We start from the raw sequence: 71,332 nt of genomic DNA, 5'->3' as shown, positions 1-71,332 counted from the left end.
GAAAAATTTTCTTTTTATTCATTGGGTTTCTTATCTCCAATGACCCAAATAATATTAGTGATTTAAAATAATTGTTCAAAGAAAAGTAACTGGTCAGGATTCTACAACTTGGCTTTTGGATGTTCAACGCTGTTGAAAGGCTCAAGAATTTACCAAAAATGACTCCACTTCTACAAGAGCAAAAGAGGTCACTCTTTATTCAGCATGACGCAATAAGCAATAAGGGATCCATAAAAGTCACCAAAACACACAATTTTTCTATGGTCAAAGCTAGTTTTTTGCAATGTTTAAAGCCACATAGTTTGAATTTACAAATGGGTAAAATTGACTCCACCAATGTCTCACTAACTTACAAGACATGAAGAGTTCAAGTACCTATCTAAAAGGAATGAATGAAGGCCAAAGGTATCATCACGGTATCATGAGGGGATGAACCATCAAGTAGATCTTTCATCCCTACATACCATACCTTGTTATTCCTTGAGGATGATTACCTTGGGCTACATTGATAGCTTGAGTTCTCATCTTAGCTTCACTCCAGATCAAAGGTGCTGCCATAGAGTCCATGCCCAGCATCCTCCTTTTTCCGCCACCAGGAGACCCTTCTAAGGTCAATCCTCCAGAACTCTCATGTGAGGTTAAGCAACTTTCAGTTGAACAATCAGCCCTTTGGGGTGGAAGACTAGGTGGTATTTCTTCTTCTGCGACATTCACTCCAGCCACCTCAGTAGATGGCAAGGAGAAAAAACCAAGAGGATCAACCGTGGAACCTCTTGGTGCTTTACTTCCAATTCCTTGAAACTTTTGGCTGTCTGTGTCTATAACTGTAGCACCAATGAATTGATCAGCCAGCATCTTGCAAGCTCTTTCAAGCATGGCCATGTATCTCCTCTCTGCATCCTGGCGAATCTGCAAGTGCTTCTCTGCCTACATTGTGATTTTTTATATTTGGAAAATCAGGAGGCATTATTCACTAATCATTTCAAAGGAATCACTTAAAGTCACAAAACAAAAGTAACAAACACCATCTTGGTTCAATTACACCCTATATGAAAATGTGTTCTATTCTAAATTACCAAACAATGTGATATAAATTTCATAAGCCATATTGGATGTACAACTAGCACTAGGAAAAAAAAAATTACCTCCACTTGCAAATGTAGTTTGCTTTGCACTTCCATCTGTGCTCTTAATGCCTCCTTGATTTCATAACCCCTAGGCATAAAGTTAATCACTCCCTCAACTCGGTATTCAAAATCATCAAGACATCAACCAGAACATTTTTTTATAAATTAATGAAAATTCTTACTCATTTGTATCAGAAGTTGGCAACTTTGGAGAAGAGTTATCAGTGCCAGGGCTTTCTAAGAGATATGAACCTGTTATTCCTTCCATAAAAGAAGTCAGTTAATCCAAGACTGACAAAAAAGTTTAGGTGAAATTACAATTTACGAAATCCTGGCAAACTTTTTTTCCAAATCTAGGAACAATTATTTGCAGTATGTAAAAGGATCTACAATCAATGTTCAAATTCAGAGAGTACGTAATAGACCATAATTAACTTGGTTATCCAAATTTCCAAAGCTAGGCTAATTTGCTCCCCAATTCTAATTCTGCATGGACAGTTCCTTAGTAATCTGTATTGACAAAATAATCAAATTTGGTAATACATGATTATGGCATTGGTTTATACAAACATAGAGATTAGATTTTTAGGTGGATTCTCTGAGGAAAGGGAAAGTGAAAGGCACCACAGAACACATTGGACAAAGCAATTAAGATTATGGGATGACAATCATAATTGGAAAGTTCAGAGAGTGGAATGACAATCATACCATCTTTGCATCCCTCACCCATATCTTTTCCAGATTGCTTACCGAGCCTGTATTTCTGCAATGCAGAAAAAAGGGTTTCAATTTTGTCGCAAAGCTTAAAATTGGGCAGAGTATTATTAAAAGAATTAAAGAGACCTGAAGATGACTCTTTAAATGAAATAGAGTCAAACCCTTGACATTCATGGTCCGCATGATTGCTTTTGGTGTAGCTTCTGCAGATAACATCCAGAACCTAGTCAGAAAATGATATTGATGATAATCTACATGTGAAGATTTCAAGAAAACAAATGGAAAGTAGGATTTAATAACTACTTTGCAAACAAGTCAAGCTAGTATCATTTATAAACCTCAGCAGACACAGAAGACTAAATATATTGAGCCAAAATCATGGAAAAGTATCTTGCTTTGTTATAATTATAAGAGAGAGCAAGCGAGAGAGCAAGAGAGAGAGAGAGAACAGCAACATGTGCTACTTGAATCAAATGACACCATAATGTTTTATTGTGAAACATGTTTGTAAATGCCTGTAGTTTTTCTCTGTCTCTCAACCTCTAGTGATAGATCTATCCTCTCTTTACTAGGACTTTTACAGGTCTTCTCCATGCATCCCCAAACCATCAAAGGTGAGATCCTACCATTTTTTCTACAATAAAATCCTAACCCAACTTTCTCGCTAATGCATTCATTCCTAACCCCACAATAGTTACATGGGAAAACCTGAATTTGACACTACATAAACTCATTTTACTCCCAACATGACACGATTGACCCAATTTTGAATAGAACATCGTGGCTAACACAAACCCAAATTATCACCCCTAACTGTATATTTGTCTTCACTTTACAACTCAGTCGAACAATCTATTATATCTACAACCAAAATAAGAAACTTGTCATAATCTTATAGTAGCAAATAGAACTAAATAAGTATAAATACATCAAACATCACAAAATCTCTCAACCTATCTTCTCATTTCCATCAGGAAATTAATCATAGCCATCATATGTCTAGTCACTTTTTAATAACAAATTCCTATCAGGAAGCAAGGAAAAAATCAATGTCTTGGCTTTTGTTGTTTTGTTTTCTAAATGTAAGTCTACAAGAATGTTTACTTTAAATTTTCACCATTCTAGGATCACCTCTACGCTATAAAATGTGAATTGGGCTAATGTTTTTGACAACTTATTGAAAAATCATGTTGGGGGATGGTCTGCATGATTTTCGCCATATTGAGGAAACATGACCTCATTCTTTATCAATGACAGTTTCGCTAAAAAATCAAAGCACTTATTGGTGGTCAGTAACTTGGTGGAAGCATGTCACATAGTGGCCAACCACCAAAAATTCTCAAGTGTCATAGCACATCATGGACCCAGCCTCTACAATGAAGAAAGTGACTGCAATGAAACTGTATTTTTAAATCTTTCTAGGAACAAACTGTTGGTTTACTAAATAATAAAAAAGCGACTGCAATGAAATGAGCTTAGCAATAAAGACTAAATAGATTCAGCAGTAATCATTTCAAACAAAAAGATCTAGCAGTGATGCATTAATATTCAACAATAATATAGTTTAAAAAAGAACAAAAAGAAGGAGAGAAAGAAAACAGGCAGCACCATGCTACAGCAGCAGCTGACAACCCTGTAAGAAAATCTCTAGATTTAATACTATATAATTAATTTTAAGAAGTAATACTTAGTAATTTCCAAGAATATCTCTTCAATAATTTCTTAAGTGGGTATTATACTTTACAATAGCCAAACAGACCAAAAATTTTAAAATCAATTATTGTACTCTTAAAATCAGTCTCCAAAATCTAACCCAAATGCGAACTGCATTGCCCTTAACCTCTTACATTTAATGTATCTGTTAATGCCATATTTAAAGCATAAGAAGATAAGATCATCAGCTTTCAAACTACTCTTCTTTGCAACAGGAAGTTTGATAAGGTTGACAAATATTAACAGGCAAATGCATTCTCTTTCACTCATTCATGAAATATGTACATCACAGTTTATCTTTGTTCCAAGATCCAAACTCTTGCTAACTAATTCATCTTCTATAAAGGAAAATTAATTTGATTTTATTTTTACAATATGTTTCCATAATTTAAGTGCAAGGAGAAAATATATGACAACAAACCCCAAACCAAAGGAGAAAAATGTTATAATGTTTCATCCCATTAAAAATGCAGCAGCTTAAAAGTTTGGCGAAAAATTAAAGAAATAGACACGAAGTACAAGATCTAAACTCCGAAACAGCTTCAATGCTGGGTTTGGAACCAGACACATTCATCAATTTTCCAACTTTGATGCACTAATAGCATCTATACACCTGTCCAGCAAACAGTTCCTAACGATGCCTTTTGATGCCAAAGACTCAATGAAATTTAACTTCTTCATACTGTGCGAAAAAGCACATTAGCCAATCTTTATATCAAAGATTCAATAAAACATCTACACAAAGCTCCCATGTCAACGATGAGAAGATTCAGCACATCAACAACTAAGGGGCATCCAATGGTTGATAATCACATTCAAACAAAATGGTCTCAAGCAAAATCAGCCAATCATCAGTCAAAACAAACTAACATATGATCATCACTACTCTGCCAATGAAAGCATTCTCCACCAACATTTTTCAACAAATTCTACTTGTTGCAGTCCAAATGCACACTAATGAACACCAACTCCTCTAGATTAGCATAAACACATCCAATTATTACAACCAAGATATAAACTTGAACTGAATTATTGATACTCCACAACAACAAACAATTAAGTAAAATAAATAAATAAATCATTTTTCTTTGCTCCCCAAAGACAAAGCTGGATCCTTTCAATCAAACAAAAACCATGGCCAATTTTGTTCCAGATAAAAAATAAAATAAAAATTGCCCACATGCTGAAAAATGCAAATTGAAGTGAAATAAGAAAAAAGGATTAAACTTTGACAAAAACAAAAAAAACAAAAAAAAAAGAGCTGAAATAAACTCACTACTAGCACCCCCAAGTTGTGTGACGGCATCAACAAACCGTTCATGAAGGTCCTGAGTCCAACGAAGGCGAGGTTTAGGATCAGCCGTTAAAACAAGACATGGGTCTCCTTTGTGATTGTGAGAGAGGTTTGAAGCAGCAGTAGCAGCAGCAGAAGCACCTTGCATATCTTCCTGCACCACAATCCCATCATGGGGGTGTATCAATCTGGGATACATGCTCCTTCTTCTTCTTCTTATTCTGCTTCAATGGATAGAAAAAACCCAAATGACCCAGAAACAAAAGATGGAAGCTTTTTTGAATCAAAGAAGGAACAGATCGGAGTTAGAGTTAGTAGTTGGCATTTGGGTGAAAAAGATGAATGAATGAACAAATGAATGAAACTGAGAAAGAAAGAGAACGCCGTACGACTGAAACTGACTCTGACGCTGGCACGCCTTTCAGGGATCTTGTCCCTTTCTGCTCTTTTTCGTTAACAAAGGAGAAAAAAACACAACATATTTTTGAGGGTTAATGTTGTCTCTGTCACTCCCTTAGTTTCCTTGGATAACAATGACTTGTATCAATAATCCCCTATCTCTCTCTCTCTTCCTTTTTTTTTTTACGAAATACGTTAGGAGTAACAGTTTAGACTTTAGAATTCATTTTAAGCATTAAAAAAACATGTTTTTAAAGATATTTATCATATAAAAATTATAAAATAACTTTAATTTTTAATAATGAGTTTTTATCGATAAATTTTTTCATAACAATATAATGAAATATAATAAGTATTTTTTAATAAAATTTATTAATTTTATCTGTTTAAAATTGATTTCAATTCTTTTAGTTGTCTAGAAGATATGTATCTTATACCAAATTTATTACTCAAATTAATTTCTGCACCGATGGATTCAGGTATTTAATGGTAACTAAGTTTTATAAGTTTAAAATTAATTTTAAGATCTGAGGATAGAAATATAATAAAAGTATAATGACCATTTTCAATAAGATTGTATTATTTTAATATAATTTAAATTAACTTTAAACATTTTTAAGATATCTTATATTGACTTAGAATATGATTAAAAAACTATAAGAGATAAACAGTTATTATACTTGAGCCAACTTTAAAAAAGTTAAATTTTTTATTTTTTATTTTTTACCCTCTCAAAGACTCAAACAATAACAAAGGGTATAGCTCTGTGTCTATGTCTATTATTGCTGTGCCTCTCTTTCTATTTTGTGTCTACGTCACTCTGTCCTTTTCTTTGGCCTGCAAATGGAGACAGTGGATGTGGACTGTGTGAGGAAACTGCAAAATAAAGCATGCGGATTTATGTAATGCTCTCAAGAGTCCATGAATCAATTCACCACTTTTCTCTTCTTTTTGTTTCTTTGATGTCTCTCTTTTTAATCAAGGTTGCATGGTGAGATGATAAGCAAAAACAAAGAACATGTGCTCATCTTCTTTTTACTCAAGGTTTATTTTGCAAAAGCTTCTAAAATTTATGGTATTATGGTGTGCTTTTTCTTATGGTCAACTTGGTCTCATTATTGATTTTTTTTTATTTTGTTTTATAGCTTTTTCAACTAAAGGGTTTGTTTTGTGGGTTTGTTTGTCCACGTTTGTAATCTTCTCTTTGTATCCTTCTTGTTAGAACCATAAATGATGAAACAAGAAACATATTACTAGTATACTTATATAAATTATATGAAATGAAATGTGTATTTTTTTAATTTATTTTATGATATTCTTAATGTTTTATATTAGAATATGAAAAGGTTTAAAAAAAAATACCAAAAGAACTTTATTCCCTCAAATGAAGTAAACTAATTTAACAATATATTTAGACTCATTGTAACGTTGTAAGATATAGTTTCTACATTAAAATGTAATCTAACACGATTATGAAAATATTCAATATAAACACTAATTTAATTTAGTTCACCTTGAGATATTTATTAAAGACTTGTTAAAAAAAAACAGATACCCAAAAACTTTATTCCCTCAAATGAATTGAACTAATTTAATTAAAAATGTACTGTATAAATGCTTCTTAAACGTGTGTATTTAGAATAACATAAAAAAAGAAGAAGAGAGAAGTAATAAATATGATAAATGGTGCAATTAAAATTAAAGAAATATGAGTAGTATACTGTTAAATGTTTATAAATTAAAATTATTAATTAAATTTTAACATGATATCTAAACACACAAAAAGAATACTTCTTACTTTTGATTCTTGATAAATTTTATCAAATATTTTTTATGGTAATAGACTATTTTGTGATTTATAAAAAGTTTTGTATCTATTAAGTTTAAAAAGATAATTTTTTAATATTTTATTGTTATAAGAAGAAAAATCTATTCATATTAATGTAAGTTTAAAAATTCTTATATTCAATTTAAGTCTTTCATTTAACTTGTCTCTAATATATTATTTAAGTGAGTTAGATTTTTAAAATTCACTAGAATCATTGACATCAACAAAATCAAAGCTCATTTATATTAAGAATGGATTGTCATCACATCTTATGTAGGGGAGGGGTCAATTCCTCCCTTATTCTTCTCTCTATGAACTATTTCATGGGCACATTCCATGTTAGGATAACTTGTTAGTTTTTATATTATGTTTTTGGGGCTTTGGAACTTACATATAACAATAAAAAAAATGCTTCATTGTATTCTTCCTTTTTTTAAATTTTTTTTTTTTCAACAAACAAAACTAACATGTGGCAGTTCACATGAAAATGAAATAATTGAATTATAAATTTAGAAGATATTTGATGGCCAGGTCACTAATACCTATTAGGTTGCTTAGGTTAGTTGGATTTTGATAAAAAATCATAAAATGATAATATTTTTATGGAAAAATAATAATTTTTTAATTTAAACCAATTTATTAATATCTACAGTAAAAAAAAAGAGAAAATTTTGTATAGTCAAAAACTATAATTATCTTAATCAATCAATAAATAAGCAACATGTGTATATTTTTGAGACATGTCTAAATTTAAGTGTACAAGTAACGCACGTTAATTTCTCCGAGGTAGACTCAGCTAAACTCAAACATGAATGCAATCATTTCTGCAATTGTGAGCAAGTTGACTCAAAAAGTCATACAAGTGACTCCCCCGGGCCCATAATTGTGTAATCACTCCAGTTTTATAAACAAAGAGAAAAATTAAGTGTTGGGTTACTTAATCACATGTTCGGTGGTTGATTTAGTTAATATTATTGATTAATTAAAAACTATTATTTTAATAAAATATTTATATTTAAGATTAGAATAAATTATCAAGATAAAACTCTAAATTAAATTAATAAATAGTATTGACAGCACTTCAGAATTCACATAAGTTTTATTTTTATAAAAATAATAAACATAAAAAAAAAGTGTGATTATAAATTCTTAATCTTGATTAAAGTGGTAAGATAAATTAGTCCAAATGTAAAAATGTTAGACAAAATGCGAAATAACAAAATAAAATTTGAAGTTATTAACATTTTATCCGACAAATCATATATATTTTTTCTTGTTTTATTAAATTTATCTACCAAACTAATTTGTAAGATGTTTTGTTGAAAGAACTATGTTGCAGGTCTTTTTAAATGTGGCCATTATTGATCAAGCCAAGCTATGGTAGTTGGTTAAAGATGGTGCTGTTTTAAATTATTATATAAGGGATGAGTGTTATTATAAGGTAAGGATTGAATAGATAAATAAATAAAATAAAAATAACATTTCTATATTGAGATCATATGAAATATGTAGTATTCACTTTTTAAATTCTCTTAAAAATATTTGTTTTGTTTTGTGGGAAAAAGAAAATTTTACAACGCAAAGGATTATTCACTGAAACCATTTGTCATTTGGGTTAGTATATATTTGAATTCAAATTTATTAAAAATATATAAATTTAATTTTCAATTTAATAATTTCTGCTTATATATTTATAATTTTTAATAAATTTTAACTAATGAAGAAAAGAGTTAAGACCATATTCCGAACACTTTGTGAGTAAATAATTTAATCTTGTGCGCTACTTAAATATGTAAAATATAATAACAATATTATAAATAATGATAAAAAATACTTAAAAAGTAAGTAATTAAATTAATAGATGTACATATTGAACAATGTTTAACTATTAAAAAAAATAAAAGACTATTTTACTCCATTCTTAATATAAGGCCTAATTGAATGTGACTTCAAAACATATATCATGAGTTCTATAATACTCCAACCTTCTTGCCTAATGGTGGAAGCCTTGAAGGTAATGGAAAAAACAATTCAAATTTACAAAAATAATGTTTAAATTTAACTAAACCTAATCACAAAATTGAATTAGATTCAAAAGATCTTATTTTATTTCAGATTAAAAGTTTAAAATGTAAATGTTATATTAAGTAGATTCATCTAACTTTTATATTATCACACTCTCAGTCATATTAGGCATGTGATCGTTTTCAGTATTATTATTTTTCTGAAGTTACTCTTAACTTAAATGTTGAATAATAATAATAATACCCTTTAACTTTATTATTGAACAATTAATAAACTACTATTGAATTGTTTCAGTTTATGGAGTGGTTTTACGTTTGAATTTTAACTATATTATATAGCATCTTGGAAGGAAGAATTTTGAGTGTTGAATTGGATCTGATTGGGCTCTATGGATAATGGGTCCAATGCTCTCCATTCATCATTCTGCTGGGTAAGGAGGACACAACACTAATTTTAACATTAAAAAAAATGTTGAACTTGACCAAAAAAATAAAAAATAATATTTTGAACATGTGTACTGCACTTATTTTATTTTATTGGAACTGATTTTTGAAATCGAAATTCAAAACTGAAAAAAAATAAATCAGTTTTTTTTATAATAAAAACCAATTTAAACAAAAAGAAGATAATGTTGGGTTTTCAATCACCATGTTTCTATTGTTTTTTTGGTCCACAACCATTATGTTTCATTTCGAGCTGTTGTGGACCAAACAACTTGTGGTGCATGTATATGCGGTGGATGATACTGACATCTAATATTTAATATTAGACTCACTTCAGGGAAACGAATTTTATTATTTGAATCATTCAAAATTAATAACCTCAGTGACATCATAAATAATAATAATAATAATACATACATACAAAAGGGAGGTATCCTATTATGGTAGTTCAAAAAATATTTCCCTTAGGATAAGTGTTTGATGGGGATACTAGGCAGATTTTTTTATAGCCTTTGTTGGTAGTGTTTGTTTTTGGGTTGAATGTGAAGAAACAATGTTGTGTATTATGTATCTTTTCCAGTTCTATACGATTACAAGTCTAGCTAAAAAAATTGAAGAGTAAAAGTAGGGATGGCCAAGAACACAATAGCATCACAGGAATGCATTGGTCTATATAAAACAATAGTTGTAATTTCAAAGTCTATAACCATGCAAATGCTTAGCCCATCTTCTAGCCATATAAGGGTCATGAAAATCCCAGCTTTCAACACTGCTAGTCCTACCACCTGTGCTCATATCCCTCACTGTTTCCGCACTAGCTTCTGTAACATCACCTTTATGTTCTCCAACACCTACAACAGTTTCCCCTGTTCTTCTAACACACTCATCAATCTCACCTTCAATGTAGCTATATTCCACATACACATGAGTGCAATCACCAAGGTCTAACAGAATCCTCCTTTCTTCTCCTCCTCTTATCTCTCCAATTCTTATGACTCTCCCACTGCCAACTTCCTCACCAGCACCGCATATTCTAAGTTGGATTTCCCTAACAATGCCTCCCAACATCTTGGCCAAGAACTCCTCAAACTCTTGTATGACAAACCCACTTGAAGTGCCAAAGCCAAATCCCACATGAAATCTATGAATTGGTGTTGATGGTAGTTCCATGCTTATAGCATGGTATGGTCTTGTAGGATTATCTGATAAGTGTAGGATACAGGACTCAGGGTTCTTGTGCACGCGGTCCTCAAGTATCTTGATTCCTTTCTTCAACCCTTCAACTGGATCAGCCTGTCCCATGTAAAACAAACGGTCGATGACTTGAAGGGCTGTGCGTTTTCCATAGGATGTCATGCGTCTTAAGGGAAAGACACGAGCTGCGGCTGAGGAGTATGTAACAATGGCCAAGCGATCGATGTGTCTGAGGGAGAAAACCACAAGAGCCATTGCTTGTTTGAGAAGTCTTAGGTGTGGTCCATTGGGACTAGCAACTAAGACCAAGTCAGTTGCTCGTTCATGGGTTAGTTTCACAGAAAGAAAAACTCTATTGGAGGAGGGGCACATGATATAAGGTGTCTGCATTGGTGGAGATTGTAACAGTGATGAGGAGCTGCAAGTTAAAGGATGAAGGGATAGATGGCAAGGACATGAGGCATGTTTTGTGACTTGCAAAGCCGGATGGAAACTTGCTGGTGCATTTGGTGGAATAGGCACAAGAGAGAAGCACAGCTTGGGGCTGCCAGGTGTGTCATCAGGCTCAACAGGATCATCATCATCATAGCGTGCAGAGCGCAGAAGAGAACGGCGATGAACACGGAAGGTAGCAATAGAATCATCAAGGATTCGCAGAATGGGATCAGATTGGTTACTAGAAGTGAAAGAACCACAAAGGTTGTTGTTTAGGTTGCGAGGGAGTTGGGTCCAATGGGCACGACAAATGGGGCAAGTGACACTACCATGGCGGACATTGGAAGAGATGCAGGCAAAATGGAATGCATGAGAGCACTGAGCAGTGAATATAGCTTGGCCTGGACTGCTTCCCTTGCTGTGGTAACTCAGAGGATCTAAACATATTGCACACAAATTCTGCAAACAAACAAAGCAGATGAGTCAACCAAGCAAGTCTATGATGGAATATTAAGTATACATTCATGACCAAGAAAAATGTGTGTCACAAAGTGACCAGACACACTGAGATTTGATTCTGGAATAAATGAATCAACAAAATGAATGTTTTACTATCACAAAACTAACCAAGCTTTGTTTGCTTGTGTGTTATGAGCATTTGGTTCAACTTATTTTGAAGAAATTATCGCTGGTTTATACAGCTTCTTGAGAGAGCTTCTGAAAAGTAAACGATTATTTTCCTTGAAAAATGTTTTTCCAAACACGCATTTAAGAGCTTCTAGTCATACAGTTGTATGTACTTACATAACTGTGAAATACTAAGAGAAGAAAACGATAGCTCTCATATTTTCAAAGTGATATCACACACTCTCTACTCTACTGCTTTTCAAAATAGCAATATATTGGAAGATAAAGGCCAAAAGTATTGACCATCTACTAGTTTATTAGATGAGGCCTTTTTAATTAAAAGAAAGTGGCATTGCAGACTAAGTTGAGCTAAAACCAGATGTATATGGAAATCTAGGAATAAATACATAAAATTTGTCAAATCCTACCATTCTTGTGGTCTTTTGCTGGCATTCATACAAAAAATGCACGGTTTAATCAAACTTATCTCACTTTTTACCAATTGATTGAAGTAGGGACAGACACAGTGAAACTTTTTGGCATAAAATTAAAAAACGAGATTCCACACTCAAGTGACAAAGGATTGTGAACATCACAAAAGTTCACTTCCTTCATTAGGAAGCTATTGGATAATGGACATGTGTATGACAATATATAATTATCCAGAGAGGTTTTAGCGACAATAGAAGGAAAAGTATGATCATGCATGTTGTGGCAGGTGAAACTTCCCAACGTGTGGGGTCTGCATTTAATGAATTGATTCTTGGCTTCACAGATGCGCCATGTGCAGGGGCATTCACATGCTAATACCCAATATTCACTACTTTTGTTATTCTAAATTAGTACCAAACTAAACGTTTAATGCTATGCTGCCAATTTACGGCATGAGAAAAATAATAAAGCAAAATGTAGTTTAAAAGAAAAAATAAGCATAAACTGAAAAAAAAAAAAATCAAGAAAAATAATCGGATCCATAGGGTCAAACTTTGAGGCCCATTGGATTCCGAAGTATTAGTAAGTAATAATAGAATACAAAGATAGAGAACCCGAGAAAGAATAAGGATCAAAATGTGAAAATAGCTCATAAATAAGTCTTTAATACTAAACTTATGAATGTCTTAATAACATTAATATATCACCAAGTTACTTTTGTAATATGTTAATAAAGAAGGATTATTAATTTTGCCAAAAAAGGGTCTTGAGGTGGTTTAAGGAATTACAAGACAATAACCTTATTATGAAGCTCATTGTTGTTGATGTTGGAAGTGGTACCACAATCAGGATCTTCTCTTACCTCCCCTGAGGAATTTTTTGTTGTTGATGGAGACACAGCTGAGGAATTTGAGACCTGCAAACATGCAGAAAACCAAGAACAAATGTCAAATGTCAAACTCTCTTGTTTCTAACCTTCACCCAGTATTTCATAGACAAAGAACACTGGATTAGAAATTAATGTCATCAGAATTGGAAATCAACAATGACATTAATAACCACAAAAAATCCATAGCTGGTCCAAGTCACACCCTAATCAATCCGGCCTAAAGTGTCATCAGGGAAAAACAAATGAGAAAGGAAAATCACAAAAAAAAAAAAAAAAAAAAAAACAAATGGAATAACAAACAACTAGGAAGGAACATTCTCAAATTCAAAATTTCACATTCTCTAACCGATCGTGACTCAAAAGGTCTTTCAATTGGACACCAATTCTTAGAAAATAAAATAAAATAAAAACAAATTGGCAAAACTTCAGCCCATTGACAAAATGCAGGTAAAGTTTGCATCTTTTTCCAAAATGCTAAACACCCAAATGAGAAATAAATGCATAGTATGAATAAAATAAGGGAAAGTGGAAGTGTACAGTAGCAGATGGACTACAAGAGTTGTCAATGGAAACTGGATCCACCAAAGCTTTTCTTCTTGAGAATGACCCACAAGCATATGCAGCAGCCACAGCCACCTTCCTTGCTGCTTCTCTCAGCTTTGATGTTCCTCTTCTTCCTTCTCCCATTCTCTCTTTTCTCTGAGCTGTGTCAAAGCTTGTTGTAGTGTTAAGTGTGTTACCCTTCTGAAGCTGAAGCTTTTGTATTTGTGTCACAGGGAAAATAGGGACAGAAGAGAGAGAAAAAGAAAAGGAGACAAAGAGCTCTGCAAAATTCAGCAATGACCAGCTTCTGTTGCCGTCGTTGCTGTTACTTTTCTAAGTCACTATTATTGTTGTGTTCTTTCTTCATCAGCACCACACACACGCTTATATAACATAAGTACATTACACACAACTGCTTCATAGCACTGCCACCAATATACATACATTATTATAAGTGGTTGTGCCCACATTTACCAATTAAAAAATGAACCTTTTTTTTTTTGTTTTTTTTACCCTCTTTAAATGAACAAGCCAAATGAATTAGGCTAACTCAATTTGCATTTGATACTCTAATTTTAGGGACGGTTTTTGAAATTTTGCTTTATGTAAGGGATAGTGGTTCTTCTAATGTGTGTTTGTGAAAGTCAGAGTATTTTTAAATAATTTAAAATAGTTATTTTTTATTTAGTGGCTTATTAAAAAAATTGTGAGGACCATATGGTTTAGGAATATGGAAATAGGATTATTTTTGTTAAAAGATTATAATTTGATTGCTTTCTCAGGAAAGCTAAACTTGGGCTTGGCATTTTCTATTTCAAGTCATAGATTCTATCGCCTCTTCTTGTGAGTAACCCTTCCATGGAATTATGGGAAATAGACCCAGGAAAATTTTAATTGATTGGTCTACACACTACAGCATCAAACATCAATGTTATTTGCATTTAAAATGGTATTTTAGTAATCAGTAAAAAAGAAAAAGAAAGGGTTGTTGAAATTGATGAAATAGCATGAAATGAGGAGGAAGGAGAAGGACCAATATGGCCCTTTCCAGAGACAATGATATTATGGGCCATCCCACTCAAACCTTATTGTCAAATACTAGTTGTTTACAGCAATAGTGAGATCCCTCCACTAAGACCACGCGTATTTTCATCCACTTTATTTCTCATGTGTTTGTTAAAAATAAAAAATACTACAATTTTGAAAAAAAATTACGTATGCATCAAGTGTGATATGCTTATAATCCTTTTAAAAAATATATTGCCCCTAAATCTATAGTGTATGATGTGAGCGCTTGTGAAACATAATGACAATATATGAGATAAGTTCAATGATGATAAGTTTCCATTAGATTTAAAGCATTCCACCCCCACCTTCCACACAGGGAGGAGGGTCCACTTGTTTATAGCACTAGACCACATTTCTTTTTTTCTTTTCCCATTCAAACATTGTAGTGTGCAAGGCTTATCTATCTTCCTACCATTTTTCAGCATGAATTTTGGCTACAACTTACAATCACTTTGACACCAACTTGTGTCAGAAACTTGTGAATCCTTCACCAGAGTAAAAATATAGATCTGGTTGCTGGCAGGATTGGAAAGCAAAGCAAGGAAGAGAGGAAAAAATGAGAAAGAAAAAAACAAAAAGAAAAGAAAAAGAGGAGGGTCAAAAGGGTTCCAAGAGGTGGGGAAAATGACCGTTTTATTTGAATTTAAAAAGGTTCAGCAATCAGTCTATGATAGCTTCCATTCTTTGGCTTTTTTTTCCTTTTAGGTTGTTAATAAATAAATAGCCATGTTTGGACCAAAGAAAAAAAAAATTAAAGTAAAAAAATGGCCATGTATTGTTATTTGCAATGCAAAGGTTGCCAAAGTAGAAAGACCGGTGGGCTGGCGCCAAAATGCTTTTCTTGCACCGATTGTATTCCACTTGTCTTCATAAACTGATGACATACATGGGCTACCTTATAAATCTCTTTTTCCTCTTTCTTTATTCTTGTTCTTTTATAGCTGATACATATTTATTGTTTAGCTTTCTAGGTTTGACAGAAAATGGTATCTCATTGGTGGAAAGTTTTAGATTAAAATTCCTAATAAGAGAATCACATGGTAGTTAATTATTTTTTGGGTGCTAGGTGTTTGGGATTATGTGTTTGATGGGAAATTAATTTGAGCATATGGGAATAGATCATGACTTCAATAAGTTTTTTATGAACTTATTTTATTTTTTGTGAATAGTTTGTTAAAATAAGTTTTTTTTTATTAACTTTATTTCAATAAGTTTGATAGTCTAAGCTCTCATGTGATAAAATTGTATTAAATAAATATTTAGTTAAACAATTGCCCAACCAAATCCTTAAATATATCACCACTAATTTGGATCCGAACCTAATGTTAATTGCCTTTTCAAACCCGAGTATTAGCTCATTTGTTGCAAGACATAATTGTATATGGAATTTTAACAAATCACAATTTTATTAGACATGGAGAAACTTGTGACAGCTAGTTCATTATTTAAAGTAAGAATTTTCCCCCTTTTGGGTAGCATTTAACCAGAGAACTTCAGACTCTACGGTAATAATACAAAAATAGTCATTTAATTCATAAGGTATGAATATGCTAACAAGTTTGAATTTCTTTAGTTTGAACTTCAATGTTAAAAATGACAAAGTGAATTTATTTTATCATATAAAAGCATATTGTGATTGAAAAAGAGAAGGGAACTGAAAAGGGGATTATTTTGTAGTAGTAGCTTCATGTGTGCTTTTGCAAGCCTTGTGCTTTCTTTCCCTTCCCTTTGATCTGAAAAAGGATGAGTTGTCCCATTGATGATTGAAACCCGCTAGAATAGGTAGTGTTCGAATACTCCTGCCATAGGTGACCATCAAATGCTTCTTTGCTCTTTTTACCTTATTTCTTTTTATTTTCTTCTTCTTTTTTTTTGCTTCCAAATTCTCTTTTTGTTGTCCCATAATACCGAAAAAGCAGAGGGACCCAAATTACTTACATATTAGGTTACTGTAGCAACCTATGTTCAGATGAGATATATACCGTAAGCTTCTATATCACCAAACAATAAATTGGAAACGTAAGCATCCCATATGAAGCAAAATAAAATAAAATAAAAACTAACATTGTCTAAATTCAACTGCAATTTGTAAACATTTAAAAATAAAATCTAGCAAAATACAATGATTTAGCAGGGTCTGGATTATAATCTTCACTGAACTAGGCAGGATAATTTGAGTTACCTAATGCACTAGATCACAGTTTAAGCAATCAATTAATAAATCAACTAGTAGAAATGATTTTTATGAGGATGAACATATTCTATGAATATAGTTTGTGTCCACATTCAAACAATTATCAATTTCGTTTTTCTTTTTATGTCAATTATCAATTTCTTTTCTGTCGATAAGTTATTTGGAATAGTTAGGTAGTAAAGCTCCCCCATCACATGCTTCAAGCAAGACATATAACAAGCAGACAAATGACAGAAAACCAATAATTTATAATTTAATGTCTACAACCTACATAGAGTTGTCCTGGGTTATCAATCACTAAACTTGAATGTGCTGATTTTAATGCAGATTCAGGTTTATTCATTAATTGTGGTGCATGAGAAATGTATCAAAATTTGATATTTTTAATCAAAGCAAGTTGCTGTAATAGAGCCAGAAAACGATGGATGCACCAAAGGAAAATAATGACAGTACTGAGAGCTTAGGGAATCTCTCTTTTTTGTGAATGACATATGGGAAAGCTGTTGATGATCCTCTCTTGCTTCTCAAAAGAAGGTAAAGGGGAAAGCTTTCTTGTGTCCGCATAACCTTGCTGCTTGCTAACCTACAAAGATGAAATCTGTCTAACTGCTTGTTCAAATAGTTGAATTTGACCAGGTCAAATATAAAGGTGTTGAACTTGGATTATATGGATTTTGAGCTTATCTCTGTAATCTTAGAGCATGTTTGGAGTGAATTATTTACATGGATTATAATCTGCTTGATATAGAAAAAATGTTAGTATTACTGTTCAAATGTGTTCATTAAATTATATTATAATCTTTGATTATAATTTCAACAAAGGAATTAGTTATTAGATGATAAGCAAAATTTTGAAGCTTATGATTAAACTAACAATTATTTTCTATTTAACTTTTTTTTTTCATTTTATTTCTAACAATTGTTTTTGTATTAGAAAATTACTGCTACAAATAACTTCATTTGTTTTTGCAATTTTTGTTCAAAGGGTAATTCTTTTAAACAATCCCAACATAATAGATTATTTCAAGATTACTTTTCAACTAACATATTAAAATTGTTGCTTACAGCAATAATCAATTATTGAAATAATTTGTTTTACATTTAGTCCAAGCACATATTTATTCTAACATGTTGCTATCTCTATCCGTATCTTTTTTCTTAGTCATGAATAGTTTTTCCTTAATACATGCACCTGATTTCCTGGTGGTTGTTAATAGGTCACAACTCACAAGAGGCCAAGTTTTGGCATTTTCTAATTGTTTGACGCCCTCACTTTTGATAGTCTATTAATCATAATGCAATTGGATTTCACGGTCACATCTGAATCTTTTCGTTCCTATCTGGACCACAACATAAAGAAAAAGAAAGAGTCATACTGCAGCTTTTAGAAATCCCATGATTAGAATAGAGGGGTAAATCATTCCCTTATTTGAATTTGATTTGGACTTTGGAACTGAACGGTAAGCAACATTTTCACTTTTTACCTTTCCAGTTCCCTCTTTCGTTTGCAAGAACATAAGAATCCACTTCCAAGCCTAAAACATCCTCATAATGTAACTGTAGTAAGCTTGTCAACTTTGTATTCTCATCTATATTGTACTTATAAAGTTATTATCATTTATCACTCTCAATGATTTAAATCAGATGCAATATACCAAACCAAAGTTTGAACTAAACTGGGGCATTCATAGTAACCCACAATAAAGTAGACATTTTTTTCATGATATATAACTGAGGTTAGTCTTTAATTAAGTGGGAACTAATCTACTAGCAATGAGTTCTTTGGTGTATAACCCATTTCCCTCGTCAAATGTTGAAGATTCTGTTGCAATAATCCATAAATTTCCTCAACCTGGGGATGAGATCTCTCCCCAACAACAAATACATGATTTTTTCCTTTTATTTGTATTTGACTATATCCTGGAATTTTCTTCACATTTCTCTCTCTCATTCTTTTCCTTACATGTGAAAACTCATCCCACTGACCTTCTGCAGCATATGTATTGGCTAGTAGTACATATCCCCCAGAACTATATGACTCTAGCTCTAATAGCTTCTCACCAATAGAATTGGCTATTGTAACGTTCCCATGAAGCCTGCATGCACCAAGCAATGTCACAAGAACAGCTTCATCCCTCTCAGAATGAGGGATAGTAGATACTACATCCATTGCTTCATCTACAAGTCCTGCTCTACCTAGAATGTCTACAAGGCAGGAATAATGCTCAGCCTTAGGATTTAAGTTATAAGTACCCTTGATTGAGTCAAACAGTTTTCTACCTTGTTTGACAAGACCAGCATGGCTACATGCTGATAAGAGTCCCACAAAGGTAACCTCATCTGGCTCATTTCCAGATATTAGCATGCGTGCGAATACCTGTAAGGCATGGTGACTATGTCCATGATTCGAGTAGGCTACTATCATTGCAGTCCATGACACCACATCTTTTGACTTTAGTAGCTCAAAAACAAGCCTCGAAGCACAAAGATCCCCACTTCTGGAATACAAAGTAATAAGAGCATTTGCAAGCCAGGTGTCATGCTCAAACCCAAGCCGTATAACTATTGCATGAGCTTGCATGAGCTCCGCCATGCCATCACAGGAAGTTACTACGCTAGTCATAGTGGTTTCATTAGGTCTAAAGCAAGATCTTAGCATCAAAACAAATAACCTTAAGGCTTCTCCTACCCCACCATTCCTTGTAAAACCATCAATCATTTTGTTCCAACTCCCAACATTCTTCTCTGGCATCAAGTTGAAAAGCTCACGAGCTTCATCCATGAGCTCCTCATCAACATATGCAGTGATCATTGCAGTCCATGCAGCCACATCTTTATTAGGCATGTGATCAAAATACTCCCTTGCAACCCCAATCATCTTGTTTTGTGCCAAACCCGAAACCATAGCTGTCCACGAAACATGATTCCTATCCAGCATTGATTCAAACAAATATATAGCCTCATTCACCCTATTGGCATTCAGACAACCCGATATCATGATGTTCCAAGATCGAACATTCCTCTCAGGCATTTTAGCAAAGAGCTTATAAGCCTCACTGAAGCAGCCATTGTCAAGATATGACTTGACCATTGCTGTCCAAGTTATGACATTCTTTTCAGGCATGAGATCAAAATACTTCTGAGCATGATCCATCATCCCATTGCGAGCAAAACCTGAAACCACTGCAGTCCAAGAGACAACGTTTCTCTCAGGCATTTGATCAAACAAGTGCAAAGCCTCCTCAATTCTTCCACAACCAAAATATCCAGAAATCAAACTGGTCCAGGAGAATGCATTCCTCTGTGTCATACTATCAAACACCTCGCGGGCATCGTCCAAGCGACCAACTTTAGCATACCCATCAATCATTGCGGATTCAGCAACAACGTTTCTATGTGGCATTGCCTTGAAAACCCTTTCAGCACCGATTAGGTCCTTGTTCATTAAATAAACGGTGATCATGGTGTTGTAAGAAACGGCATCTCGGTGAGGCATTTCATCGAACAGCTTCCTTGCTTCTTTGACCTTTCCGTGGCGACCCAGAATCGTCATCTCCACGTTACGTTTGCGGAGTGCGTGATCTGAAGACCTTGGCCTCAAACTCAAATTCTTGGGCGTTAAGATGGTTCCCGAGTTTGAATTCCCCCAATTAGTTTTTTTCAGCAAACCCTTTTCTGGGTTTGTAAAAATGGAAGCTTGGAAATGCCTCAGGAAACGAAAACTGGGCCGAGACATGCGACGGCAGTGGCGACAGACACACATGTTTATCATCGGTCCTACGTTGAAATCATGGATTCTTATAATTTTTCATGTTTTAATATTTTTATTTGAAAATTTTGATAAAAGTGACACACTCTAGAGTACGGTGTTTGATTTCTGTTTTTAAAACGGTTTTCTGCTTTTAAAAATTAATTTTGATATAAATTTGTGGTATATACCAAGTACACACCTTAAAAATCTATGAACAAAACATTCTTAGTTGAATACCCCTAAATATTTTGTGACATCAATGCCAGTTCTTATTAAAAACACAGCATCTTATTCAGCCGGGTACATTAAAAAAATGTAATTACTTTTTAACTAGTACTTAACTATTAAATTACAACCTTGAAATTTTGATTGTTGAGAATGCATAGCAAAAAGCTATTTGCATATCACTTTTCCAATATTAATTTTCAAGACTGATCTGTGTACCAACAAACAAAAGAAGCTATCTCAAACCCCAACAATTGTAACCAAAATCTCAGTGATTAGGAGCCTGTGAACAATTTAGAAATAACTACACAAATTTGGCAAAGACCCTCTAAAGCATTGTTCATGAAGCAAAGTGGGCAATGATGGGTTCCTCTGAAAGTAGCTTGACAATCCTCAGCACCATGAGAAGCAACACCTGCCAAATCAGCCAACTCAAAGAAGGTCTCAGAGTTCAAGTCATTGTAAGCTGTTTCAATAGCAGATATAGCCTTTTCATAGTCAAAGGCACACCTTTGAAGATGCATGCGGTATTGGCTTGAAGTGGCTTTATTTAGCAGCTTTCTTATGTAGTCCCTAGTGTTAGTGGCATTGAGATATGCTAAACGAAAGGCAACATAGGCTAAGCCATAGCTATCTGATTCCGAGGCATTTGGGTCAGAATATAGAGACTCAATGCAGAATGTGTAGTTTGAAGTTTTGCCACACACTTCATCCACTAGTTTTGTTACATTGTTATTAGAAGCATACGAGGGATGGATAAAGAGTATGACAAGCAGCACAAAACAGCAGAGGGGATGATACTTGATAATATTCTTGCACTTTTTCTCTTGTGAAATTTTGTGGTGCAAAGGGGAACTGAAGAGATGTGCCATCTAATCTGAATCTATTACTTGCATCAATGAAGAAGTGAAACTGAAGCTTTGAGGTCATCAAGCCCCAAGTTAGCTCTCATTTGTCTCTTGGATAAAACTTAAAAGCAATGATTAATAGTAATTAGAGTTTTATCCTTATAATCTGTGTCTTTTTAATGATGACGTGCTGATTTTTAATATTAATTTTTATTATATAAATTATTAAAATAAAACTTATTTTTAATTGTTCTAACAATACTTATATTACAACTTATATTCTTTGTCTTTCACAGTGATTCTTTAAAACGTGTTCATCACAGATTGCAGCAACATACGGTGGTGCTGCTACTGATATAGAAACATACACAATAAACTATTTACTCATTCACTTGACAAATGTTCTTTTATAGACTTAATGGTGAAAAAACACTTATTATACTAAAGAAAAAATTATTTAACATTTATTTTTTATATAATTTAAAAAATTGCTTTTCTAACATGTAATCAAAGACATGTAATAAAAAAAAACTTATGTGTCTTATAATTTTTAATAAAAACTTATTATACATGTGTGTATTATTGGACATATGTAAGAAAAAAACGTGTAAAAGATTAATAAAGTGCATTAAATATTTTTATTCAATATTATTGTCATTAACAACTTATTTATACTCCGTTTCAGTTTCTAAACAACATAATATCGTTTTTTTCTGAAGTTCTATAAAGGCAATTGAGGTATGAAAAGGTTTATTTCTTTGTTAATGTCTTTTAACGGTACAAGTTATATTGTTTGTTTCCATATCTTACGACACTTTGTATCATGGCCCAAGCAATGTGTGCAAGCTTACTCTAATTCAGATGTCTACTCTTGTGCAATTCACTGAACATGAGAAATGAGTATTTCACATTCTTTTTGGGTTACACTCATGAGTCAATTTGCCACAATGGAACATTGACCAGAAAGGAAAAGAGAGACAAAGAAAAAGTGTAGAATGAATTAAAAAAGCTAAATTAGTTACCATTTTCATAACAATTAAGCTCTTGTTTAGTTTAAAATTAAGAATTAGTTTTGAATCTTGAATTATAATTGAGATACACTCATGAGGGCTGTTTGTTTTAAAAATTATTTTCTGTTTTTATTTTACGTTTACAGTTTTAATTACAAAAATGTCACATTATTTTTATTTTATTTCTTGTTTCGAAGTATTTATACAAAAAATAGTGAAAACAGAAAAAAGGTATTTTTAATATTTCTTATACAAATTTTTAAAAGTTTTAAAACAGACTAATAATAAAATGAAAGTTTTATAATTAAAACTGAAAATAAATAAAAACAATTTTTTCTTAAATCAGGAAAGGTTGAGAATTCATTTTTCATCTATAAAAGAAAAACCAATTTGGCACCATCAAACTCTTGGCTTTCTACTCTTCATGCTGATGCCATGAGGGCAGCTATTAAAAAGTTGACTTAAGCCTAACCATACCTAAAACAGTTCTGTGTTATCTGATCTATGAATTAGCAGTAATCTGATATATATTTAATAGTGTTATTAAACATTAAATTTTAATTTTAATATACTGTTAATGTAAAAATTTATACTATTAATGATTGGAAAATATTATAAATATAATTTTTAAAATAGTTATTATAAAAGTTAATAATTCTTATTAATATGATAATACATAGTTAAATGCCAGTATCCTTTACATTGTTAATGCAATTGAATTAAAGTTTAAATATTATGCAGAAATAAATATTTAAAATCTGATGATTATGTAAGTTAATTTTATATTGTTTAAGATAATATTTGAATGTGCATACGCGGATGTGATTTTCCAATCAATTATTATAACTCCACGATTTATCCTTCACATTTAAATATTTTTGTTCCCAAGTCCCTTTCAATGGTTTTCTCGTCCATATCTTTTGTGATTGATTTTTTGTTGGGGGTCAATTTGTGAATGATTTTCTTGCTACTTTTGTTGTTCAATTTTGGGCTGGTGTAATTTATTCACACTATCATTTCCTCAATAAGGCCCGTAGCAAATGCAAACACGGATTCATGAGGAGTGTATGCACGTGATCACAATGGTTACCACAGTCCATAAAACAATTTTGTCAAGTAACAATGGGTTCCACCACCGTGTGATCACAGAAGCTTTGATTCTTTAAACCTACCAGTTGTTGTACTGATTCATTATCATTTCTATGCATGTCCTATTGAGTGACAGGTATGTCTATGGGCCCATGCCAAATTGTGGTATGCACAAGAACATGATTCATCCATCTTATATTCATAATCAAGTCACAAGCATGCACACTTTAACCATATTTTCTTTCGGTTCTACCCTAATACTACTTCCCCCCCCCCCCCCCCCCCCTATTTGTAGCAACGTTTCCTAACCATTATCTAACCTCTACCATACTCCACTTGCAACTTAAATAAGAAAGATCATAAACAGCCTTATACTTAAAAATTGAAGAAGCACTACCCAACCCACCAAACATAACCATTACATTTGTCGGTGTAGCTAACTCCTATGATTATATTGAACAACTTTGTCTATGTTTTCTTTTCCAAACTTTAAACCTCTAAGCAGAATATGAATGGACCAATAAACAAAAATTAACTCCAGTTGCTAGGGTTACATCTACATGGGGAATCACTAAGCTTCCCATTACCACTTTTGTCCAATAAAGCAACAAGGATTTTAAGTTGTAGACAAGTAAGAAAGTTGAATATGGAGGGTATTAACACCCAATTGGAATGAAATAATGATAAATGATGGGTTAAAATTGATAAATTGCACAAAGTATTGGTACATATAGCAAAAAAATACTACTTTACTCTACAATGAATTTTGAAAAAGGAGGCAAGGGAGCGGAACAAAACTAGCCTCTTCATTTTTCATTTACAAGGTACAGTTAGCATCTCTGCAGGTATGTGATCAAGGATTGCAAGTCCAAAAAATACTGATGTTAAAGCAGGAAATCGTATACAAATTGAATTGTAAAGCTTTAAAAAAATAGAAGCCCTACACAGATGGAATTGCAGATCTAAAAGGTGCACCATAACTTGGCTGATGCTGGGAAAACTTCAATGATCATACATACTGAAAAGACCTCACTATTGATTGATGTTGCATTCTCGCAAATACAGATGATTGTAGTCAACATACTTTACCCAATAACTTCGAAACTTGGGAATACTTATCTCAAGCCATGGCTTTAGGTTCCCATTGTAGTGTACAACAGCAGACTGCTCAATATCTTTTTGATTGACGTTGGGATTGTAGCCAAGACCCAGGACATGCCAAGATCGATTCAGTGGGAAAGTGCGCTTCCAGAATGTTATGAGACCGGGTGGCAGTGTTCCTAACTTCCATAGTTGTCTATTATGATTCTGTATTTCAGTTTAATTAGAAAAGAAAATCAGTTCACAATTCAACTCAGAAAGAAACAAGACATTTCAAAAACAGGATAGACTAATGGCAATGTAAGTGCAAATTGGATGAATGAATAATGAATATAACCTTAAAATAAACACAACAAACAAAATATTCATGCCTTTCACTGGCCAAATGCATTATGTTACTAATTTTAGATATGATTAATTTGAGAAACAAACAATCAATCATATGGGATATACTCGCTGAAAAAGTAAACTAAAGCACTCCACTTACCAGATTCTGCCAATTGTGGTATACTTCTGTGATGTTTTGCCTCTTCCATTCCACTAAATCAAATATATTCATACCATAAGCCCACCCACAAGCATGTGGGTCAAAATTCTTTGCAATAAGAGGATTTGAGAAGTTGAGATAGCGATCAAATCGGTGAAAATTTTCTCCACAAGTTTCTACAGCACCATTTACGTTGCCTTTCAAATCAATTGACCAAAGATCAGTCAGATCTTTCTGCACAACTATATCATCATCCAAGAACAGCACTTTGTTGAGCTTTGGAAAGATCTCAGGCAGGTAGAAGCGGAGGTGGTTCAAGATAGATAAATACTTCGGATTTCTAAACTTCAGGTTTGAATCAGAAGTTGCTTGATGAGCCTTGAAGTAATAATCTATCATAGATGGAGAACCCAACTGTCTAAGAACAGGACTGTAACTTGAATTCAACCATGTAAAGTTTTCAATGTTTTGAACTTGAATGGTTGCCTTGCCCGGTGGATTCACCAAAAACCACATCTTCATTGCAGCATAATTGAGCCTGTCAGTAACTATGTGGAAAACATGTTTTGAGGCATCCTGCAAATCCATTAAAATAATATATATTATGAGCATGAGACATCAATATGAAATAAAAGTACCATTTGCATCAAAGTTGTTGAAAAGTTAGTTGATTTACTCTCTGTTTTAATTCTTCAATAAGGCCAAACGCCAAACATAAAATAGAAACCAGTTTTTCTATTTAGTCAAAATAAACAAAGTGTAGTTATACCACAGTACAGCCATGCTAACTTCTTCGATGTTTCTCAATGATCATGATAACCAAAGAAATGTCAAGAGAATTCTCAAAGTGAAAACAGTTTACCTTAGCATTGGAAACAGTTGAGTTCACAACAACAGATGTTGCCAATATGTTGTCAGAAAATATGGCATAATGGTATAAATGAGGGTCTTCTAACTTCTCTTGATTGGGGAACTGTTGCTGAGAAGAATTCAGGTTATAATACTCAGTTGTAAGGCGCAATGGTAGACAATGAAGACCTTTGGGCAGTGTTTTTGCTGTCAACTGTGTTAAGAACACAGTCTGCTTCTTGAGAACATGGAGCTGCTCCTCTGTTGAGTGATGCATAGCCCGAAGCTTCTTCACAACAGCAGCACAATCATCCTGAGCTTGCTTTCCTTTCATCAGTGTTTGCTCCATTGCCTTCATTCTCTCATTTGAACTGGCATAAGTAAAAATATAAAAAAGACTGAACAAATATGCAGCTCAGAGCAGAAAATGAGCTATTTATTATGTTTATGTGCAGAGGCAAGAGAAACTAAAAGACAATAGCTCAAATTCAAGAATCATTACAGGAAAACATGAAGATAACGACATTATTAAAGGTGAACATACTTCTTAGGCAAATCAGAATCTTTGCTTGAATCCCCAAGTGTTCGTGAAACTTCTTTCACCCGTAACCGAAGCTCCCGAGTGAGATGGGGATTGTTTTTTACTACTGGAAGGGAAAGATAAACCTTAGCTTGGATAAGCTGATCTTTAAGTTGCTTTACCCGAGCATCAGATGGCATTTGGTCATTGTGCTTATTGGTTTCAGACAATACAGGTCCTTTCTTGTTTATTTTGCTAGAAGTTTCCGTTGCTTCTTGTTGCTCCTGCTCAGCAGCCTGAAAAATAGATGCATGAAATTTGAGACAAAAAATTTCAATACGCATTGAGATTGATTTTTGTTTTTCATTAGCATAATATAATTTTCTGAAAATTAGGGTTGGGAAAATGTAGTAAAGAGCGTAGATGGGAAAGACTATACTAGCAACTTATTTGTTCCCTTTCCTTAATTGAAATGGGCAGTTGAAACAACTCTTAATTTGTTGCACCCATTCAACATGGCTATGTTGCTGTATCTACACAGAACAAGATTGCATTGCACCCTGCATAAATCTGTTTCATGTTCTTTGCCACAAATGCACCCAGCCTGATCTAAGATGTCTACATCACAGAGACACAAACCTATATATATTTAAATTAATGCAGAACTTATATATCATATTTAGCAAACTACCAATTTACTAATTTCTGTTTGCAATTCAAAATAAATTATGTAAGAGCTATTCATGTACATAGTAGAGGGTAAGCCTTGTTGCAACGTAAGTGTCGTTGCCTGATATTTTAAATTCCATATAAGGCGACCAAATTCAAGCATCAGAAGCCCTGAGTATGCATAATATTATATTTGATACATGATGCACAACCCATCATAGACATAATTATATATAGTTTTTCAGTAAGATCAGAAGCCCAAAGGAATTTTCTTACCCAACTATCAGTCTATCGCCATATAAGACTTACATGAGGACGCAGCAGTAGTAGATACAAAATGAAAAAAGAAAGGGATGCTAAAATCAAGGATATATCACCGACCTTAATTTGAGGCGAATCATGCATTGATTTAGTAAGCTTTCCCTCACTGTCTTCAACATCAATAGCATCTTCCCCATTTACATTTTCGCCAATTGCAACAGATTTCTCCAAGATGCTGCCATCAGTCACCAGTTTGATGGGGTTCTCCTTTCTATTTTGATCTTCCTCAGTTGTGGTTGACAATACCCTGGCAGACACATGCTCTCTTGATTTCACTAACAATAAGTCTAGGTCAACGAGACAAAGAGATTAGATAAAAAATGCAGGACCCAGAAAAGACGATGCAGAAAGACCCAAAATCTTACTGAACAACAGAGAAATACCAAACAAAATACCTTGAGGCAAATTCTTTCTGTTAGTTGAGTCGTCCTCGGTATACACAATTCCAATAGGTTCTTTAATAGCTGTTGAAGTTTCCTATTTACAAAACGAGAGATTTCAGCAATAAACAACAAATCATGACAGATTCAACGCTAAGATACATCAACCTAAAAAAGAGTTAGAAAAAAAATGAGAAAAGAAAAGAAGGGAACTATACTTGTGGTAGCAGATTCAAGTGGCCAGAGTCTGCTGCACTAAAAGCCTGACACAACATAGCAAAAGAAGATTCAGAAACTCAAAGATCTCTCTCTCTCTCACTCACTCACACATCCACACTCTCTCACTACAAAACTGAATAATCTTTCAAGTGAATCACCACTTACAAAAGCAGTGACATCTTCGATAAACTCTTGCTTGCCTGCAGAATGCAATTAAAAACCAACCAAAAGTAACCAAAATCATCACAAAAATCCAAAGCAAAGAAATTTAAAGGAAGAAAAGTAAGAGAAACTCACTGGAGGAAGATTCAAATGTGCCAAGGCGATCAGTGTAGAGCACAATAGGAGCCACAACAGTAATGCAAAGCAACGACAGCACAATGTTTCTCACCGCCACCATTTTCTATTGCAAAGAAAAAGGCACGAGATTGTGCTTGTGCCTCAGAGGACACAAAGCGAAGAAATTGCAGCCAAGAAGGAAACTTTGCGAGAAGAAAATAAGACCCACTTTCTCTTGTCCTTGTGGGTATGTTGGAATCTGAAGGTAGAGGGAATCTGAAGCAGTTACGTTAAAAGAAGAAGAACGTTTGTGATTATAGAAGGAAGAACCAAACAAGGAACGAGAATAGAGGAAGAGAGAGAAGGAACGAAAAAGAATGAGTCTTTGCTTCTCTGCGTCACTTTGGTGTGTCACTATTTGCAAACGGCAACTTTCTTATTAATGGAATGTAATTGTAATTAGCTTACTGAGTTAAACAAACAAGAAGGGATCAAGAAGATCTTGTTAATAAATCTTTAATTAATAGAATTGCGTGTATTTATATAATCATTTAATAATAAGAGAGCATATAAGTGATTGAAATTGGAATTAATTTGTAAGGTTAATTATGAATTTTATGATTGATTAATTAAGGTAATAATAATGATAAATTTATTTAAACGCGTCTAGTTGTTCACCATGTGAAGGAAAGTCGCTTGGCTGACGCGCGTGATTGCCGCTTCTTTATCTGCTATTTATTTATTCATCTTTGTTTAAAACTCGATTAATATTATCTTATTTTATTAGTGTGAAGTTATATTTTAATAGTATCTAATTTTGAGATTTATTAAATTTTTTAACATAAATAAGATAAATTTTATAACTTGTACCTAAATAAGTAACGTGCAGCTGTAGCCAATGATGTTTGCTTCTTTTTTCTGTTTGTGCGCTATTTCATTCACTGTTTCTTAATCAAATTTTTTTTAGCAATTTCTTAATCAAAAGGTTGGGTTAGACTATTAAGCATGGAATGGTACTAATTTGTCATCTTGATCATATAGCAGTACACTATCAACAATTATGTGTTTCACCAACTGTTTTCATGATTATTTTGAGTAAAATATTATTGTGGGTAGTTCAACGTTTTCGCAGTGGTCCTAAATTCTTGTGATCAGAAGCATTGAAGATGGAAAAATAAATACAACAAATTCATGTAGTTATCATATTTACTATATATTCAACCATTCTGTATTTTAATGATAAAATACGACAAAATTCTTTTTTTTTCATACAATTTATTACAGAATTATAGTATCAATAATAAAATTTTATATATTAACATTATTTATATTTTAAATAATAATTGGTTAAAATTACCATAATTTCAAGGTAAAATCTATTGGACTCCTTGTAATTGAGAAAATTTGACATTTAAAGTACTCTTTGTAACTAAGAAAAATTAATTTATTTTATACGTAGAATAATTTTGATTATTAATTTTATATTAACAAATAATAAAATTAATTCTTAGTTTAAAAAACGTTAATACTCTTTATTTTTAAGATATTAAAAAAATTATAACTGTTAATTTTAAAAAAAATATATAATACTCACTCAAATTTACATATAACACTGACACTTAGTTTCAAATCATTTAAAAATTTTTCGTTAGTGTTAGGAAAGAGTTGGAGATTATTTTATAAACCCACTTCATGTGGCTTTGTTTATGCAGATTTTTTTACATTTCAATTGTTCCCATACTCTGAATACCACAAATTATAACATCACTGGTTGTTATACAACTTTAGAGATATAATAATAATAATAGAAACCAAAGTGTCGGCACAATCAAATGTTGCAACTATCCACCAAAGTGCAAAGTAACAATTTTCAATTATTAATGCATTGTTTTTTACATTTTGAGTTTTGTATTTGTGATGCATTTTCTAAGAATAGGGGTATGGAACCAACCTCCATAGGATATAGTCATGCAAAGAGTCTATCAAATATATGTTGTTTTGTGTTTCTTGAATTGTTTTGGTTTTGCTTTATGCATTTATTTATTCAATAATTCTCAACAACTTCAATTTATTTATTTGACATTAAAAGTGAAATTTCTATTCAAACCTTTCCCTTGTTGCCATTTGAGATTTGTCTAACTACCGTTTACTAGCAAATTTTTTTTAAAGAGTTGTGAGATTGAAAGTGTGCATATATAGTAACATCATCACCGTAGAAGTTAGCATATTATATATATGGAATACTTTCTCCTAAAGTGACGATCTGTAGCTTTCCATTAAATAATGATGTTAGACTATTCTTTTAAACCATTGTGCCCATTCTTTATCTTAATTCATGTCCTGTGTCTCTTACCCTTGATAAAAGAAAAACAAAACAAAAAATTACTAGGTAGATCAAAAGTATATCTTTGTTTCAAATAAGGAGCGTATCCATACATTTATGACTTTCATTTTCCAAACATCTAAGTAATGATTCCATTTAAGAGGAGCAAGTTTTCAGATGGGTCAATTGTTCATACATATAAGAAGGGTCACAACTACAGCAAGCCCACTCAATCATTTTGAAGGTAACGTATAATGGCTTTTAACTGTAGAACTAAAAAATCATCAAATCATACTTATATCCACCACTAAAAGTAAATAAATAATAATAATAATTAAACAACAAAGCAAATTGTGGACATGTGGGCATAATCCACTGCTACCAAATGAAATAAAGGGAGGCAAAGATTGTTTTTGATGATTCCTATAAATGTTAGACAAACTTTCTACCCCTATTATACAGTCAAACATTACACTCATCTCAAGATAGTAACTCCACAAAGCTACAAATTAATCTCTAGTCTTTATTGATCATAATCACAAGATTCCCTTTTGTCTAAACTGCATATGTCTCGATCTCTTCTAGGCTTAATTTGGACTGTGGTGAATGGGATTGGATTTCATTTTTCAGGATTGTGCTACGCTGTGGGTGTTACATACATCCACATGGACCTTTTAGGTTCAAAATTTAATATTTTTTATAAGGAATTATGGGGTGAAATGGAATGAAATAAGTAGTGAATACATACATTCTGAAAGTTGCATAATAATTTTGATTTACAATTGTTCCAATAGGATCATTGCTCATTTGGCATCTCTTACTTTATTTTTCAATTCTTGTCACATCATATCATATATTACATCTCTCACTTGTTTTTTTCTTATTATCTCTCTCATGATGTCTACACCTTAATTTATCTATCAAACATTTCCCTTTGCATAAATTTTAGTTGCATGTTTTTCTACTACATTTTCTAATTGATCAGCATATACAAGTCCAAGCAATTTTATTTGGCCATTGAAACGAAAAGTGTGGCAAAATTGGTGATGGCTTACACAAATAAAAGCCATGCAGAAGAGAGGGGAAGGGATAGAAAGAAAAGAAAGAGGGAATAGAAGAAAGAGTGGAATTGGTCAGTAGACACTTGATCAAAAGTTGACATATCCATATATGGTGTAGATTGTGGCTGGAACTATTAACCTTAAAAAATACCCAATGTTGTTGTTTCAAAGAGGCTTATTGAGCAGAAAGCTCCAAATACAATCTACATCCTTTGCATCCAGCTCCAACCCATCACACTCAAATGGCTGCCACACATCCTCCACCAACTTGGCTTCTGGAACATGAACAGTTGATGCTTCTGTAGTCTCACACAATCCATGTTCCTCAGAGAAATCAATACCAGCAGTTTTAAAGTAAGTGTCTTGTGGTTCTAGAGATGACACAAAATTCTCTTCAAAATCAAAGAAACATTCGTCTGATTTGGACATGACACCATCTTTTAGCCAAGGGAAATCAAACACTCCAAGTGCCAAGTTGGAATCCCATGCCTTGAAACAACCCTTCTCTTCCACTTCCTTCTTCTCCTTCGTGAAGCTTATGCCATGGATATCCCTCTTCTTTGCATTGTTGTTTTTCTCAAAGGAAGATTCAATCTCAACTTCACCATCTTCTCTTGCTCTCTTATTCTTCTCCTTCTCCATTTTCAAACACCCAGATATCGTTTCTGTCAATGGAAGATTCACAATGTTATCAACTCGTATACATCCAATACCCTATTAACACACTTCTAAATTATCAAACACAAAAACACATCCAAAAGTTGCACTACTAAGATCAAAATATTAATAAACAAAGGAAGACAAAACTTGGGACACATACATGATCGCAAATTATTGTTTATACCTTATATATAAAAGTGAACAACCTCTTTTAATTCACATAAAAAGAACGTTTACGAAACCGCAATTATGATTTTTAGAATCATTATCTCATGATGATGATGATGATCCTAAGAGTAATTAGTAGTTGATGAATACCTGAGTCTTGAGGCCAAGAGACAGCTTGGAACTTTTGGTACGTATATATATTTATGTTTGAATTTGGAACAATCGGTGGTAACGTAATCTTAAGAAAACTGATTTAGAAATGGTGAGCTTTGTACACACGCTCGCTTTTTTTAAGGTAAAACCGTATCTTCCAAACTCGTATAACACAGCTCACACAATGATCACACGTACACATGCACACGTGCATGTACATTTCTTTTCACCCTTCACCTGCGGTCCTATCTTATGACACCAGCAATGAAATGTGAGATAGGTGTTAGCTCCTCTTTTTACGTTTCTAATTTTGGATGAGCAAAGACTACAAAGAAAAAATCAAGGCAATAACGAAGCAGGTAAATCTTTAAAGCTTTGTACTTCTCCACTGCTAATCACGGGTGGTGGTAATGTGTTTGTGCACAAAAAACTATGCATTTTCATGGTTTTATGGTGATTTCAGGCATCTAAAGCTGCTGGCGTCATTTGAGGGCACCCGAATTTTTGTTTGAACCCTTTTGATGCTTGTTTTTTTCCTTACCAAAGGGGTTAATATTTGTTAAGCACCAACAGGTTTCAGCTGCTTTTGCAGTCTGCACTTCAATTATGGCAGGTTATCTTTTGATATCTGTATTTTTGTCGTATAATGGCTTATATAATCTGTCATAATTCAATAGACGTTACGCCTCATTGGGACCAATCACTCAAATTATACATTAAAACGTTAGAAATATTTACAGTGCTCTAGCTTTAGCAAGTTAAGCACATCTACAATTTTTTTGGGTCATGTAGCACATTTACAGTTTGCAACTATGTCTAATTCACTACAGAATAAGAGAACACTACAGCAGTCCCTGACAGTATTATTTAGGCATCAAGTAATTATTGACAATATAAGTTACACTACATACAGTTATTTTCATTTCTTTTTATATCTTTTTTGTATCCATTCACATTTCAAAATCAAACGAAACAACTTTTGCTGTTAATGTTTTGCTGTACACAAGATTTTCCCTATTACAAATGACCAAAACTATTTTTTCCTTAAAAGTAATTTTTCAAAAGCTTGTGGCTCTAAAAGCACTGACAAATGACCATAAAGAAAAACATGCCCTTAAAGATAGACATGCATTTTTCTTCGGTTATTTTGAACACTTTTCCGATCGGAGGAGGGGGAAAAAGGTATGGAATCTCCCTACAATAGCAGACTTACATGAAATTAAGGAGGGAGGCCTCTAGTCCAACAAAATTGCTACTATAGCTATATTACTATAAAGTTTACATAACTCGTAGGACTCCAAACCATTATCAATAAATGCTTATTTGCAGACATTCACGGCTATCTCTGTTGAAAACTGCCACCTGAGAATCAACCCACATAAAATATCCCAGCAAAACAATACCACCTATAAAATATCCCAGTAAAAGAAGCGTAAAATCTTTTACAAGGCCTACCCAGCATAACAGGATGCAATGGCTATTCAGTATTTGTTGCAGCCACTCCTTGCTTCAATGGCTGCCTACCCTGGAGTTTCTTTGCACTCCAACGGCAACTTGGAAATTACTTCATTACAATTTTGACTTAGTACGAGGATGTCACACTTTTACTTCTCCATCAAGGTGAAGATAATAATATCTCTATTAAGAGTAAAGACACCTGAGGAGGGGGCCATGGTAAAATGTAAACTAGAAAAGCATAAAAAAAGAAGTGAAACTATTTCACACAAATCAGTGGTACCAAAAACAACTACATACATTTAGTTCACTTCATCCCCTCCAAACTAACTAAATATCTATACAAACCAAAGTTGATACTTAAAAATTTCTACACAGATGATAAATTACAACGAAGTCATTTACAGCTCAACAACACTGAGTTTATGACATGCATGAGAAGGCGGATTGTGCTTGCTTCCGAAGGGGAGGTAGTTGGTAAAGTCCGATGATGGCCCAGTGTTCGGTACACTTGATCCAATATTCGTCGCACATGTGCTGCAATCCTCGGATCTGCTGGGTTTATAGCAGCAGCCACATCTGTCATCCATGCTAATTTTCTGGGTGTATCTGTATTGATGCCACAGGACAACTGCTGTAGAAGAGAAAGAAGTACTCCTTGGGTTAATGGCAGCGGCACCATTGACAAAATACCAGCTAAATCAACCTGGTTATGAAGGGGTGTGAAATTAAATGTTAGATATGTTGTCGTTGATGTTATCTTAATATAACCATGCAAACTACAAAATATATACTTTAACCAATATCAATATGTGGAGGTCTGACTTAATAAAGCTTGGAATAATTAGGGTGACTAGAGTGGGTTTATAATATAGAAAAGGGAAGCTCAAGCCGAGACTCTCACTCTCACCTAGTGGAGTCTGGGGAAAACAAATATATGCAGTCTTATCCTCACAAGCAGAGGGACTGATTCCAAGATTTGAACCTACCTTTAGGTCATCAGGCAGTAACCTTAACGTTATGCCAACGCTAACTCTCTTTAAGTTAGACACAAAGTTGGATCCAAATTATAAGAACTGCAATTGAATTTCACATTTAAAATTGCGTACATATTATCCTTAGTAAAAACACTTAGGAATTTACAATTTTACCCTGGGAAAAAAAGTCTGTAAGTAACATTTTCCAGAATAACTCAATATTTGCTCAATTTACAGAATCAGGTTTCCACTATCTATAATTTTTTTTTCTGCAAAACAAAAACTCCCCTTTCACTATCATTTTGTGTTTTGTTTCATTTTGACTAGTTCTTTGTAAGCACAATCCCCAACAAATTGTAATTCTGAATAGTGACTCGAGTCAACACAAGAAAGAAATGACTAACATACCTGAGAACATAACCAAGAAACTAGCGAAACATCACTTCTATGAAGGGCTCCAGTAAATGCTTCTTCAAATTTTCCCTCACTTATCAACCTTGATAATTCTTTGGTAGGATCCTCAGTCTGTCAAAGTGCAAGTAATCTCACAGTATGAATTATCAAGAACACTCGTCAAAAATAGCAAGGGGAGGGCATGACAAACAAACATACCATCTCATGCAAGCCATTGTTGATTTGTGCCACAAATGGATCTGAAGCTACATTGGAGTTAGCTGCGATTGCTAACAGTTTACGTTGGCCATCGGCCAATTGTCCACTCAAAGTTTGAGTGATTGATGATGCTGAATTAATTGTATCCTGTTAAATCATAACACTACATATTGAGTGATCAAACATGATAAATCAGACATTCAAGACATCAAGATTAAGTTAAAGAGAGAAAAGGCAAGTAATATATTCAGCGCACAGTAGTGGTGAGGGGATGGTCCACTATATTATTGAATCTTAGTTCATAAATTAACTTTTCACTCTCAATAAGGAGACCAGTTTCCAGTATCTTGTAGACATGTATGCATATATAAAGTAAATGGACTTCTTTCCTTGTAATGGCTGCTGAGAAATGAAATAGAGCTTAGACTTTGAGAGTTAATTTAAGGGAGGAAAGGGAAGCTTTTATAAACCCTCCAAAATCTTCCATAAACTCATTTTTTAAATTCCTCCAAATTAGAGAGTTTTTGTTAGCCGTCCTCCTCCCTCACATCCCTTCTCTTCTCCTCCATTACCCTTCAAACCCTTTTTCCTTCTCCCTCCAAACTCTCAAACAAAGCCTTCAAGGTTCCAAAATAATAATTTTGTTGGTAAAAAAAAATGTTTATTCGGATAGATCATCTATTCCAAATTACTGCTTTAAATTCTTTTTCACAAAATGAATAGAAATCTTACCAATACATCAATCTAAGAATTATACACTTTTCAAATATCACAAAAACTATCTAAATTGCATTTGAGTAGTGCCACATAACTTATAACAGAAGTGTAACAATATCCTTGCTAACCAAGGAAACAAAAACAATAAAGTCTACAGTGATAGAAAGGCAAACAAACTATCTTATGGCAGGAAAAATAACCTTATAAGGTAAAAGTCATAAATTATAATTTCTGTTATTGAAATAAGCATTTTATGCATACCCTCAAAGTCATGGCCAGTGGAGAATGAGTAGAATCATACTGCTGTTGAATAGCAGTTGCGTGCTTCACAAGTCCATTCTGAAATGCTACATCAATTTGCTCAAACATTGCTTTGCAGGACATCTCAAATGCAGGAATGATTGAGGCTTCCAAACTAGTCCTAAGTGCTTCCTACAAAGTACAAACAACAGCATAAGAAATGATTAACCAAATTCCATACTGTTTTAAAAGTAAACATCAAAACAAATCCAAAGGATGAAGTTAACTTTTTTTATTTTAAATCAAAATATGAAGCTAACGTGAATTGCACTACCATGCAAAATAAGATATTGCAAGAATAATAGATACCTAAAATGAAGAATTTCAGAGACACATAAAAATGCAGACTCTGAGAAACGGGTTTCAAATAATTACATCTTAAGGAAGCATGATTGAACATTACCAAGAAACAAAAAATACATTAAATCTGGGTTAAAACCTATTAAGGATTCAGTAATCTTAAAATAGCTAGTAAACTGAAGCCTCTAGCAAATTATAAAATGCTAGAACCCATAATTTTCAAGTTGTTTGAAGGGACAAACAAAGATGGACAGGTGGTAAACTTGTTATGAACAAAACAGAGCAGCACCAGCAAAGCCAGAGTAGAGAAATGGTCCAGTTGAAGTCATGTTCAATCTAAAATTGCATACAGACATATCTAAGCAACAGCTGGTAGGAATCACCAAGGTTCAGGCAGACTTTGCTTTCAAATATTACATAAGAAATTTATCACATTTGACTACAAGAAAGCAAGGAATACTTCTAAAAAATATAGTTAATGTTGACCATAAGCTGCTTACCTGAAGAGCTTGCTTGCCGGAGGTTTGAAATTGTGCTTGTATCTGCCTAGACACTGTAGCTTCAAGTTTAGAACTAACTGATTTTTCTAGTTGATTCAATGCCTTGTCTCCCACCCCCTTCTGCAAAATTTATAGCATAACTTCAGTGAGACATATTCAAGCAGAAAATGTCAGTTTACCAGTGAGGAAAAAAATGAAGCAGCAATTCACCATATAGGATAGGGGAGGAAAATACAAGTAGATGAAAGATTTATGATATATAACATTTTCGTTTGCCAATTGGCATGACAGCCAATTATTTTTTATAAAGTAGTCTCTGAAAGACTGCAAATTGTCATGTAAATGGTGCCAATCCAAAAAGGGATTTTCCCAACCAAATTTTCAGGGAACTAAGCTAATCTAACCAGTAATACATTTTTACTCTGTTTGACCAGTAGCACTTTCAAATGTTGAAATTAATACAAACCTGGAATGACTCTGTAACACTTGATGATATTGTTTTCTCTATAATTTGGCTAATTGAACGAGTAATGGTTGTTCCAATTGAAGATATTTCCTTCTTAATGATTTTCTCCAATAGAGATGCCATGTCCTTGTTTACATAATTGGAGATCAAATTAGTTATTTGCTGCATACGATCTCGCTCTAACTTCTCTTGCTTTGCATTTTCTTCTTGTAAGCGAGCCCACAAAGCATCACTGTGAGCCTTGACAACTTTCTCCATGTTTCTACCCAAGGATCCTTCTAATCTTTTGCCTTCCTTGGTAACTGGAACAGAAACCATCCCATTCATCTGCTTTTGCATTTCCTTCTGCATGCTTAATAACTGTAAAATAGGAAATGAAAGAGATTAAGAAACAAAAAAAAATAAAAAAAATCTAAAAATAGCTCATTGAGTGACATGAGCACATAAAAGAGGCAAAACCATATCAAAGACATGAAAACATGCCTTCCTAGGAAAGCTATGGTTTCTGTAAGTGTTATTTTGGATGGGTGAAAATAAGAGCGGAATATTTACAAGATCCAGCAGTTCAAAAATAATAGCCACCTCATGCTACTATTATATAATGTAATCATAAAACCATGGTGCAGATAAATACAGTGAATGTATTGCCAACCAATCTTTCAGAATAATCAGAATGCATAAAGCATAGAGAGATATATAAGAACGAAATGGAAGCAACAGATTAGACTCGCTAAATGACATGTATTTTCCATTTTCAAGCTGTTTATGACGCAAAGTATCATTATGCCCAAAAAGATGCTACACATTGAAACTCAACTACATGCCTAATTGCCTAAGAAATATCCATAGAGTGCGACAGAAAAAAAACTTCAGTTCCAAATTATAACATGATAAAGATAGTTAATAAAAATCTGTTTGACGATGAGGTTACAATGGGAGAAAACTATTAATCTAGATAATATTTGGCTATGCTCCACTTGTAGCATGCTCAATCCATATTACACTACACACAACATTACAAACAGAACAACCAAGTCAGATGAAACATCACTAAGAATATTATGTGTAATATTAAAATACATGCAATGCATGCAGAGTGTTCAGTGAAGCCACCAAAATAAAAGTACAGTTCAAATGCAAATTAGTAACCTGGCCCATCATTTCCTGCATAGCAGATAACTGTGGTAAAGCAGCCTCCATGGATGTGCCTCCTGAATTGCCACCTTGATCATTTGATGAATCTGTTGAGTTAAAAGGACTGGGAGAAGAGGAAGATGCACCAGACACTTGAGAATTTTTTCCTTTTTGTCTTTTACCTTTCACAGCAGGTGCTGGAGACTGCACAGCAACAGCCACAGTTTCTGATTCACTGATGCTTGTAGGTACATCCTTACTCGTGTCTTGAGCTTCTTCCTCAACAGAGCTACAACTTTGATCAGGTGCATCAATAGTCTTAGTATTATCAGCCTGACGAACTCCCTCAATATTGTAGGTTTCTCTAGCCATCTGAATGTCCAGATCAGAGGCCTGAGAATAGAATAACTTCTCTTTCCTCTCGGCAACATTGGTGTGTGAGTCTCTCTCTCTTTCATAGTCAGTTTTTTCTTGATTAGAACCTGTCTCACCTACAACTTTAACCTCTACTTCAAAGTTTTCTGCATTGCTATGGGCAGCCACATCTTGAACATTCATACCTTGAGAAGTATGGGAATTGTCAGAAGATAGAGCAGTTTTGGAGAATATCTCGGATGGAGTTACCAAATGGGTTGGGTGTTTAAATGTAGTAGGGGCATTAGAAACCACAGAAACATCATTTTGTACAATTTTATCATCCTTTCGCAAATTGTCACCTGATGCAGGCACATCTGCTATATTATCTTTTTCAGACTCCATTCTCCTTTGTTCTGAAGAATCAAGATTCGCCTGCTCACTGCTGTGATCAGCGGTCATTGAACTAGTCTCTAAATTATTTGATGAATTTTTGAAACCAGATAACTTCTGGGACAATCTTGGACTCAAAGGAAGTGGAGGTGGAGCAGTGTGGATATGTTCAAAACCATTACGAGAAGGTAATTCATTTGGCTTGGTCTCTGTATCTGAAATGGAAGATACAGAAGCCTCAGGCAGACCAGAAATATCTGAAGGCAAGTTTACAGCAGGGCTCACAATTGGAGTACTTTCAGAACTGCTAGGTTGTAGTTGTGCCATATTTCCAGTTTCCAAATTAGTAGATCCATCCAAAGCATCAAAGGCACGAGATAGATTGGAATCTGTTTTCTCAAGTTCAACATTGTCCAGGGGTGGAGGTAAACATTGTGACAAATTGAGTCCATACTGTTGAATAGCTTGTGTTTGGACACAATATATCTGTACAATATGCTCTCCATCAGGTAAACTATCACTAGTTCCGGTAAGACTTAATATAGGCATTGTGACTATGAACTCAGCAATGTAATCCATGCGGGTAGCAGTTGGATTGGGTCCATACTCTATGTGCACAGCATATATTGTATTTTTCTTGGCATTTGCTAGCAGAAACAAACCAGCACGGGGCAATGCTACAACTTGATTAAAGAATGCATCCTCAGGGTTGGCTTCAGAAGAACTTCTTATATCCAAAGTCTGAATACAATTCCATGACTCAGAATCACTAGGCAATAGCCAGCCTTCCTCATTATCGGAGACCCATATCTTCACTTCCTGATTTAGTGGCCCCTGCAGTAAGGAAATATATATATAAAAAATTAGCTGATGAAAAATGCAAGAGATGCCTAGATACCACTTTGAGCAGACATGACTAACAGTCAAGCTGCATAACAAAATGGGAAAGAATGAGAGCATATACCGTTGTGATAAGGACAATGTGATCAGGGCGGTGAGGAGCAGTCAAGAATGTCACAGAATTAACAGGTTTACCATCATGTGGTCTTAAAACAGCAAGTGGTGTTGACTTACGTTCTTCCCATATCTTTACCTGTTGAAAAAAACTAATCATTTAGAAGTGCAAATAAGAAGAAGGATTATAAATGTTTTTCTTCATATTGTCAACTCCAACATGTAATACAATAACATGAACCATTCAGCATCTCCTCCCCCACCCTATCTAAAACAAGGGAATTCAAGACTAAAAATAAACTTTTCATAGATTCCACTGCTGTAAAATTGGATGACAAAATGAAGGAAGCCACAGAACAAGGCAAGGAGAGAGTGTCAAATGCAGACCGTGCCATCAGCTGATGCTGAAGCTAATCGACTCTTCATCCATTGGCACATTGACAATTCAGTCACATTGTTGTCATGCTTGCCAATAAGATGCACCCCATCAATCAACTTATCAACAGAACATTTGAGAGGCTCCTCTGCAGAAAAAGTTTCACCTTTTCCAGCTTTCATAGTGTCAATTTTGAGGATACGATTTCCAATAGCAACCATTAAAATTTCCTGTTAGTCAAATTCCAACTTATAAGCTAAAATTTTAAAGGAGTTAACATCAATTGGAAGATAATAAACTTAAGGACCAAAATTTTTAAGTCTCCATTACTGGTTTGTGGGGATGCCAGCATACTCGTGGATGAACTGACTCACTCTCTCCTAATATTTGAATGGCTAGGATAACTTTTCCAGTGATTTGAGGTTTATCTTCCTCATCAGGGCCCTCATTTATTTTCCATATAAAAATTCTTCCATCAGTGCTAGCACTGTGTATACAAAGCATATTCAAGGGGGAAAGTATTTAATAAACATATTATTTCCAAAAGTAAAGGACAAAGAAGAAACAGAAAAGGGATATTTACCTGGCCAACAGGTGAAGATCCTCAGCAAAGAAAGCCATGTCTGTTACTCTCTACAAAAGAAGTCAATATCCATAAATTGGAGGGGGTATAGATTGGAAATAAAATAAAAGGGGAAAAAATCACATCTCAAATGTGTGTAGCAACAGCAAACTAGTTATAATAGGCAAAACAAGCATTGCATGTACAAGAAAAGTTGCAATTATAAGAATTTGATCAACCATGAAAACAGTTGTCAAGATCACTCATACGGTGGTTAAAGAAAGGAGTTATAAGTTACACTAAAATTTTAGGAGCTTAAAACCAATTAAGTACATAATCCAAACCATTAACAGAAAGAACAGAGAAATAACTCTGACAAACTTTCTGAGATACTAATAAAATAAAGACTCATGCAATCACTATCTTACCTTTCTCACAAGCAACTATCTAACCTTAGCATGAAAAAGTTAAATCAAGAGACTGATTCGTGTGAACCTAAGTCTTAAGCATTTCCTAGGTGCAAATTCCTTGTGAATTTGGGGAAAAGATAAATTTGCATGCCTTTTCTGTCTCATGGCAACAGACAACAACGGCAGTTTGTATGTAAGCAGTGATTAGTGCAAAAGAGTACGTCTTCATCATATGAAACTCAACTTCATATTAACCCTGTCATATTGTCTAAGGCACCAGGGTGCCAAAACACATCAAGCCAATACAATGTTAATGGAAAATGCCAACCACGTACATGCAATGCTTGTTTTGACTAGCGTTATAGGTTGTTAATGGGACTAGTGACTAGCGTTATAGGTTGTTAATGGAAAATGCCAACCAGTACGAATATAACCTACATGTCCAATTGAACTATGAGCTACAGGTCTTTCGACTTTCATTTGGGCCATGGCGGCCAGTGCTCCTAAAATCATAGAAGCAATGCTGCAGAAACAGAAGATTTGTTGCAATGTAGCTCCATAGGAACCATAAATAGAAACACGTGAAATATTAGCAAAAATTGAAATTTTTGGCTCAATAGAAGGGAATGCTGTAACCGGGGTGAGTGAACCCTCATGGATATCAGGTGCCCACCCTCAATCATGGAGCCAATGCATCAATCATTCTAGCACCAAGTATCCATATTTGACTAAGCAAAAAGGTCTTATGCAGAAAAAAAAAAAAAAAGATTCAACTCCTTAACTACTACACTCTAATCATTACAAAAGCATACAAATTAACATGCATTCACGTTCAGACCATAAGTAACTGCAACACAACCCACCTGTGTATGACCTCGAAGCAAATATCTTAATGCAGTATTGATATTAAGGACCCTGATGGCGCCGAGTTTAAGTCCATAGCATATGTAAGATCTATTGACTGCAATTTGGCGGCCAAGGACAAGGCCAGGATCAGAGGCATACTTGGTGATTGGAGTGACTTCAAGCTGAGGCTGCATCTCCCCTGGCATCCTAACATCAATGTCATAAACAACATGCTCTCCCATCAAATGGCGTCCCTTTGGGAGCTTGCTGCTCAGCATCCTTGTTGGTGTGGACTGAGGACTTGCCAGATTCACAGGAGAAGCTGAGGATAGTGTGGGGGGCAACACTGCAGGGTTACTTGGCATTGAAAAATCAGAAACCACAGGTGATGGCGATGATGTTGAAGAAGATGAATACACAACCGATGAATCTTGATTGGAAGGAGGGTTTTGGGTGCCCAACAAGGCCATTAGGCGTGCACCAGATGTGGTATTGGTTGGATTTGGTGATGAAGGAAGGTGAGGTGAGGATGGAGAAGGAGAAGGGGCTTGAAAAATGGGGGATCTTTGTGGAGCATGCATTTGAGGAAGGTGGTGGAGGATAAGAGGGTGTTCTTGTTGTTGTTGATGGTGGTGAAGGGTTGGATAAGGAAGAAAGTGAGGATGATGATAAGGGTATGTGCCAGTGGGTGGAGGGTATGAAGAAGAAGGGGTAGGGTAGGAAGAAGGAGGGGGTGTTGAAGGAGAAGGAGCAGGGAATGATGGAGAAGAGTTCAAATTTGAAGAAGGTAAGGGATTAGGTATAGTGGGTGATGGTGATGATGATGATGTTGTTGTTGCTGCTGCTGTTGTTGCCTTAAAAAGCTTCTGCAAATCAAAATGGGTTGTTTGTGAATGTTGTTGTTGCTGCTGTTGATTTGGATTCCCAGGAGAAGCCATATACTTTGACCAAAAATTTGATTGTGGGAAGGGAAAAAATCCAAACTTGAAATCAAGAAACAATCAGATTGGATCCGGGTTGATGCTGAATTCGAGATCTAAAATTGATTTTGGTGCCTCCTCTTCCACTGCTACTTGGTACTTTGTTCTGTGTTTCCTCGTACCAGTTTAGTAATCCCAGAAAAATTAAAAATAAAATAAAATAAAATGGTCGGTTTAAAACACAAACCTCTTTCTCTCTTCTTCTGTGTTTCTCTTTGCTTGTCCTGGTCTCCTCTCTTCTGCTATGACCAGAATTGGACGAGTGTTAGAGAGAATTCGTGTAAAAAGAAGGTTTAATCAACAATTTACGTTTTTGCATCCTCCAATTTAGCATATCGCTACCAAAGGATCCAAATTTTTGAGCAATGATAATGGCAGGCATCATGGCACTGCAAAGATGGTGGAAAAATAAAATGGGGAATGATAACGAGAGGAATATTATAATAATAATAATAATAATAATAATAATAATAATAATAATAATAATAATAATAAATATTCAATTTATTATATAAATTATATGTAAGATGAATTAATAATCAATAATCAATAATCATATTACATTAATAATTTTTTTCATCGATTTTTAATTTTTATGCACATTTAAGCCTGAAATTATTTTAAACTAGAATTTGGCTTATATCTTGATTCACATTTGCGTAAAACTCAATTTTGTTAAGTGGGTTGTATCTTACGATTATATTAATTTTTTATTTCAATGTGCCATCTCCTAATATTATCCATATTTTATCTTTAAGGATAGAGATGTAGACTCGTTATGTAGTTTTTGTTTTAGTTTATGGTATCGTATTCCCTTTTTGTTCAATTAGCAAATGAAATAATTTAGTTTTATAAGAAAATATAAGTGCTTGCGTTGCACTTGGTGTTAGAAATATCATTTTTTTTAATGTATATCATTTTAATTTAGAAGGTTGCTGATTAAAAATGTCTTATTATGACCTGCAAAAAAAAATCTCATTATGATACGTTTTATCATAATCGTAATCATATAAATTAAACATTATATTTTAACTTTTAGCAAACTCTGTCGTAAAAGACAAAACACTAAATAGAAATTTTATGACTATTTTGTGCCTTTTAATTTTAAATGTGTAGATTCGTTTGTTGATGTCTTGTTCTTTGAAGTTATTCTTTTAGTAATAAAATTTGCATGATTTTTACATCCTCATTAATCTATTAAGGAAGCAAGAAATTGGAGGATCATGGGCATCAAGAAGTTATAAAAAGAAAAACAAACTTTAGAAAATGAAAAATGATTTAAAAAATTATCTTTTTAATTGATATTTATGGTATACTTCAAATGGAGATTCTTCTTCTCCCCTGCTAGTTTCATATAATAATGTAATTTCCAGAAGAAAAAAAAAAGAATGAGGAAATAGGATCAAAACTTAGTTTTCGAAGGTTAATGGCTATATGTTAAGTTTAGAAAATCCCCATGATCTTATATAGAATTAATTGCAGAATAAGTCGTTTATATCATTTTTATTTGTTTTATCATTAGTGAGTCTTTCTTTCTTCTTTTTTCCCACTATCATTTCAAAAAATTAATTTTCGAGAATAATTTTTGAAATTTAATTTTAAAAAATAGCTAATACATTTCATAATTTTATTTCATAAAAAAATAATGTTGATAAGGAAAATGAAAGTAAAAAAAGGTTAATTGATAAAAATAAAAATAAAAAGAGATCATGCTACAATTATCTCTATTCTGAAATTCTTGTATTATATAGTTAGATTGAAATTAAGTCAAAATTGAGAATGTCTGAACCCATTAAATCTGATTATAACATGAGTTCTTTCCTCCTAATCATGGTGTTCAAATTTATGCATCAAACAATGTGATGGCACTTTCACAAGTTCACTGCCTTTGCCGACTTATCATAAGTTGTCTTTGTCATAAAGTTTGATGCACTAAGGTTAGGGGATTTTGCCTTAAGGCATTATGAAAGATGACCCACATTTGTTGCTACCAAGTTTAGATGGATGCATCATTTCATTTTTTCAGGGAAAAGAAAATGATATAAACCTTAAAGGGATGGAACCTTAAACCTCCAATAATAATAATAATAATAATAATAATAATAATAATGTTCTACTCCAACTTATTCAAACTTGAAACAAAATGAAGTATTTACCTTTTTAAAGAAAATGCGACTCTACATAATTATGTTGTTATCGAATTATTTTAATTTAAAAATATATTAAATATAATTTATAATATAAAAGGATGACCCATCAGAACTACCAACTCTAAAATAATTTTAAGAAAAAATAATAAAAAAACGAGTCACATTTTATTTCATTCATTTTTATTGTTATTTTCTAACTTCATCGAGCTATTGAAAGGAAAATGTGTCTAAAATAAATTATTAAATGACAAGAAAATCGGTAAAATAATACAATTAATATCTTTTATTAAAAAATAATTTTAATTATCTGATCATTAATTTCTGTGATATTATTACAATGATTATATATATATATATACAATTTGGATACTCATAAATATATAATCTAATAATAATAAAATATTGAGCAATAAAGTATTAATTATATATAAAGTTTTGTGGACTTAATTAATCTTATAAGAATATTAAAAATTAATATATTTTTAATAAAAATCATTAAATGTCATTTTACTAAATTTGACATCTAACTTGTGATTTTGGAAATTTAATCCTTTTCTGCTGCGTGCTTGTACCTTATTTTGCAACCACTTTTTAAAATAAATTACACCATCTCTTAAAGTATTTATATGTACTAAATTTTAGTCCATTTTAATTTGAAAGAACCATTGAAGAATAGTGAAGTGTCAAGCATTAAATGTCAGTAAAACTAGAAATTATAGAGAAAGAGGAATATGATCGTAAAGACATGTTTATAATATTGAATACCATCAAGAAATTTCTTTACATTAAGATAGATTAAAGTATAAAACAAAAGGTATCTCTCAAAAGACGAAAGTATAATTTTCGAAATTAAAAAGGAAAATAATATAATTAAGCACTTGAAGAATGAAATATAGTTTACTCGTATTTTCTTAACCCTGAACATTATGAGAGTGATTAGAAAAGCTTATGTAGACTTTATTTGAGCTTATAGCTTTTCAGTCAACATACTTGATTATGTTGACAAAAAAAAGCATACTTTGTGATGAAACTTGTGATATTTGCTCTTATGTGATAAGCTTATTGCTTAATAAAATGTTTATCCAAATACATTCTATACCAGAGTCCAACCTCCATATTAAGAGTAAGGGTCTCTTGCCAGTTCATGAATCAATCCATTGGGTGAAGTTGAGTGTAAGAGCTTCTTGACTTGTTGAAAGCAACTACTTGTCACATTTTGCTGAGGTATACGCCACATACAAATAGAAGTTGGGGTGTTAGATTGAAAAAGTCATGAAAATCTGTCCCTTGCGTATATTTTGATTTCAGCATCTAAACGAAAACTGAAGAAGTTACCTAATACCCTCAAAAATATTCTATAAACATCATGCAACATTTCCTCCCCCCTCCCCCCTTCTTTTTCCTGATAGGGACAAAGTCTTACTTGAAAACACATTGAAAACTGGATTAGATTGTCCTCTAATGTCCATTACCACTTAAGGGTGTATTTATCTTGCCACAATAAAAGAAAGAAAAAGACTAAATTACAAACACACAAAAAAAAAAAAAACTGACTCAATGATTGATTAAATAAAAAACTACTAAGATGTAACCAAAAAAAAAAAAAAAAACCTTTATATGATGAAAATATAAATATTTATTACTCTAAATCTGACTCATGCAAAGGATCGTGTGTTTGAATATTAGGTACTTGTAAAACTCTACAACGAGTTCTGCAGAAATTTGTTCAGTACTCCTGGTTTACATACTCCCCTTCTTTATGTAGCAATACTGACTCATGTATGATTAGTTTTTTCCTAATTTATATTTTTCTAAAATTAAAAATAAAGACGAAGTTACCGAATAAAGAAATATAACTGGAGTGAGTACGTACAGCGGAAGTACCAAAAATACTCCAATTCTGCCAATAGTTTATGAAGCTCATCCATTAAATTTTGACTTTTATGGCTAATTGAATGTCAAGAAAGTTTTTCCGGCTTGATATTTTAGCAGAAACTGGACTTGAGTTGTACTTTGACTTTCTCAGTGATGAGGTTAAACAGTAGTGCAGCATAACATCCAAAACAAAACTCTTTCAGTTGGTAAAGTAAAAAACAAGGCCATGTTCGCCAACTAGATCACCAGAATCTATATTATTCTTCTCAGGAAAAATTCTCATTACTCTAGGCATAGGAAGGGGAAAACAAATTATCTCACACCCACAATAAAAGGGTTACTGTTATACGTCGTATTCCAACAAAAGAACAATTCTATTCCAAAGAAATACAAGTATGAAGAAGAATGAAACAACATATCAATTAATTATGCACACAAGTATAGACAAATAATCAGTTTAAGTCAAAGAAACAAAGTCAAGATTAAAAAGAAAACATTATACAATTATCTGACTTTATCAATGGACGTAGAACACATATATCTTCATATCCAAACCCAAAATAAAAAGGAAAAGAAGAAAATACATAAAGAACTACATTGAAGCAAATAGGTTGCAATATGTTCACTTCAACTGCAGCAGCCTCCACCTGAAGCAGAAGGGCCATCCCTACCTCCAGATGGTCCAGGAATTCCACCGTATCCTACTTTTATCCCGTAAGACTGAAACCACACAAAACTTATCAGTGTCTTAACTATTGCTCTGTGAGTCAGGAGTATGGTTTTCATTTTAGTATCATTATCCCCAGAATGCATCTAAAGATTGTAAAAATGCAAGGTAGACTGGAAATAAATATCCCACAGATCCTCTATATTCTAATGTAATACTGTGAAATTTCCAAAAGCAGTGATAAAAGAGATGAGGTAAAGAATGACATGAAGCTGAAAAGAAAGAAACTCACCTCATTTGATACATCAAAAACTCCATCCTGAATCTTTTTGTATATGGTTGCAGCTGTTTTTATGAATGCCTGCAAAGGGATAGGCTATATTAGAACTTCCATATAGACAATTTTCCAAGATATTTAACCTATAAGCTTAGATTTGTTGGAAGTCCAGCTTTTCTTGTGGGAGTTAAGGGGGAGGGTGGGAGATAGATGACAAAAATCCGACGTGATTTTTCACCTCTTCAACATTCTGAGCAGTTTTTGCTGAGGCCTCCATGAAGATCAATCCATGTTCCTTTGCAAACTGCTCACCTTCCTCTGTGCTTACAGCCCGTCTATGAGCAAGATCACACTTGTTGCCAATCAGCATAATTGTCATATTTGCATTTGCATGCTGCCTAGCATCTTCCAACCAGCTAGCCAAGTGATTGAATGTCTCCCTCCTGTTGGTAAGCACAGGTCAACATCATTTCATTGGCTTATTCAAAATAAACACATAATCCTTACATGATACAACCACATAATCATGGATGCATAAAATTTCCACACATATTTTGTAGCCCGATCAAATTGGATAGGCTCAAAACATGTAATTTCTCAACAAATAACAACTCATAAAATGCTGTTTTCTATCAATTCACTTTCAACATATGGGCGTTTGTTAGAAAAGAACATCATATCTGCCCTACAAATTCTAGAAGTAATTCAGCCATATGATTAAGTTTTAAATTTACTTAAATTATGTTTAAAAAATTTGTTTATAGAAATAAAAAGAAATCATTATGATTAAAATGATTTACAGATCACTTTTGAAGTGATGGGATACATGACATATATTGCATATACAGTATGATTAATAAAGAAGATTGATTCCTAAAAGAAATTAATTTCTTTATAAATGAAACTGATTATTTTATTTAGGATTTCAAACACATTGCAGAGGTTCAAATTAGTGGATACCTGGTTATATCATAAACAAGCAGGGCACCTGCAGCTCCTCTGTAGTAAGACCTTGTAATAGATCTGAAGGATTCTTGACCAGCCTGAAATATTACAAGGAAACTCAGTACCTTAAACACAGATCATATAACTCAAACAACAAATGAGGAATATTTTCCATCACCAAAATCTGGAGAATCAATCTAAGCTGACGATGATTACAATGGGTAGTACAAAACTGTGGCTTTATTGTCATTTAAATAATGAATCACGAATGACGCCTACCTTGTGGCAGCTAAATTTCTCTACCCATATCTCCTAAGTCATCAGCATTTGAGAAAAACCATTTAACCTCTCAAAAACCAAAATATTTTCTCATGAATATAGCAACTTTTTTTATCAATAAATTCATGAACAAAGGCTATCATCCCTAATTAATTAGGTTTTCAACAATGGAAATGGATCAGTTCGCTAATAAAATCTACACCACTTTCGACATAATATACTTCAGAAAAAACAGGACAAATATTTATATAGTATTATCACATTCAACCCATAAAACACTTCTGGGCGGCCATACAAGCTAAAGGGTGAAACTGATCCCAATAAAAGGCCCTAATTAAAACTGAAGGCCATGAACAATTATCAACTCCCACAATGAAAAACAGCAAAAAAAGAAAAAAACAAATGTTTCATGTATTTCTAAATATGAACTTATTGAATTTCTAGCAAAGCTGTGTGAGAGAGCTGAACAAACCGTATCCCATATTTGCAACTTGATTGGCTTATTATCAATTGTGATCATCCTGGCACCGAATTCAACACCAATGGTCAAGTCATGAACGGGTTGAAAGCGCTTGTCAGTGAATTGAAGTAGAAGACATGATTTTCCAACTCCTACAGAAACCCACAAAAATAAAAAATAAAAAAAATCAGTCCTCTCTACATGAACTTCTACCACCTCTAAGGCTACCTCCACGGCAAACAGAATACAAATAAAACAAAAAAGGAACAAACCATAACAAACCACCTTTCAATGCTTCTTACTTTTAGTTAAGAAGAAACAAAAGTAACAACAAAGAGTACATTAAAATTGCAAAATTTCATTCCAATACTTTAATTGCAATCACAGTTCTTAACAAGTGTCCACTATAGTTATAGCATGCGAAGCTGTGAAGTGTTTAATATTTACAATTTTATCATTTTTAATATTTAATTAACTAGATAACAACGATATTTTGAGAAAACAAAATTATGACAAGAATTAAAATCCCTCCATAGCAGCATAGACATCCAGAAACAGAACAAACAGAGCCAACATCAAATCTCTTTATCTATCACCTTATGCATCAAATCATTCATTTAAACATTCTCAGAAAACCCAAAAAAAAAAACAAAAGATGAAACACAATGAAATCCGATCGGGAACCAAAGCCACGACAAGGTTTGTATTGTAGAATTCATCCCAAAATCAAGAACAGGGTAATTGAGAGAATTCAGAAAGAAGGCGTGATGAGAGAGGATGAAAATACCGGTGTCACCGATGATGATGTATTTGAAGAGGTAAGCGTAAGACATTCTGGGGTTACGTGAGTTGGTGTAGAGTTGAGATCTTTGGAATTGGTATTGATGAGCAGAGAAGAAAGAGGAAAAAAGAGAAACAATGAGAGAGAAGAGAGAGAGAGAGAGTCAAAATCAAAACAATTAAAAACAGCTCCAGCGATGCGTTTTCTTTTCTTTCTCCAATTCCCACTTTCTCTCTCTACATTCCTTCCTTCTCACATATCACTTTCTTTCTTCTTCCCGAAGGATTAAATTGCAACTATACCATTTCCATACGTATTCAAGGGTAAGCCATAGGCCCATGTGTTGGCCCATCCAGGCCCACTGTATCCACCATTTGTAATTTGTTTTTTGGATAATGTTTTATATCACTTATTAAATATTTTTCATATATATAATTAATCACGTGGGAAGCTATAAATTTAAATTTCAATGAATAAAAGTACTAATATCATAACAGTAGAATAATATCAAAGTATTTAATGAGTTATAAATCATCTTAATATTTTCTTAGTTATTTAACTTTAGTACATCATTAGAAAAAATAAACAGATTGAAATAATAATTTTAAATATATACACACGTAATATTAAAAAAGATAAAAATAAATAATATAATTTTAAATTATTTCATAAACAACTTAACTTCAATTCCTTTAGGGAAGAATTTTTCTAGATTTCAAAATATGTCATGGGAAACAAAATTTCAACTTTGATCACGTCAATCACAATTACATAATCAAATAAAAATTATCAATAGTAGTTATTTTGTATTTTTCATAAATATTATATAATTAATAATGTTGAAATTTTATTGTCAAATTCCTATAAAAAAGACTAGTGAGATATGTTTCTAAAGTTTATTATGCATCTATAACATTGTTAAATGATACAAAACAAAGAAAGAGTAAGTATAAACTATTCATAATAAATTTTATAAGGCAAATACACATATACTAATGGAAATAAAAGTAATGCACAACAAATAATAATAATTACAAGTCTTTCACATCTTTTACTTATGTCTTCATCATAGACTAATTAATTATCCATCAATTAAGTTTTATGATTGAAAATTAAGAATTTCATATCTTAGGTAGTGTCATAAAATATATCATCTCTTATTAAGACCACAATTATAGCGCACAATTCTTATTTCAAAATAATAGTCACTTCTAGCATTTCATATTTTTATTAATCATAGGATGAACGAATGCTAGTGAGGTTAATCTATCATATTTTTCCTACTTACAATACAAGTTAACTAAACCTAGTTCTTATTAGTACTTGGACACTATATTATACCAATTGATAATACTTAATCAATCATTATTTCCTTCATGCTTATACTTAGTATTACTCAACCACTTTATTGTGTAATTAATTCATAATTACATCATCAATCAATAAGAAATTATAATTTATAATTCAATTCATATGATACATATTCAGCTTAAATACAATTCTCTTGCAAAAGAAAAAGATTCATCATTATAGAGTAAGCTATTTTAGATTTTATAGATTTCATCTCTCATTGTAAAATTCATATCTAATTTATTATAAGTTCAAAATTTATGAAATCAATAGAGTTATTTTTTTTAGTGGCCTATTCCCACATAAAAATACAAACATAATTCAAACACATACAACTTGTAGTATGAGTTCCTCTTTTTTATTGTAAATCACAAAACATCAATTTCCAATACTAGTTTAGTAAAAAATTTATATTTAATTCATTTTAACTCTAAATTTAGTAAAACAAATTGGTAATTATTCTTAAATAGTCTACTATCTAAATAAAATATTTCTATAATTTGTTTTACAACAGTATTTATAACTTGAAAAAATTACAGTTTAGTTTCTAAACTTTATTATTTTGTAAAAATGATCCTTTTCATAAAAGTTGGTCAATATCAAACATGTTACACGTTTTTTCTCAAGATTTTAAAGACATTCCAGACCTTAAACGTTATCACAGAGTCATATGATCCTACCAATCATATAGTCAAAACTCATGCATTTTAAAAAATAAAATTAAAAGTCAAAAGCAAGATACTTTATCATTTTAAGGTCCAAATTTTCAGATTTATTCCATTCTCCTTTTATCCAATTGCATATTAATTCTTATGGTTTCTTTCCTAGTTCTCTTAGTCCAATTTATTACACTTTCTTGTCCATTGCTAAGGGTATATGGCATAGTTCTCTTCTCCCAAAACTAATTCTTGACTTTAGCCAAGGTTTTTTATTATGTCTTTGTAAACTTTGATTTACTTGTTTTTTTTCATTGGTCCTTCATCTAGATCAGATAACCTCTTAAATTAATGTACTGTGACTTATTTTTCAAACGAATTTGGCTGTACAATTGGTTATCCTTTGGATTTTTGATTTGTTGCAAAAGTTTCTGACATTTTTTTGGGTACTAATTCATGTTAATTTACAAAGTTTTGAGCTTACATTCACCCATGATCTTGTTGAAAAGGGATCAACATTCAAAAGTTTATTTTGTACAAAATTTTGATTTTGGCCAATTTTGTAACTTGTATTTTAATTCCTGTTTTGTCTTCTCATGCTAAGCATAATTCTTTTATTTCTTGTCTTAGATAAATAAAAATCAACTAATTCAATTGAGAAAAATATTTATCTCTCTTAATTAGACCTCAGCATACTTGCATCTCACAATCTTTCCTTAAGTAAGCTTGGTTTGAGGCCAGTTTTATTATTTGTATATCAAGTTCTAATTTTCTACTTTCTAATTTGATTTAGATGTTCGGATTTATACTTAAATAAGAATGATAAGAATTTGGAGATGTAACATATTAAATGTGAATTCTTCTTTTAAAATAAAAGTATTTTTGGAATTAATAAGTAATATGTTCCTTTATTTTAACATGTATTATGCTTTTAAAATATAAGTAAATATGAAATTTTAAATAACATACTAACAAATGTCTAAATTGAATGAATACGAAGATAATATAATATAATTATTAATTGAATTTATTAATCTTATATTTTATAAAAAGTTATTAAGTAGTATAAGTGTTTAAATTTTTCAACTAACAGCAACAAGTACCTACTCTAAAATAGTTTAAATAAAAATAGTTATTCATCGAACTAATTATTTAAAAAATATTTATTATTTAATATAAGGTTAAAAAGAATAAAATAAAAATATGATAAGTTTTCATCTTATTTAATATTTAATTCACTTTTATAATTTATTACGTACTATTATATTATATGATCTTATATTTTTTAATTAAGATAACATTGAAATAAAATATAAATTATATACAAATAATAAAATTATCATCTTATTGTAATTAAATGTAATTTTTAAATTAAATTTGAATATATTTTTAAAGTTTTTATTATATAATTTAGTTTAGACTATAAAAAATTCTAAAAGCCCTCCTACAAAAGGGTGAAAGAAAGTAATAATAGAAGTAGAGGATGGCAAATAAAGATGACTTACCGTAATAATGAAAAGTGTTAGGCGACTTTGGTGATAAAAGTTATACCATGTTGGATAATAATAATAACAATAATAATAGGTGTTAAGCAATAATAACAGTAAAAAATGCCAAGAGATAGAAAGTTTAAGTGAAAGCAAAAAAAATAAAAATAATGTTCTTTCACTTTATTATTTTTAATTTAATATCAGATAACTTTATACTAAACTAATAAAATAAGATAATAACAAGATAAGTTTATCTTATTATTCTAACAAATATCAGAAACTTCATCCTTTTTGTCTGATGAAAATTACTCTACGATATATATATATATATATATGAGAAACTAAAATAACATACATAACATCCAGACTAAAAGCAAAATTTATAAGATTAAATATACAATTTCGTACTTTAAAATGGTAAACTGTGTTGATTTGGTACAATTTGTATATATACAGCTTAGTCCTCTACCAAATTTGGTTAACTTATTACTGAAAGGACTAATTTAGCCTAAAATTGACAGATTCGGAGACTAAATTAGATACGGACAAATTTTTTAAGATAATATCAACACGTTACTAATTTCAAGGACGAAATTGTATATTTTCACAAATTAGAAGTAAGCAGTCTTTGATCAAAGACATTGCAAATTTTTTAGCTGTATGCAACTCGTAAGAACAAGCGACCTCACAAATTTTAACATTTTAAAGTAAAAAACAAGTTAAACAAATTGATAATCACAAATAAAGCAAAAATTCCTTTGAGGTGAAAAATCAAGAGCTCCTACAATATTGGAGTTGGGCTTCAGGTAGCATGTCTTCTATCTCAATGGATTTGTGTTGAAGGGTGTTTTTTTCCTTTCAAATGAGCACTCCTCCATTCTTTTGATGCAGGCTTAGTATGCACAGACATCATGTTAGCAGAGATATAGCACACCTATGCATTCCTAGTCTTCAGTCATTTTGGCTTTTACTTTTAGACCCTCAGTGTTGCTGTTTGATAATTTCATAATAAAATCTACCCTTTGGAGATTGATTTTTCCAAGCATCATTTATTAATGTCATCAAAGGGGTTGTGCCTTGTCATGAAAAATAAGACCTTAGTAGCAGATGGTCATGTCCCATGAATTGGTTTTAGCTGGAATTGTTATTCCAAAAAAATTATCTTCCTCTCTAAATAGGAACTCTAAATCTTCAGAATTTATAGAGCAAGACTTTGGCTTTATGTTGGAGTAAGCTCCAAACTCACCTCCTCCTCTCCCCCTTATGTGTATTTTAGATCCAGAAGAACCACTGGCGTCAACTGTTTCAACAGCTCCACCAGAGTTATACATATTTGTTAGCCCTATTGGTGCAAACTGGATTACTTGATTATAAACCTGTGGCTATCATGTAAAAAGGTTCAGTTTTGGTAGATTTTAAGCAGAATGAATGATGTAGATCCTACCTTTATAGGAGATACAGTGAACACGTCACAATGCAAAACTTTTAATGTGATATCAAATGATTCTTCTTTTGATAGTCGTGTCAGAGACCCTGAAATTGTAAATCAAAATATGTAGTCCATTAATCAGTATGCTAAATGATTAAAATGGAACAGAGTTGTCAGTGATTCTGTCCTAAAATTGCAAAAAGAAGCCACTTCTATGCTCACATTGGGAACTGTCAAAAAACAATATGAACCATACCTTTGCTGAAGCGAAAAACTGCGCAATCTTGAGTGCATTGTCCTGTGGAAACCTCTTCAAAATACTCAATATCTGAGGGAGATACCTTGCCTGATAACTCAAAAATGGTATCTTCCTCGGCATTACTTTCAAGACCAGGCCAAGAACCTGCTCCTTGACAATTAAAGACGCCTATAACTCCGCCACATTTGTTCAAGTTCCAAATCTTCAGAAGGCTGTGATCAGAAATCATAAAATGTTATAAGAAGATTGTAAATGCGTGTCAGTAACATGAATTTAGTATGTACCTTTTCTTATCCATAACTGGATCAATAAACAAACAATCACGTGATGGTCTCCCAGGATATCTGGCTCTGAGCACTGATCCATCCGGAAGTACAAGCTTTTTCAGTAATTTGAAATCATGTTGGCCAGGTTTGTCACTGGTTGTCATATAGTGGCATGGTATGGTCAGTTGCTGCTAAAACACTACAAGGAACGGATAATAGAGATAACATATTTACTTCAGCAGTGCAAAGAGAGTATAAGAAATCAAACTTTAACGAGAAATGATCCACTTGCTGCAAGCTCAATCCAATCATAAATTATCCATGTCATTTTGATCACACGTCGGTATTATGAGTAACTAAAATAGTAACATGAGCAACTATATAAACGTTTTACACTAAATAAAATTTCATGCCATTATCAAATTTTAACTACTACAAGTCATTTGAGATGTCCTATATTTCCATATTACAATTTTATACCTTACATATACTCCACAGCCTCCAATTGCTCTAGCTACTGCATGAAACTCAGCTGCATCATGGAGACTCTAGAACACATTGTTAAAGCAGTCAGATTCTGAATACAAGTTTATGTAGTGGATAAAATAATGAGAATTCCATAACATACATAGAACATGTCCCAATCGGTTACAACAATTTCACCAAGGAATATGCTGTTGAAAGCTACAGCAGCTATATGTAGAGACTGTGTTGTGGGGTTTTTTGGATAATAGTCATCAGATGCTCGTGTAATAGCACTTTGTTTTGAGCTGTAAAATATAAGATAGGGAAACATTATAATCTCAAGGGAAGAATGCATTAAATTTGAAAAAATTGAAATAATACTGAAAAGGATACCAGAGGGCCTCAGGCATCCTACCAAAACTATCAAAGGCCTAATTCCTTGAACTTGTGCATTGCCTGTTTTCTTTATTCTTTTACCCCCATTTCAATAATCAATATTTAAGCCAACACTGGGAGAACACTTGACATGGAAAAAATGCATGATCACATTCACATGAATGATCCTTTCAAGCACTATAGTTTCTAATAAATTTTCACCAGAAGTGGTACAGAGATGCAACTTTTAAGATAATGCAGATTACAAATACCATGCTAACTTGTTCTGCCAACTCATTAGCTTCCAAATATGCATGATTCATTTTTTTATGTACAAGGCAGATATTTCTGATTCTGAATGCCTAATTATTGATATAATTTTGTAGAAGACAGCAGTGCTTTAAGTATGTACTGGTAAATGGAGTCAGTGTTATGACCCATGCAGCAGATTATGCTGTTTGTCCTGAAAGTTGGTTGATATGGACTTCTCAAGCTCTTGTTGAAAATGCAGAGCGAGAAAAACACGACCTCCTAGACCACTTGAAATAGTCTCCAGTATGTTCTGAACATCAACCTTAACCCCATCAACATTTTGAGAGACAAGATAACTGTGTAGATCATCATAAAACTGTGAAACTTTAGCTGGATCAATAACACCAATACCGTACTTCTCCATGGCATCAATAGATACATCCCTTGTATTTGCTAAATTCCCAGGTGACTGAACTGGGTATTTTAGTTTTGGATCATACTTTTTGGTTCCATATGCATTTGGTTCTAACCCTCCCCAGTAACCCAGTAGGGCATGCCATACATAGACATACCTGAAATTAAATAAAAGGAAAAGAAAGGTCAAGTTTCCTAATTGGAAGGATAAGAGTGATCATGTTGGATGTGTTTTTTATACTCTTTTTGGTTTAAAATCACCAAGGAATAACCTTTAAGTGGTCCACATATTACTAGTATTTGGCTGTGAAAAATTTTATAATAAACGTATAGGAAAAATAAACTAAGTATAAAAACCTTACTTGAGACCAAAATTTCTCTTGATTTCTGTAATAAAATCCTTTAGACTATCAGGTGCCAAACTTTGAGTTGCATCTCCTGTTGCTCGGAATTTATGGTTTTCTTTTATGCTAATTAGTCTGCCACCAAAAAAAAGGATAAAGAATAGAAGCTTACTGTGATCCGTCAATGAATGGCACCTTATCCTTTTGAAACTCATTAATAGTATCTTGCCATCCATCATCTATTATCAAGAATTTTGCTGGAGTGCCTCCTTCAGATAAACTGATATATGGATTCAAGCGAGATGGGTTTTTCACAAACATCAAGAACTCAGATGTAATAATAACAAAACAAAGGTGGGATAGAAGTGAAATGAGAAAGATTGTTTATCTAATAATATCATGAACCAAGATGAAACGGAAAACTACTCTTGCTACTCAAATAACAATGATTCCTTCCAAACTATATATAAGAAAATTCATCATTCAATCCACCAACTATCTTAAATTGAAGTCAAGGAACAGATAAAAACTAGCTAAAATAACCTCCTGAGTCCATCTCTAATTCCCTGAGGATTAACAGTGTGATAAAAAGCATCCCAAGTGCACCAACCAAAGCAATCTAACATTCCTGGCATCTGCAACGAAAAAGTGATTTAAAATGAAACTGTTAATGAGTTTCAGGTTTTTAATTTCCCTTTGATTTTTCTGAATCCTTATTGCCTTTTAAGATTTGATGGTTCAACTGACTAGCCTGTTTGGTTTCCCTCAGTGAAAAGCTACCACTATGCTCGGCCAAAATCCTGCATATTGTTTGAAACACATACAGATAAAGTATAATTCACAATGAAACAAAGAGATTAGTAGCTGTAAATTTGTTGTCTCTTATATATTTCAACAGCTGACCTACTTCATAGATTCCTTCACCAGATCAAATGGATGGTTGCCATAATTCAAGAAAACAGCATTTAGGGACTGGGAAGCAACTATTGCTGGGTCTCCTACAAAATTCATGAAGAAAAACCATTTCATAGACAAAAAGAGCAAGAAAATAAGAGAACCACATTTTATGAGGAAGAATGATTTTCCTATTTGTTTTCATTTTCTTGTCATTTTATTTCTTATCTATCACTTTGCTCAGATATATGTGACTTTGCCACATACTGCAATCCAACTTCCTATTAAGCGCAATGGAAATTTAGATCTCAAATGGCATATAAATAACTCTCTCAATATCATAACTTTCCTACTTCCTTCAATTGTAAAGCTGATTCCTGGACTAACAAGATGTTAAAGTTTCAACTCAACCAGACAATTGGTGTTTATTGTTAGAGGAGAAAATTTTTAAAGGGAAAAGGGGGATAATATTTGAATATGCTCAAGCCTTTACCACTTTCAAGACAAAGCTCAAGTTCATTAGACGAATTTCCTTGCAAGCTGCTTCTAAATTCACCATTCAGAACTGGCAAGAAAATGATATATGAATTATCTTCTTCTGATAATTGAGAATCTGTTCCTTCTTTTGTTTGCAAGAGCAACATCTGAGTTTCAATAGGAATGTCCCTCCCTGAGTTCCCAACTCGTGGTATCATCCACCAAATTTTAAATCTGTATAGGCACAGTAATCTGACATCCCTGCATCACTCATAACAAATTTGTGTAAGTTTTTTCTGTACTCCAGAGAGAAAAAAAAGGCAGCATGCAAAACAAATAATCATAGAACAAACCAGGCACATTGAAACAAAGTTGAAAATTGTTGGCACGCCTCTTGCCTCCAAAGGTGAAAAAACTCAAAGCCTAAGGTTCTTAACAGCTAGAACTCATACAAGAGCAAAGCCCTATCAAATGGTCAAGTAGAACTCCAAGCTAATAAAAATAAACTGATTCAACCATCAACAACAACAATTACAACGACAAAAGCCTTATACCACCAAGCAAGGTCGGCCACGTGAATCGCATTCATATGACACTATTGGATTCAGTTCACATATAATAAACTATGAACTGAAGTTGTTAAAATCTACCTTCACTTTACAAGAGCCAAAGCCAACATTAATACAAGGCATTAGTCAATTCACATAATCAGTAATAAACTTGTGACATTATTTACGGCAATTCTCCACTACCCAACAGAAAAAGAAGAGAAAAAAATGCATACTTGATGACACCAAGCTTGAACACGAGGCGTGAACTAGCATCGGCACAAGTGGCCCCTATGAAAGCCGATGAACCTTTCAATGGTGTCACCACCACATTTTCAGGAACACCCTTCAATGCATCCTTGCCATTAACACTGAGAGTGCCGTCTTTGAGAACCGGTTTCGCATTCACTAACATAGAATGTCTCCATCTCCACATTGAACCAAGGCGTCTGCACCCATTTAAGAAGAGCATCTGGCTTGGAGCAAGGAACATAGAAAATGGAGAAGTGAGTTGAGTAGAGAACGTTGTTGTTTGGACCAAAGGGGTGGTGGTGGTGGCAGCCATGACCAACGTTGGTGCAGGTTTGGAGTTCAAGAGTCCAATGTTAATAATATCAACACACACTGCAACATTTGAAGTTGACAGTTAAGGACACGTTATAACTGTCATTAATGTAGAAAGAAATTGTTATGTTACGGTTCCTCAAAGGAGAGAGAATTTAGGATCAGGTTACTGCTCTTACTCGCCACGTTAGGAAAATTTGCTTTTTATTATTTTTTTAAAAAAACTCGCCACATGTTAGGAATTTTTTTTTTCTTTTTTTTCCTTCCTTAAACGTGGGTCTGTTAAACATACCGATTGAGCCAAAATTGTTTGAAAAATATATCATAAGAGATTAAAATATATATTTTATTTAAATATTAATGCAATATATATTATAGTTCATGATTTTATTATAGTATTACTCATCACTTTAATAAAATATAAATTGATATAATTTTAAATGTCATAAATCTTAAAAAATACTAGTCAATAAAAATGTGTTACAAATAATTAATTATTATGTTAATTAGTTATTTTATTTATCATTCATTTAGTTTTTTGTTAGATGACAGATGTATTGATAGTTTTCTGGTAAGATATAAATAGTTGTGTCTTGTAATTCTAATTTCAATAATCTCTCTTACAAATCACTCTATGAGAATTATTTTTTATTTGTTCATGCTAACCATGTTAATTAACATGGTATCAGGGCTCCTGTCGTAGGGGCTCTATTGCGCAAATCCAACTCTAAAATATTTCTTCTTTTCATCGTTGTTAATTTCTTTTCTTCTTCTTGCTTGAATTCCAATGGCGAATCAAGCAATTGATCCTTTGAATCCACTCTATTTGCATGTTAACAAGAACCCTGGAATTTCTTTCGTGTCGGTTCTGTTAATCAATGAGAATTACCATTCTTGGACTCGAGCGATGACTATGGCATTCAAATCAATAAATAATTTGCAGCTTGTTGATGGTTCTTTGCCGAAGCCTGAAGCAGGAGATCCATCGTTCTTGGCGTGGGATCGATGCAACACTATGGTGTTGTCATGGATCAATAATTCATTGGATGCCTCTATAGTTTAGAGTATCATTTGGATGGAAATAGCATATGAAGTGTGGAATGATTTGCGTGAAAGGTATTACCAAGTAGATATCTTTCGTATTTTTGAATTACAAGAGGAGGTTTACTCTATGAAACAGGGAAACCTGTTGATAAATGCTTATTTCACTAGTTTGAAGAGCTTGTGGCAAGAATTGGACAATTTTAGACCAATTCCTCATTGTTCGTGTGCAGTTAGATGTAATTGTGATTTGATACTTGCAGTAAAAGCTTATAGGGAAAATGACTATGTCATTAGATTCTTGAAAGGGCTCAATGAGCAGTATGTAGCTGTGAGATCGCAAATTATGTTAATGGATCCTCTTCCTCCAATTAATAAGATTTTTTCCCTGTTAGTACAACAAGAGAGATAGATAGGAGTACTGGTTGAAGATTCTCAAGTGCTAGCTAATATTGCTGGTAGTTCAGGAAGAGGAAAATATAAGGGTCCTAGAGTACAAAACATGGGCTCAGGAGGAAGAGAAAATGGAGGGAGAGGACAAAGCACAAAGGTGTGCTCATATTGTGGTAAGACAGGTCATTTAGTGGATACATGCTATAAGAAGCATGGTTTCCCCCCTCACTTCAAAAAGTCAAACGTCATCAATCACTGTAGCACTAATGATGAAAAAGATGTTTATGATACTCAAAGTGTTCTTTCTCAAAAGGAAGTTAGTGAAAGTAAAAGTATGATGTTTACTCCAGAGCAACATAAGGCACTACTTGCATTGCTACAACAATCAGAAAATCAGACTGGGCATACATTGAATCAAGTCACTAGTTCTTTAAATCATCAGTCACTTACAAAAACCTCAAGTATAATCCTTGCTTTGTCTTAAAATTGCAATTCCAGTTCTTTGATCATTGATACAGGAGCTACAGATCATGTATGCAATTCCTTAAAAAATTTTCAGTCCCACAAAAGAATTAAACCGATTCCTATTAAGTTGCCTGATAGGAGTCAAATTTGTACTCAAATCTCAGGAATAGTATATATGTCAAAAGATTTCTACCTGATAGACGTTTTGTATATTCCTGATTTCAGTTTCTAAACCAACAAAATCATTATCTTGTAAATTCTTCTTTTCTGATTCTAATTGTCAGATTCAGGACTCTCACTCTATGAGGATGATTGGTGCAGCTAAGCTGAAGTTAAGACTTTATGCAATGATTCCCAATGATCAGTCAAAATTGGTACAACACTATATCAACAATTTTTTTTATGTATGATTCTGATCTTTGGCACATGAGGTTAGGTCACTTATCTCATGAGAAATTGAATGTAATAAAAAATTTGTACTCTCATATTTAATGTAATAAAACAACAAATCCTTGTGAGATGTACGATTTAGCTAAACAAAAAAGATTTCCTTTTTGTGACAGTGTAAATACTTCTGTGGAATTTTTTGATCTGGTGCATGTTGATATTTGGGGACCCTTGTCCATTTCATCTATTTTTGGTCATAGGTACATTCTAACCATAGTAGAAGATAAATCTAGGTACACTTGGATTTACCTAATGAAACAAAAATCTGAAACATCAAACTTGCAAAAAAAATTTGTTTCTTTAATTCATACACAAAACAATAAAAAGATAAAAAAAAAACATTAGATCAGATAATGATGTTGAGTTCCTTATGAAAGAATGGTACGCTTTAGAAGGAATTAATCATCAAACCTCTTGTGTGGAAACACCATAACAAAATAGTATTATAGAGAGAAAACATCAATACATTCTTAGTGTGGCTAGATTTCTCATCTTTCAATCGAATTTGCCCAAAATTTTCTGAAACTATGTTGTAAGTCATGCTGTCCACTTAATTAGTAGGATGCCAACCAGGTATCTCAAAAATAAATCACCTTACCAAGTCTTAATGAACACTTTACCTAAAATATCAAACCTAAAGGTTTTTGGATGTTTGTGTTTTGCATCAAGTTTAACAGCATCAAGAAAAAAATTAGATTCAATGGTGTTGAGTTACTTATGAAAGAATGGTACGCTTCAAAAGGAATTAATCATCAAACCTCTTGTGTGGAAACACCACAACAAAATAGTATTATAGAGAGAAAACATCAATACATTCTTAGTGTGACTAGATCTCTTATCTTTCAATTGAATTTGCCAAAAATTTTCTGTAACTATATTGTAAGTCATGTTGTCCACTTAATTAATAGGATGCCAGGTATCTCAAAAATAAATCACCTTACCAAGTCTTAATGAACACTTTACCTGAGATATCAAACCTAAAGGTTTTTGGATGTTTGTGTTTTGCATCAAATTTAACAGCATTAAGAAAAAAATTAGACTCAAGGTCTGGAAAATGTATTTTTCTGCGATTCAAAACAGGAACTAAAAGATATATTTTATATGATCTAAAAACAAGAGAAACCTTCATATCTAAAGATGTTATGTTTTATGAAAAATTATTTCCATTTTCATAATAATGATAACACTGCTAGTGTTGATAAACCAATAACCATTATAGTCATGAATCAAATTCCATATTTGGATGATGACCCTTTTGAGAACAATGAGATATCATTAAATCTAGGCTTAACAAATGAACAACAAAACAAGGGATCACATATGAATTCTAATCAAAATGTAACTATTGACCAAAAAGACACTCACAAAGAGTTAGGAGACCTCCCTCATATTTACAGGATTACCATTGCACACTAGCTGCTTTAGGAGTTATACCAACACTCAAATCTATCAGGTATCCTCTTTCAAATTCCCTCTCTTATGATTCACTACTTGATTCCTAAAAACACTTTTTTTTGGCTATCTTTACTATTGTTGAGCCCAAATCATATCAGGAAGCTATTATTAATGATTGCTGGAAGCATACTATTGAAAAGGAACTAATAGCTCTGAGTAAGAATCATACTTGGACTCTAACTTCACTTCTTGAAGGAAAGAAAACTATTGGGTGCAAATGGGTGTTTAAGGTCAAACATAATTCGGATGAAAGTATTGAGAGATACAAGGTGCGACTAGTTGCAAAAGAATTTACTCAAACTATTGGAATTAACTATTTGGAAACTTCCAGTCCAGTGGTTAAAATGACCACAGTAAGAGTACTTCTGTCAACTGCTGCAACTTGCAATTGGGAGCTGTACCAATTAGATGTAAACACAGTTTTTTTACATGGAGATTTGAAGGAAGAGGTTTACATGGAGCCTTCCCCGGGGCTTCAATTATCAGATTCCACATTGGTCTACAAACTTGAAAAGTCCCTATATGAACTAAAACAAGCAAGTAGGCAGTGAAACATCAAGCTGATAGACACACTTATTGCTTCTGGATTCAAACAATCAAAGGTTGACTACTCTTTATTTACGAAAGAGACTCTTAAAGGATTGACTGTCATATTGATCTACGTGGATGACTTAATTGTGGGAGGAACTGACAGCAAGGAAATTGTTGGAGTTAAATTTTTGCTTGACCAAAAGTTTAGCATAAAGGACCTAGGAAATTTGAATTTTTTTCCCTGGGATTGGAAGTTACAAGGATTGAAAAGGGCATTATTCTATGCCAAAGAAAATATGCTCTTAAGTTGTTGCAAGAAATAGGGTTGCTTGGTTCAAAATCCTGTAACACTCCTATGGATCAGACTGTAAAAATTTAGCAGAACTTTGAGGATGCCTTTTCTGATATTACTACATATAGAAGACTCCTTGGAAAACTTATATATTTGACCAATACCAGATCAGATATTTCTTATGCAGTTGGAAGGCTTAGTTAATACTTGAACAGTCAAACAAATGCTCATTGCAAGGCTGCTCTTAGAATACTCAAATATATCAAACAAAGTCCTGGGAAGGGTCTTTTCTTTTCTGCTGATTTAGATCTAAAACTTAAAGGATATAGTGATTCTAATTAGGGTGCTTGCCCGGACACGAGAAGATCAGTCACAAGATTCTGTTTCTTTCTTGGCTCATCATTAATTTCATGGAAGAGTAAGAAACAATCCATCGTATCTCGTTTATCTTCGAAAGCTGAGTATCGAACTTTGGCTCAAACAACGTGTGAAGCTCAGTGGCTGATCTATCTTTTGGCAGACTTTAACCTTAACAAACTCACTCCTGTTGCTTTGTTTTGTGACAATTAATCAGCCTTCTATGTTAGGGCTAATCCTGTCTTTCATAAAAGAACAAAACACATTGAAATTGATTGCCATACTGTGAGGGAAAAGGTTCAATCGGATGTCATACATCTCCTACCTTAATCCACCAAAGAATAGCTTGCGAATATTTTAACTAAACCCTTGATTCCTCATGTTTTTCAGACCTTTGTATCTAAGCTAGGAATGACTGATATATACATTCTAGCTTGAGGGAGACTGTTACAGATAATTAATTATTAGGTTAGTTAGTTATTTAATTTATCATTTAGTTAGTTTTCTGTTAGATGACAGACATATTAATAGTGACATTCAGTTAAATTGGTTAAATATAAATAGTTGTGTCTTGTATATTTGTAGATATTGAATTGAATTCTGATTTTAATAATCTTTTTCACAAACCACTCTCTGATAATTATCTTTTCTTTATTCATGTAAACCATGTTAATTAACAAAATGATATAGAATTATGCAAAAAATAAAATAAAATTACATTTATAATTCTAGAACTCAATACCTAAACAAAGTCAAAGATCACATTATGCAATACATACATATTTAACACACTGCTGTAAGAGACTATTTTATACAATCATTTATATCAAAAACTATAAAGAAAGTAAACAAAAAAAAATTAACAATTTATTTTTTAAAATTAATTACATAAATTATATGAAAATGTTTAGAAAAACAATAATCATGATAAAAAAAATTGTTTTTTAAAGAGAGACTTTGAAGATTAAAATTATACAACTAAATTTTGCACTCACACGGTATAAATTTTTTTTATAACATTATATTTAATGTCTTACGTTCCTATCTTATCTAACATATTCTAGGTGAGGAAGTAAAATGAATAATAAATAATATATATTTAAAAACTCATTTTAATATTTTTTGGAACTAAATTAAAAAACTAATTAACTTTCATGATCTAAAATAAATGGATAAATTACATATTTAGAAATAATTTTTAATTTTTAATAAAAATTGAATTGAAGGAATATCTCTATCTTACAAAAATATTTTTGAATACTTTTTTATAAATATTAAATATTTATGTATATACATTAAAGTATTAATAATTCAAGTATTTATAGATATATAATAAAAATAAAATTTATTTACAATATAAATAATATATTATACATTAAAACAAAATAAAGTGATGAAGTATTCACTAATTTTAAATTATATAAAATATTATAAACTTGTAAGAAATTAAATGCAACCGTTTGACTAATAAAATTTAGCATTTGTAAAAATTCATTAAAAGTGATATTTTATAAAATTTAGTACTGTGAATCAATTGATCATATTCCTTTAATAATAACATATCCGTTTTCATAATTTACCATTTAACTAGTTTAGTTTTAAATTAAAATTTAACCCAAATAATCCAATCTATAGTGGTTTAAAATTTATAAGTTTTCCAGTTTTTTTGTTTTGTTTTTGCAAGTAGTAAATGAATTTTAAGAAGTATAATAAATATAATACGGCTAGAATGTTATGTTAATTTTTTTTCTATTTTATCTCTTAATTCATTCCCTATTAAAATGTATTTTTTCATATAAAATTGAGAAATTACAAGCAAATGTTGACAATACACTTTGAAAGTGATTTTTTTAATTAAAAAACCATTAATTTTTTAACTAGTATCTTTAAAAAATAGTATTTCTCAAGTGGATTTTTCTCTTAAAATAGTAATATAAACTTTTGTATAGTTACTTTTTTCTGACTTAAATTTTTTAAAATAAAAAGAAATTATTAAATAAATAAATTTATTTTTAATTAAAAATTAATAAATTTTACATATTTTCTTATTACTTACATTTTACTTATTTTGAAAGTCCATTTACTATAATCTGTCAACGCTCAACTCAATTTTGTTTCTAATGTTACAAAAATATGAAATTTTCTTGAACCAAGTTGTGGGCTTCATGGGCCGAGAGTTTGAGGTAGAGGAGCCCAACCTAATAGCAGAGCTAATCTGCAACTCCCTAGAGCCCAAAGTTTATTAGCTGTGCAAATTGCATGGTATTCTGATACGACAAAAGTTTATTATGCCGAAATTTCTTGATATACCTTCTCTCTTTCTTATTTCTAGAATTTTAATTTTCAAAAAAATATTTTTTAAAATAATTTATAAATTATTTTATGTAAAAAAATTCTGAAATGTGTTAAACTCTCTTTTTAAATTTCGAAAATGATTCATAGATCAATTCCAGAACTTAATTTTAGAAATAAAAATAAAAAATCTGAGGAATGTGAAATAATAAAAATGGGCCTTAATTTATTTAGCTATACATGTTAATTGGACTCACTGACTGTATATCTAAGAGAAATCTCTTCGATTGATCCTTGGGCACATAAATGTGTTAACCAATAAAAGAATGTCAAACAAAATTATTATAAGGAAATTTGTTCACAACTTTGCTAATTGCTATCACAACCATGCTTAAACATGAAATTATGAGTCATGTCCTTGAAATTGATTTATGTGTTCATATTTCAGGATCAGGAATCGAGTTTAAATGTTTCTTATAAAGTTTAAATAATTTTTTTAACTAACTTTTATTAGTGAATTAATTGTATTTTTTTAATAAGTTGTAGTTAATAGTTAGCTAAGTGCACTTATCTACTCCATGTAAAAATGAAATGACCAAACGAATTAGTGGTCCCAACTCCCTCATTTTAGCACTAAGAAGGGCCTCATGATGAGACCACCACAGTGAAACCATGAAACCCTTTTATCTCTGAGGGCCACAGTATTTGAATCTAGCTCAGGTAGCCATTTCCTTATTGACAGCTACACCGAATCCAGAGATGAGATGACTTGGTCATTCCGGCTTCAAATTTGTAAAAAATTATTATATATATGATGAGCCAATTAAAACTATTTTATTTGCAGGCTGCTTCAAAGTTAAGAGTAACAAAGTTTGAGGTTCTCAATGTTGAGAGTAACATTGTGACAAATCTAGCTTGGGATTAGTGTCTGAGACTACAATGACTTAGGAATTTATCAGCTTAGTTGCTTTGATAAATTATAAATTTATTTTAAATATTTTTAAGAAATTAAAGTTTTTGCTTCACAAATCAGTAGACACTGCCCTTTTGGAATTTGAATATATGGGACTCTAATTAATAGGGTTGGAAATACTTTACAAAATGACTTTCTTTAATTTCTCATAAGTATTCTTCCTAGAAGATAATTTCTTAGTTTGAAATATGGTTGGACCCTAAATGTAAGAACTTCTAGGAGGAATTCAAATTATAATTTGTCACTTTGTGATGGTGAATGAGTCACTGGACTCACCCCCCTTGGCACCTTTTACTATGTAACTTTAATAATGTAGCACAAGATTCCAGTCAATTGTTAATTAGTCTAAGATCACTAAGTAAAAAGGGCGAGTTAAATAAATCCTTGAAGATTACTTATAATGTTTTTCTTTTCGGGTGTTTAGATTTACCATAGAATAAACAATGCCGCTTATATACATAAGGATGGGAATACCTTTAAACACTGTCAAAGGATGGGAATATACAGAAAATAGTTTGGTTAAAACAAGAAGAAAAATAAAGCCTTTGTCTCATCTTCTACAGTTTTTTTTTTCCTCATAATTATTATATTATTACTATAGTTAACGGATGAAACATACTTACAACGGCTAGAGCTAGTTTAATCCGTTGATAGACACTGCACAAATTTTCTATTATATTAAGTACTGTTTGATGGTGATGGAGTATGAGTTTCATGATCACATTTGTCTATATTTGATCCAGCTTCGTTTCTGTGAGAAACCGACCCCAGCATCAAACTCAGCTAACGCACACTGCAACTCTGGCCTTGTCTTATTGACTGGTTTTGGCCTCGTCTGGAGATAGATCACAATTAAGTCATTGACCCTTTTGCTGGCATAACATATAGTTTTACTAATAAAATACATTAAAACTTTAATTTTAGTGTACCCAAATAAAAGTGTTTACACTATCATAAATTAATTGTGCTTAACCAATAGATTCAAAGTAATAATGATAATAATAAAAAAAGGTTTGAACATTCAACAAAGGAAATTTGACAGATTGTCACACCCCGTTTTGCATGTAACTTAGAAAGAGAGAAAGATGAAAAATGTGATGGGAAATTTGAAACGGGGTTTTGTTTGTGTGGGGAGAAGGGTCACCTTTTCCAAGGGAAGAAAATCCAAAAAAGGCTACCTGTAAAACCCAGGCAGCTTTGGCTTTATTTGATGGAACTATTTGTTACAAAGAAGGCTCTTGGTTGCCGCCTTTGCCAATTGGACCCTTAATTCTTCCTTTTTCTCTCTTCTTTCATGGATTTTCTCTTGTCTCTCTCTTCACTCCTATCTGCTTCAACATCTCCTTAAATCCCCCCATAGGTTCTCTTCGCTCCAAAAGCAAAATTTTAAGCTCTTTCAAGTCACATAAAAAAAATTAATATCCACTTTAGGTTATTAATTTCCCTCCTTATTGTTGGTCTCCCCTTACTCTATATAATGGTATGTAGCTCT

At 32.7% G+C, this 71,332-nt stretch overlaps 7 protein-coding genes and 1 pseudogene across 14 annotated transcripts; all 8 read right to left on the bottom strand.

The window, feature by feature from the left end:
* Positions 1–286: 286 nt before the first annotated feature.
* Positions 287–5,295, bottom strand: LOC113852409 (protein PHR1-LIKE 2-like). Of its 2 annotated transcripts, XM_027482639.1 has the most exons (7): positions 5,241–5,286; positions 4,834–5,005; positions 1,971–2,047; positions 1,836–1,890; positions 1,310–1,379; positions 1,146–1,215; positions 287–927 (listed from the first exon to the last, which is right to left on the bottom strand). In XM_027482639.1, the coding sequence occupies exons 2-7, from the start codon at positions 4,997–4,999 to the stop codon at positions 457–459; spliced, it is 909 nt and encodes a 302-aa protein (XP_027338440.1). In that variant the 5' UTR covers positions 5,000–5,005; positions 5,241–5,286; the 3' UTR covers positions 287–456. The 2 variants fall into 2 exon arrangements, with proteins under 2 accessions (XP_027338440.1, XP_027338439.1); XM_027482638.1 differs by having other exon boundaries at positions 4,834–5,295.
* Positions 5,296–10,131: 4,836 nt separating this feature from the next.
* On the bottom strand, positions 10,132–13,994 carry LOC113852825 (probable E3 ubiquitin-protein ligase WAVH2). The gene is made up of 3 exons (XM_027483198.1): positions 13,661–13,994; positions 13,034–13,150; positions 10,132–11,634 (listed from the first exon to the last, which is right to left on the bottom strand). Exons 1-3 carry the CDS (start codon positions 13,808–13,810, stop codon positions 10,240–10,242), a joined length of 1,662 nt encoding a protein of 553 aa, XP_027338999.1. The 5' UTR covers positions 13,811–13,994; the 3' UTR covers positions 10,132–10,239.
* A 4,693-nt stretch (positions 13,995–18,687) lies between these two features.
* Positions 18,688–20,691, bottom strand: LOC113852202 (pentatricopeptide repeat-containing protein At4g02750-like). Its single transcript, XM_027482442.1, has one exon. It carries the CDS (start codon positions 20,689–20,691, stop codon positions 18,688–18,690), a length of 2,004 nt encoding a protein of 667 aa, XP_027338243.1.
* Positions 20,692–21,179: 488 nt separating this feature from the next.
* Positions 21,180–21,776, bottom strand: LOC113852201 (cell wall / vacuolar inhibitor of fructosidase 2-like). Its single transcript, XM_027482441.1, has one exon. It carries the CDS (start codon positions 21,774–21,776, stop codon positions 21,180–21,182), a length of 597 nt encoding a protein of 198 aa, XP_027338242.1.
* Positions 21,777–24,534: 2,758 nt separating this feature from the next.
* Positions 24,535–29,086, bottom strand: LOC113874909 (probable galacturonosyltransferase 4). 3 transcript variants are annotated; one of them, XM_027513189.1, is made up of 9 exons: positions 28,695–29,086; positions 28,563–28,597; positions 28,397–28,441; positions 28,194–28,275; positions 27,859–28,085; positions 26,833–27,104; positions 26,302–26,659; positions 25,440–26,015; positions 24,535–25,159 (listed from the first exon to the last, which is right to left on the bottom strand). In XM_027513189.1, exons 1-9 carry the CDS (start codon positions 28,795–28,797, stop codon positions 24,884–24,886), a joined length of 1,974 nt encoding a protein of 657 aa, XP_027368990.1. In that variant the 5' UTR covers positions 28,798–29,086; the 3' UTR covers positions 24,535–24,883. The 3 variants fall into 3 exon arrangements, with proteins under 3 accessions (XP_027368990.1, XP_027368999.1, XP_027369007.1); XM_027513198.1 differs by having other exon boundaries at positions 24,651–25,159; positions 27,859–28,073; positions 28,182–28,275; positions 28,695–28,963; XM_027513206.1 differs by having other exon boundaries at positions 24,651–25,159; positions 25,464–26,015; positions 28,695–28,963.
* A 4,857-nt stretch (positions 29,087–33,943) lies between these two features.
* On the bottom strand, positions 33,944–44,761 carry LOC113867301 (enhancer of mRNA-decapping protein 4-like). 5 transcript variants are annotated; one of them, XM_027502568.1, is made up of 14 exons: positions 44,565–44,761; positions 43,415–44,483; positions 42,163–42,212; positions 41,910–42,066; positions 41,591–41,809; positions 41,214–41,342; positions 39,685–41,083; positions 39,518–39,591; positions 38,369–38,728; positions 37,903–38,022; positions 37,064–37,234; positions 36,086–36,232; positions 35,882–35,998; positions 33,944–35,202 (listed from the first exon to the last, which is right to left on the bottom strand). In XM_027502568.1, the coding sequence occupies exons 2-14, from the start codon at positions 44,333–44,335 to the stop codon at positions 34,894–34,896; spliced, it is 4,173 nt and encodes a 1,390-aa protein (XP_027358369.1). In that variant the 5' UTR covers positions 44,336–44,483; positions 44,565–44,761; the 3' UTR covers positions 33,944–34,893. The 5 variants fall into 5 exon arrangements, with proteins under 5 accessions (XP_027358369.1, XP_027358352.1, XP_027358344.1 ...); XM_027502560.1 differs by having other exon boundaries at positions 34,219–35,202; positions 39,518–39,706; positions 39,755–41,083; XM_027502551.1 differs by having other exon boundaries at positions 33,967–35,202; positions 37,903–38,019; positions 39,518–41,083.
* A 4,040-nt stretch (positions 44,762–48,801) lies between these two features.
* On the bottom strand, positions 48,802–52,098 carry LOC113846782 (ras-related protein RABB1c). The gene is made up of 6 exons (XM_027475420.1): positions 51,818–52,098; positions 51,043–51,182; positions 50,307–50,389; positions 49,585–49,789; positions 49,362–49,430; positions 48,802–49,122 (listed from the first exon to the last, which is right to left on the bottom strand). The coding sequence occupies exons 1-6, from the start codon at positions 51,861–51,863 to the stop codon at positions 49,030–49,032; spliced, it is 636 nt and encodes a 211-aa protein (XP_027331221.1). The 5' UTR covers positions 51,864–52,098; the 3' UTR covers positions 48,802–49,029.
* Positions 52,099–55,996: 3,898 nt separating this feature from the next.
* Positions 55,997–61,617, bottom strand: LOC113871032 (annotated as a pseudogene).
* Positions 61,618–71,332: the final 9,715 nt, after the last annotated feature.

This window comes from Abrus precatorius, unplaced genomic scaffold (genome assembly GCF_003935025.1).
Source record: "Abrus precatorius isolate BTA unplaced genomic scaffold, Abrus_2018 Scaffold10, whole genome shotgun sequence".
In the NCBI taxonomy this organism is placed as follows: Eukaryota; Viridiplantae; Streptophyta; class Magnoliopsida; order Fabales; family Fabaceae; genus Abrus; species Abrus precatorius.
This window is presented reverse-complemented; position numbering and strand designations above follow the sequence as displayed.

Excerpts from the sequence above, each read along its gene's own strand:
- LOC113852409 (XM_027482638.1), bottom strand. The coding sequence starts at position 5,050 with ATGTATCCCAGATTGATACACCCCCATGATGGGATTGTGGTGCAGGAA. Across the intron at positions 2,048-4,833 it reads ACAACTTGGGGGTGCTAGTA|AAGCTACACCAAAAGCAATC; the intron begins GTGAGTTTATTT and ends TGTTATCTGCAG. Across the intron at positions 1,216-1,309 it reads CCAACTTCTGATACAAATGA|GGGTTATGAAATCAAGGAGG; the intron begins GTAAGAATTTTC and ends CTTTATGCCTAG.
- LOC113852201 (XM_027482441.1), bottom strand. The coding sequence starts at position 21,776 with ATGGCACATCTCTTCAGTTCCCCTTTGCACCACAAAATTTCACAAGAG.
- LOC113852202 (XM_027482442.1), bottom strand. The coding sequence starts at position 20,691 with ATGTGTGTCTGTCGCCACTGCCGTCGCATGTCTCGGCCCAGTTTTCGT.
- LOC113852825 (XM_027483198.1), bottom strand. The coding sequence starts at position 13,810 with ATGGGAGAAGGAAGAAGAGGAACATCAAAGCTGAGAGAAGCAGCAAGG. Across the intron at positions 13,151-13,660 it reads CTTGTAGTCCATCTGCTACT|GTCTCAAATTCCTCAGCTGT; the intron begins GTACACTTCCAC and ends GCATGTTTGCAG. Across the intron at positions 11,635-13,033 it reads ACAATGAGCTTCATAATAAG|AATTTGTGTGCAATATGTTT; the intron begins GTTATTGTCTTG and ends GTTTGTTTGCAG.
- LOC113867301 (XM_027502543.1), bottom strand. The coding sequence starts at position 44,335 with ATGGCTTCTCCTGGGAATCCAAATCAACAGCAGCAACAACAACATTCA. Across the intron at positions 37,235-37,902 it reads CCGGCAAGCAAGCTCTTCAG|GAAGCACTTAGGACTAGTTT; the intron begins GTAAGCAGCTTA and ends TGTACTTTGTAG. Across the intron at positions 35,203-35,881 it reads TTTCTTGGTTATGTTCTCAG|GTTGATTTAGCTGGTATTTT; the intron begins GTATGTTAGTCA and ends CTTCATAACCAG.
- LOC113846782 (XM_027475420.1), bottom strand. The coding sequence starts at position 51,863 with ATGTCTTACGCTTACCTCTTCAAATACATCATCATCGGTGACACCG. Across the intron at positions 49,790-50,306 it reads CTTGTTTATGATATAACCAG|GAGGGAGACATTCAATCACT; the intron begins GTATCCACTAAT and ends GCTTACCAACAG. Across the intron at positions 49,431-49,584 it reads CTGCTCAGAATGTTGAAGAG|GCATTCATAAAAACAGCTGC; the intron begins GTGAAAAATCAC and ends ATCCCTTTGCAG.
- LOC113874909 (XM_027513189.1), bottom strand. The coding sequence starts at position 28,797 with ATGGTGGCGGTGAGAAACATTGTGCTGTCGTTGCTTTGCATTACTGTT. Across the intron at positions 28,598-28,694 it reads CACATTTGAATCTTCCTCCA|GCAAGCAAGAGTTTATCGAA; the intron begins GTGAGTTTCTCT and ends TGCATTCTGCAG. Across the intron at positions 26,016-26,301 it reads CAACTGTTTCCAATGCTAAG|GATGCCTCAAAACATGTTTT; the intron begins GTAAACTGTTTT and ends ATGGATTTGCAG.